At 42.0% G+C, this 60,948-nt stretch overlaps 1 protein-coding gene across 1 annotated transcript; it reads right to left on the reverse strand.

Moving 5' to 3' along the window:
- Positions 1-17,167: 17,167 nt before the first annotated feature.
- On the reverse strand, positions 17,168-57,810 carry LOC106895965 (venom phosphodiesterase 1-like). The gene is made up of 25 exons (XM_014955644.1): positions 57,623-57,810; positions 54,702-54,780; positions 49,511-49,633; positions 47,909-48,034; positions 46,619-46,679; positions 45,275-45,372; positions 41,617-41,696; positions 40,867-40,986; positions 39,266-39,375; positions 38,756-38,821; positions 37,847-37,919; positions 36,141-36,249; positions 35,854-35,982; positions 34,349-34,380; positions 32,011-32,138; positions 29,992-30,058; positions 28,757-28,844; positions 26,595-26,764; positions 26,431-26,482; positions 25,489-25,643; positions 23,735-23,867; positions 23,159-23,236; positions 21,558-21,690; positions 20,019-20,175; positions 17,168-17,543 (listed from the first exon to the last, which is right to left on the reverse strand). Exons 1-25 carry the CDS (start codon positions 57,725-57,727, stop codon positions 17,370-17,372), a joined length of 2,646 nt encoding a protein of 881 aa, XP_014811130.1. The 5' UTR covers positions 57,728-57,810; the 3' UTR covers positions 17,168-17,369.
- Positions 57,811-60,948: the final 3,138 nt, after the last annotated feature.

Genomic DNA, 60,948 nt, shown 5'->3' on the forward strand with positions numbered 1-60,948 from the left:
AGATGGGACCTCACCAGGGCAGAGTAGAGAGGGAGGATGACCTCCCTTGACCTGCTGGTCACACTCTTCCTGATGCCCCCCAGGATGCCATTGGCCTTCTTGGCCACAAGGAATCATTGTCTGCTCATGGTCATCCTGGTTCAGAAGTGGAGAAAGCAGAGCAGGAGCTAGCGCTGCAGAAACGGGAGCACGAGCAGGGCTCACACAAATCCTGGGCAACACAGAGAATTTCTCTTTAAATCACAGTAGACCTGGGTAAGTTTCTCAAGGACTCAAGTTCATGTGGACTTTTGGTGTTAATTTCCGTTAAATATCCTTGAGCACTGTCTCAATCAAACAGATCTTGCACAACATTTCTACAGTAAAAATGACTTTCTTTATCTTAATAACTTAATCATTATTCACTGAGTCAAAGAATACAGATCCAGTTGAGTCATTGAGTCAGTTCCCTTCTATGATGATTAACTGGGTAATTCAGGCTGTAAGTAGTTATGTGTGTTATACATTGGCTTTTTTCAGCCTGGAGAAGAGAAGGCTCTGGGAAGACCTTAAAGCCGCTTCCAGTACCTGAAGGATCTATAGCAGAGATGGGGAGGGACTCTTGGTCAGGGAGTGTAGTGATAGGACGAGGGGGAATGGTTTCAAACTGAAAGAGAGGAGATTTAGGTGAGATATTAGGAAGAAAATCTTTGCTGTGAGGGTGGGGAGAGCCTGGAAGAGGTTGCCCAGAGAAGCTGTGGCTGCCCCATCCCTGGAGGGGTTCAAGGCCAGGCTGGATGGGGCTTGGAGCAACCTGGTCTGGTGGGAGGTGTCCCTGCCCAGGGCAGGGGGTTGGAACTGGATGATCTTTAAGGTCCCTTCCAATGAGAACCATTCTATGATTCTATGGAACGACTTAGAATTAAAATCTAAAGAAAAAGAAGAAATGGCACAATTTCTTGTTTCCTCTCCTCTACTTGGCCATTAGGGCACCACTACGAGTCGTTGCTCAGTCCAGCCAAGCCCATGTGGCTTAATAACCACCAGTACACGTGGGACACCTCACTTGTATTCAAAGTGATATGTAGGAGTTGACAGCAGTTCACAAAGGACACTGAGCAGTTAAAAAGCAGAGGGATTATCAGAGACCATGAGGAAATCTTTGTTTTCTTCAGTCCGACCTCAAACCTCAGTAAACAACCCAGGCTGTCACACGGGAAAATCCCTGAGCACAAACAACACCCTGGTGCCTCATGTCCCATATATCATTATCCCATGCTATAGCTGTCTGGAATGTTGTGCAGCTTTGTTGGGCAAGACGACGACTGTGGATTCAGTGATTCATAAAGCAGAAGCTTTAGCCAGAACATACGAAGTTTGTCGGTGCTGTTTTTCTCTGCAGTTACTCTGCGTTAATCACAGTAGAGAAGCACATCAAAGAAAGCGGAAGATCAACTCCTATGAAGAAATATAGTTTTTCTTACATAAAGTTCCTGAGATATCTCAGAAATAATCTCAGGCAACTTCCCTTTTGAGTTCATGTCGTTCATCAACTGTGTTTTACCAGGACAAGTTTTTTACAGCGATTGATCAGCAAATTTGTGTAGCAATATCACTGCAATCTGCCCATGGGTGGTGTATTCTGTTGTTCATGGCTGGAAAAGAGGGAGTTTCCCATGACTGCACTAACAGCAGGTATCAATTTCTGCCCCCTACTTTGAAATACACACTGCTCGCCTTTGTGCGAGGCAGGAAATTCTTTTATTCTACTTTTAGTTCTATTTCTAGAAAGCTTTCGCATTGCTTTTATGCACATCCTTTAACCTTTGGTTGCTTTTAATAACTGGAACATTTGGTAGTGCCACTGACAACATTTCTGATGGATTATTTCCTTTAAATATTTTGTGTGTGAGGAAGATACCGAAAGAAAGGCTCTATACACTTCTGTAGCCCATACAGGTTTGGAGCACCTCTCATACAATGATGTTTACTTGGAAGTTCTCATCCACAAGTCAATCAGACACACAGAAATTTTTTATCTAGGGGTCTTTACAGCAATACATTAAATTAATTCCACACCTCAGAGAGAACAGTTATTATGAAATACATGTTATCATCAAATGTTAAAGCCTTTCGTTATTGAAAATGCTTATTTCTGGATTTCTCACCGTTCATCCTATTCCTTTGGCAGAAGCCATGTGATTTTAATGACTAAATTCATGACTTTTACACTAAGCTTTCTGAAAGCCCTGAGTTGCAGAAGCAGCACAGTTTCTGATGGGAGAAAACATGGGTGGCTGTGATCACAGTCCCAACGCCTGAGCAGGGAACTAGTTTACACACTGGTTTTATTCCAGATGAGTAGCTTAGGGAGTGCGGTTGGCACATCATTGGTTGGGCTAAATGCTAAGGGCCAGGTTGGAGAAAGGAATGGAGACTCCTTTCATTGCAAGGGGCACGAGCTGGAGAAGCTGAAGATCCCGTTGAGCCACAGGTGCTGGGGAGAAACATGACTGGGACTGGGAAGAGAAAAAGAGACACATTGGAGTAAGAGGAATGATAAGCAGGAACCATGGGAGAAGGAAGGTGCTGGAGAGCAGATACAGCCAGTGACAGGCTGCCCAAAAAATAGAACTGATGTGGCTGCTTCTGACACCAAACGTTGTGGGTCAATGTTATGGTTTGAGAAAACCCATAACAATTTATGGTTGTTTAGACAATTATTCTATCACCCGATGACCCCTCCCCACCTGGAAAGGGGAATCGGGGAAAGCAAGGAAACACGAGGTTTGAAATATAAATAGATTTAATAGGGTAAGACTAAATAATTAACGATAATACCAAATCCACCATCAAGGGGGAGAGAACTACACAGAAAATTTTCTAATTTTATTGAATGTGACATTCACAGTATGAAATAATCCTGTTGGCCAGCCTGGGTCAAACACCCAGGCTTTGCTCCTCCTCATCCCTGCTCCTGGCAAGGCTTGAAAACACTCAGACCTTGAATCCCACATACCATAGCTGGCTGTAAAGTAAGTATTTTCACAAATTCAGACACCAGAGTCTTCCAAAAGTGACGTTTTCCCCAGCATTAGAAGAGAAGTTAGTCCTGTGTCGCTCAACCCAGGACAATTAGCTACAAAGAGGGGTCACTGGCCAGTCCTTGTGCCCACAGTCTCCTGGGGAAATGTTACTGGTCCTTTTTGAAATGTCCCTCGCTGCCATCTCCTGCTGCTTTCCCGTTCCTCTGCTTCCCCACGTCCTGTTTGCTGTCACCCCGAGTGTGCCTTTAGGAACCAGGATATAGGAAATTATTTGCTGCCAAACCACCAGAAGGATGTCTAACACGCCAAACAGAGCCTGAAAGTTGTTGGCAATGTTCTTAAATAAAAATTTACTAAAACAAATATGACGTCGTATGCTGTGCATTTCCTAAGCCTATGCAGCTAAAAGCACATCAAAGAAAGCGGAAGATCAACTCCTATGAAGAAATATAGTTTTTCTTACATAAAGTTCCTGAGATATCTCAGAAATAATCTCAGGCAACTTCCCTTTTGAGTTCATGTCGTTCATCAACTGTGTTTTACCAGGACAAGTTTTTTACAGCGATCGATCAGCAAATTTGTGTAGCAATATCACTGCAATCTGCCCATGGGTGGTGTATTGTGTTGTTCATGGCTGGAAAAGAGGGAGTTTCCCATGACTGCACTAACAGCAGGTATCAATTTCTGCCCCCTACTTCGAAATACACACTGCTCGTCTTTGTGTGAGACAGGAAAATCTTTTGTTTTACTTTTAGTTCTATTTCTAGAAAGCTTTCGCATTGCTTTTATGCACATCCTTTAACCTTTGGTTGCTTTTAATAACTGGAACATTTGGTAGTGCCACTGACAACATTTCTGATGGATTATTTCCTTTAAATATTTTGTGTGTGAGGAAGATACCGAAAGAAAGGCTCTATACACTTCTGTAGCCCATACAGGTTTGGAGCACCTCTCATACAATGATGTTTACTTGGAAGTTCTCATCCACAAGTCAATCAGACACACAGAAATTTTTTATCTAGGGGTCTTTACAGCAATACATTAAATTAATTCCACACCTCAGAGAGAACAGTTATTATGAAATACATGTTATCATCAAATGTTAAAGCCTTTCGTTATTGAAAATGCTTATTTCTGGATTTCTCACCGTTCATCCTATTCCTTTGGCAGAAGCCATGTGATTTTAATGACTAAATTCATGACTTTTACACTAAGCTTTCTGAAAGCCCTGAGTTGCAGAAGCAGCACAGTTTCTGATGGGAGAAAACATGGGTGGCTGTGATCACAGTCCCAACGCCTGAGCAGGGAACTAGTTTACACACTGGTTTTATTCCTGATCTGTTGTTTAGGCACATCATCAGTTGGGCTAAATGCTAAGGTTGGAGAAAGGAATGGAGACTCCTTTCATTGCAAGGGGCACGAGCTGGAGAAGCTGAAGATCCCGTTGAGCCACAGGTGCTGGGGAGAAACATGACTGGGACTGGGAAGAGAAAAAGAGACACATTGGAGTTAGAGGAATCATAAGCAGGAACCATGGGAGAAGGAAGGTGCTGGAGAGCAGACACAGCCAGCAACAGGCTGCCCAAAAAATAGAACTGATGTGGCTGCTTCTGACACCAAACGTTGTGGGTCAATGTTATGGTTTGAGAAAACCCATAACAATTTATGGTTGTTTAGACAATTATTCTATCACCCAATGACCCCTCCCCACCCGGAAAGGGGAATCGGGGAAAGCAAGGAAACACAAGGTTTGAAATATAAATAGATTTAATAGGGTAAGACTAAATAATTAACGATAATACCAAATCCACCATCAAGGGGGAGAGAACTACACAGAAAATTTTCTAATTTTATTGAATGTGACATTCACAGTATGAAATAATCCTGTTGGCCAGCCTGGGTCAAACACCCAGGCTTTGCTCCTCCTCATCCCTGCTCCTGGCAAGGCTTGAAAACACTCAGACCTTGAATCCCACATACCATAGCTGGCTGTAAAGTAAGTATTTTCACAAATTCAGACACCAGAGTCTTCCAAAAGTGACGTTTTCCCCAGCATTAGAAGAGAAGTTAGTCCTGTGTCGCTCAACCCAGGACAATTAGCTACAAAGAGGGGTCACTGGCCAGTCCTTGTGCCCACAGTCTCCTGGGGAAACGTTGCTGGTCCTTTTTGAAATGTCCCTCGCTGCCATCTCCTGCTGCTTTCCCGTTCCTCTGCTTCCCCACGTCCTGTTTGCTGTCACCCCATCTGAGTGTGCCTTTAGGAACCAGGATATAGGAAATTATTTGCTGCCAAACCACCAGAAGGATGTCTAACACGCCAAACAGAGCCTGAAAGTTGTTGGCAATGTTCTTAAATAAAAATTTACTAAAACAAATATGAGGTCGTATGCTGTGCATTTCCTAAGCCTATGCAGCTAAACGCTTTCCAAAACTAGGATTGGAAACTACTCATAGGATTAAGTCGCATACCACATAAAATGTGATCTAACTCATAACCAAGAAAAGGAAATGAGGCAAGATTTCTCAATCTGTGGAAAGAATTAGAGCAAGCAACAGAGTGAACTCACCTTTCCCGTGGGTCTGCAGTTAAGAATTTAAAAATGCCAAGGAGCAAAAACTTGGAATATTCTCATAGAACCATTCTATGATTCTATGGAACGACTTAGAATTAAAATCTAAAGAAAAAGAAGAAATGGCACAATTTCTTGTTTCCTCTCCTCTACTTGGCCATTAGGGCACCACTACGAGTCGTTGCTCAGTCCAGCCAAGCCCATGTGGCTTAATAACCACCAGTACACGTGGGACACCTCACTTGTATTCAAAGTGATATGTAGGAGTTGACAGCAGTTCACAAAGGACACTGAGCAGTTAAAAAGCAGAGGGATTATCAGAGACCATGAGGAAATCTTTGTTTTCTTCAGTCCGACCTCAAACCTCAGTAAACAACCCAGGCTGTCACACGGGAAAATCCCTGAGCACAAACAACACCCTGGTGCCTCATGTCCCATATATCATTATCCCATGCTATAGCTGTCTGGAATGTTGTGCAGCTTTGTTGGGCAAGACGACGACTGTGGATTCAGTGATTCATAAAGCAGAAGCTTTAGCCAGAACATACGAAGTTTGTCGGTGCTGTTTTTCTCTGCAGTTACTCTGCGTTAATCACAGTAGAGAAGCACATCAAAGAAAGCGGAAGATCAACTCCTATGAAGAAATATAGTTTTTCTTACATAAAGTTCCTGAGATATCTCAGAAATAATCTCAGGCAACTTCCCTTTTGAGTTCATGTCGTTCATCAACTGTGTTTTACCAGGACAAGTTTTTTACAGCGATTGATCAGCAAATTTGTGTAGCAATATCACTGCAATCTGCCCATGGGTGGTGTATTCTGTTGTTCATGGCTGGAAAAGAGGGAGTTTCCCATGACTGCACTAACAGCAGGTATCAATTTCTGCCCCCTACTTTGAAATACACACTGCTCGCCTTTGTGCGAGGCAGGAAATTCTTTTATTCTACTTTTAGTTCTATTTCTAGAAAGCTTTCGCATTGCTTTTATGCACATCCTTTAACCTTTGGTTGCTTTTAATAACTGGAACATTTGGTAGTGCCACTGACAACATTTCTGATGGATTATTTCCTTTAAATATTTTGTGTGTGAGGAAGATACCGAAAGAAAGGCTCTATACACTTCTGTAGCCCATACAGGTTTGGAGCACCTCTCATACAATGATGTTTACTTGGAAGTTCTCATCCACAAGTCAATCAGACACACAGAAATTTTTTATCTAGGGGTCTTTACAGCAATACATTAAATTAATTCCACACCTCAGAGAGAACAGTTATTATGAAATACATGTTATCATCAAATGTTAAAGCCTTTCGTTATTGAAAATGCTTATTTCTGGATTTCTCACCGTTCATCCTATTCCTTTGGCAGAAGCCATGTGATTTTAATGACTAAATTCATGACTTTTACACTAAGCTTTCTGAAAGCCCTGAGTTGCAGAAGCAGCACAGTTTCTGATGGGAGAAAACATGGGTGGCTGTGATCACAGTCCCAACGCCTGAGCAGGGAACTAGTTTACACACTGGTTTTATTCCAGATGAGTAGCTTAGGGAGTGCGGTTGGCACATCATTGGTTGGGCTAAATGCTAAGGGCCAGGTTGGAGAAAGGAATGGAGACTCCTTTCATTGCAAGGGGCACGAGCTGGAGAAGCTGAAGATCCCGTTGAGCCACAGGTGCTGGGGAGAAACATGACTGGGACTGGGAAGAGAAAAAGAGACACATTGGAGTAAGAGGAATGATAAGCAGGAACCATGGGAGAAGGAAGGTGCTGGAGAGCAGATACAGCCAGTGACAGGCTGCCCAAAAAATAGAACTGATGTGGCTGCTTCTGACACCAAACGTTGTGGGTCAATGTTATGGTTTGAGAAAACCCATAACAATTTATGGTTGTTTAGACAATTATTCTATCACCCGATGACCCCTCCCCACCTGGAAAGGGGAATCGGGGAAAGCAAGGAAACACGAGGTTTGAAATATAAATAGATTTAATAGGGTAAGACTAAATAATTAACGATAATACCAAATCCACCATCAAGGGGGAGAGAACTACACAGAAAATTTTCTAATTTTATTGAATGTGACATTCACAGTATGAAATAATCCTGTTGGCCAGCCTGGGTCAAACACCCAGGCTTTGCTCCTCCTCATCCCTGCTCCTGGCAAGGCTTGAAAACACTCAGACCTTGAATCCCACATACCATAGCTGGCTGTAAAGTAAGTATTTTCACAAATTCAGACACCAGAGTCTTCCAAAAGTGACGTTTTCCCCAGCATTAGAAGAGAAGTTAGTCCTGTGTCGCTCAACCCAGGACAATTAGCTACAAAGAGGGGTCACTGGCCAGTCCTTGTGCCCACAGTCTCCTGGGGAAATGTTACTGGTCCTTTTTGAAATGTCCCTCGCTGCCATCTCCTGCTGCTTTCCCGTTCCTCTGCTTCCCCACGTCCTGTTTGCTGTCACCCCGAGTGTGCCTTTAGGAACCAGGATATAGGAAATTATTTGCTGCCAAACCACCAGAAGGATGTCTAACACGCCAAACAGAGCCTGAAAGTTGTTGGCAATGTTCTTAAATAAAAATTTACTAAAACAAATATGACGTCGTATGCTGTGCATTTCCTAAGCCTATGCAGCTAAACGCTTTCCAAAACTAGGATTGGAAACTACTCATAGGATTAAGTCGCATACCACATAAAATGTGATCTAACTCATAACCAAGAAAAGGAAATGAGGCAAGATTTCTCAATCTGTGGAAAGAATTAGAGCAAGCAACAGAGTGAACTCACCTTTCCCGTGGGTCTGCAGTTAAGAATTTAAAAATGCCAAGGAGCAAAAACTTGGAATATTCTCTTTTTTTTTTTCTGCATCCAGGCAGTGCTTTTTTTCTGCCCTTCTTCCTCTTTGCAGCTGAAGACTGATATGAAATGCTTATCAGTGGTTGAGAGACATCCAGCATCTGTAATCTGACCAAAAAATTTAGAAGAATATAAACTGCTGAGACAAAAAGATGTGGACAACATCCCTCAGGGAAGACTGGGAAGGAGGGCTGCACTTAATCTCTTTGGAATCTGCTGCTGCATGAAAACGTGTCCCCAGATACAGAAAAGGCATCCTTTTGTCTAAAATGGAGGAGAAATTCATAAGGAGAAATTAAACCCAACTATCATTTCTGAAGCACATTTTGCATTCTTGGCTGGTGGGAATATCCCTCAAATGTCCTAGAGATGATAGAAATGGCATTCACAGCTGTAGTTTTGGTAGTTAGACACAAATCTATCAGCTTTTCTCCTGAAAACAAACAGCAAAAGGAAAAAAAAATCCAAACTAGAACAGCTGAATAGATGGAAATTACATCCTCTGGCTTGTCTGCAGGGCAGAAGGAACATTCCTTTTCCTTTCCAAAATGCTTTTTCTCAGCCATTTCCCATCGGTCCTCTCTCTTCCCCTGGAGAGCTGGTTACTCCTGAGATTTGGGAGAAAATTCTGTGGCATGTCCTGCGTACGATAGCAAGAGAAGGACAGGAAGATTGTCAGTTCCCATAGTCATTATGAAAAGTTTTTTTGGTTTTTCGAATGGAGTGGTTTGTATTTACAGCTGATCGATAGAGCTTCTCTCTGTGCTGATGAGTGTTTGGCTGCTTATTCAAAAAAAAAAGGTCTGGTATAACTGAAATGCAGGACTTTGAGAAAACTGTTTTACCCTGCCTGCAGAATAAGAGGCTTGTACTCTGCCACTGAGCAAATTTGATGACCACTGGCTTCAAAAAGCATCCCTGAAAAAGCACAAGGATTAACCTTGCAACCTTGGAGGTACTCCCATTGCTCAGTAGGGGTCTAAACTGGGTCCAATAGTGTTCAATGTCTTTATTAATCAACAGGATGATGGGGCAGCAAGTTTGCTGATGACACGAAACTGGGAAGAGGGTCCTGCTGCCATCCAGAGGAACCTCAACAAGCTGGAGAATTGCATTGACAGGAACCTCATGAAGCTCAAAAAGGGGAAGTGTGAAGTCCTACACCTGGGGAGGACCAACCCCATGCAAGGAGTGTATCTTAGGGACTATCCAGCTGGAAAGAAGCTTGGCAGAAAAGGACCTGGGTGTCCTGGTGGACACCATGTTGAATACAAGCCAGCATCTTGGGACAAAGAAGGACAATGGTATCCTGGGCTGCATTAGGAGAAATGTTGTCAGCAGATGGAGGGAGGTGATCCTTCCCCTCTGCTCAGCACTGGTGATGCCTCACCTGGAGTTCTTGGTCCAGTTCTGGGTTCTTCACTACAGGAAAGACATAGACATACTGGAGAAAGTCCAGTGAAGGGCTACTACAGTGATTAAGGGACTGGAGGGTCACTTCTACAAGGAAAGGCTGAGAGAGCTGGGACTGTTCAGCCTGATGAAGAGAAGCCTCAGCCTTCTCTCTCAGCTTCAGTGTATAAATACCTGAAGGGAAGGTGCAAAGAGGATGGATCCAGTCTCTTTTCAATGGTTCCCAGTGACAGGACAAAAGGCAATGGCAACAAGAAACACAGGAAATTCAACTTAAACAAAAGAAAAAACTTCTTCAGTGTGTGAAGATCCACTATATTTGCAATGATCTAGAAAATGCATCTGGACTAGCCTTCAAGTCACAGGGCTTTGCAGGTTTTTCCTCCATCTACCCTATAAGTGGTCCTTGTAGGCACTCAGAGATCCTCCTGAATTACTGTGTATATCCTACCTGGAGCCTGCATAGAACACCACAAGTTGCTAAAGGTCAGAATTAGAGAAAAAAAAAAACCAAAACTGGTGGTTTTGTTTTTAAGGAAATGAAAGAACTTAACTTTGGCTCATCGTGCCCCCATCAAAGTGTGGAGTGTAACCAATAGCTCTTTTTCAGCTACACAGCACTACAGGCAGACATGGAAATCATTAAAAACATCTCTGTTGCCTTTTTTGTACACCTCGCAAGCACAGCTGGAGCTGGTATTGTTGGCATTTCTGTTTGTGGAACTGTTAATCTCGCTGGAGTCACGATGTGGTCAAAATTCACTTGTCCAGCCACGGCTCTCCTAAAAGTGTGGTTTTTTAAATCATCTCCTGCCATCATTGTAACCGTGAACAACATCTGTTGTTGAGGGATGACCAGCCAAAGAAACAGCTTCCTTACTGCCAAGTGTCACATTAGTGGGACCTCTCCTTTGGTAGGAAGGAAGGACTGTGCCCAGAGGAGACCACCCTGCCTCTTAGCTTGTAACACCACTCTACAGTCCCTAATCTTGTGTAAAACCACACATGCCTTTGGTGGGTTGTTCCATCCATTGGGCAGCAATCTAGCTCGGTGATCAGGCAAGCTGGACAGCAAACAACACTCTGCAAGTTTGCCTTTTGTTGGAGAGCCTCTGGAAAACCAGAGTCGTCTTCTCCCCAGCCATGTTTCTCTCGTGTGGAGTAAGACCTGGAGATCTGCTCCTCCTGGCTGCCAGTCTTGGGAAACACTCACTCTCCTTCCACCTTCCAACCATCACAAGCAAAGCAGGATGTGGCAGAGCTTTCTGGACAGCTGTTTATGTGCCACATCGGTTGCCACGTCTCCTTCATACACATTCATAAGCAATTTGGGTCCTTGGCAGAAGACTCCTCCTGCTTCATGTCTGGTTGATCCCAAACCCAAAGCCGCCCTGAGCGCTCACCCTGGCTGACACCAAATCACGTTCCACCCATTGCTTTTCATCCTTCTGAGGACACTCCTGTACTTTGGTTCCTGCTCCAGGGACTGGGAAGGATTCAAATTTCCTGCTATTTCCAGGCTGTGGGAAGAAAAGTCATTCCAGATGTCTTCCCTTCCTCCTCACCACAGGAAATATGATGGGGCAGGCAAGAGCCGCTTGATTAAGAAGACACTTCTGAACATTCACTTCTGCCAAGACATCAGGACAAGGTTGTCATCTGCTGCCTCCTTACCAACAGCTCTATTGACCCTGGGGCAGGAGCTCCCCACACTGCACAAGAATGGCACAGTTAGGGTAGAAAAAAATCTCTATTTATAAACACAACTCCACCTTTTGCACATGAAAAATCCCATTGTCCTATGTAGAAACATTGCAGGACCAGCGTGGGAGGTAATTTGAAAAAAAACCCACAAAACAGCCCTTTCTAGATTCACTAATACTATTTCACTTAAGGAAGAGCGTCCAAGGTAGGAGCCAAGGGTATCCTCTGCCATTTAAATGTCCGCACTTGGCTCTGAAGGCAGCCACCAGTGAGGTCCTGACAAAAAGCCAGAGGTCTCTATAATAAATATTAAAAAAGAACGAAAAAAACAGAAAGCCATTTGTTTTATATGATGGCAGTCTCGCAGGGCCAGGGCGTGGTGTCACGGAAACAGTAGCATTTGCTAAAAAAAGGTTTTCCTTGATCTGGCTGCAGGATTTTCTGGAGCAGAGTAGGTTGTTTTCCCCTTCCCTGCTCCCTCGCGTTATCACTCAGCCCTGCTACAGAGACAAGGTCAGCTCTAGGTGGTGCCAAGTTTCTCTGTTAGCTTACAGGTTTGGTTCTAATACTCTAAACTTAAAATAAAATTTAAAAAAATTAAAAAAAAAAAGACCAAAAACCAAAAAAACCCCAAGCACAAAAGAGGGAAACAGCCAGATCCTCCTGAGTTCAGATTTTCAATGGCTACAGGAGAGCTCAGTTTCTCAACTTCAGTAGAGGTCTCTGGAAAAATCACATTTTACAGAATTAACATTTCTAATTTTCACACATAAGGTGGCTGTGAGAGCTGGGATGTGGCAACAGCTGCTTTTGCAGTCATCAGATTGATTTACACTTATTCCACCCAATTTACACCTATTCCACCCAATTTATACCTCTTCCACTCCAGCTTCATACTTCGGGGTCCAAAAATGGGCTAAAATTCCCAGAAATAAAGGGCTTGTCATTTTTGAGAAAGTTACAGCCACATCCCCCAGGAAAAAAGAGTAAGTTTGAAACTTTCAGGAAGGGCACGATTTCCTAGTTCTCAGGACAAAGCAGGGTGGTTATCAAAGGAGGGGTATGTTTTAAAATTAAATATTTTGCCCTGTGCTGGTTTTACTATGGGTTATTGTCTGTTGTTACTTTTTCTGTTGGTTTATTTTAGCTTCTGAATTTCTCAGCATTTCTGAGTAAAAGAAAAACAACAGATTTGAAACACTCAGTCAGCTGTTCTTTCATCCTGCTTTTTTACAGCAGGGAACGTGTCCCCAGTAGACTTCTCACAATGTCACAGACATTTTCACTGCCTTAGAATTGCAAGACAGAATTTATTCCCCTCCTACTCACCTCCACATACCAGAACTTTCCTGTATTTGATAACTTTAATGAAGAATAAGTACTATTTGCTTTTGAAATGCAAACCAGGACAACAAGTTGAGAGTCCTGAAATGTAAGTGGCTGAAAAGTTCCAGGTCAATATTATCTGAGTAAAATAGATTTTTTAAATTCTCGGAATGGCTGTGCTGTAGTGTGTAGCTTTGGTGGCACTCGAATTCTGTTTGAGGCAGCTGTTCGTTTCCATCTCCATGCAAACTGCAGAAGTTACACAATTTCAAAAAGGAAAATATCTGTACAAATGTCTTAGGGAACTGCGTAAGTTTCAGGCTATATCTCTGCTGGTAATGCAGACTTATCTACATAGTATTGAGTGTTTTCTATGAATTGGCAAGATTTTTTTATTATTTTTAATTTCTATAAATGGATAAGGCATAATCCATTACATCGATTTTCAAATTTAATGAAAAATGCTTGCACAAGGCTATGAACTGGTTAAAATTTTAGATAATGTCACCAAAACCCAAACATTACCGAATTTCCCTTACAGAAATCTCAGAATCACAGAATCGCCTAGGTTGGAAGGGACCTTTAAGGTCATCTAGTCCAACCATAAAAAAAACCCCAACAAAACAACAACAAAAAAACCCACCACACACCACACCACACCCACACACCACCAACCAACACTAAACCATATCCTCAAGCACTGTGTCAACTCGTCTTTTGAATACCTCCAGGGATGGTGCCTCAACCACTTCCCTGGGAAGCCCATTCCAAGGCTTGACAACTCTTGCCATGAAGAAATTTTTCCTAATATCTCCAGGGTTTGAGTGCTGCACTTCCTCCCACCTGCAGCTTTAATTATGTGATACAAGGGTGGTCCATGGAGCCAAATCTGTCCCCTAATTGTCATCCTATCAACTTCAGTATTGATTCTCCCAGTCTCCAGTGCAGACACTGGCTCATGTAACCAGGGAAAGGAAAGCAAGAAAACTTAAAGAATCATAGAATTGTCTGGGTTGGAAGGGACCTCTCAGATCCTCTAGTCCAACCATCAACCTAACTCTGATAAAAACCATCACTAAACCATGTCTCTAAGCACTATGGCACCCCGGCTTCTAAATGCCTCCAGGGATGGGGACTCCACCACTGCCCTGGCCAGCCCATTCCAATGTGCAATAACCCTTCCAGTGTCAAAATGCGTCCCAATATCCAATCTGAACCTCCCCTGGAGGCCACTTCCTCTTGTCCCATGGCCTGTTCCTTGGGAGAAGAGACCGACCCCCCCTGGCTACACCCTCCTTTCAGGGAGTTGGAGAGTGTGAGAAGGTCTCCCCTCAGCCTCCTTTTCTCCAGGCTGAACACCCCCAGCTCCCTCAGCTGCTCCTCACCAGACTTGTGCTCCAGACCCCTCACCAGCTCCGTTGCCCTTCTCTGGACACTTATCCCACAGTTTTTTGCCAAATAAGTCAGAAATCCAGAGGTGTCCTATAGCAGTCGATGGCTGCGCTCCCTCGTTGAACCCAGTAGTGATGGGAGGAAGAAAACTTCCCACAGTTGTTTCTGTAAGTGACCAAGACCAGGTTCAAGGAGGCCTGTGAAACCACAGGTTCAACAAACAGAGGGACCTTACAGCCTCTGGGGAGAAGGAGAGGCAGCACGATGCTGTCAGGAGGAGTCTGTAGCAGGGTTTGTGTCCCGGGGTGTGACAGAAGCCCTATGAGCCTGCAGAGAGAATTGGCACTGAGGAAGCTGAAGGCTCCGTAACAAGAAGAGAGCACCCAGGCACTGGCACCAAGGGAAAGCTAAAGGGCTGAGAAGCAAGTCCTTCCCTCACTTCACTTAGGTATTCCTCCATAATTTCATCTGTAAATGACCCACTACACTTATGAATGTTACACTATCACGGCTGAATGAACCACAGGGGACATAAAGATGACTCCAGCAGAACCACGTCCATATTTGCTTTCTTACAGTAACTGCAACTCCAGGCTCCGTCACCACAAAAGTTTGTGTAAAACCCAAATAGGTGATGAAGGTCCTCTTGTGTTAGATGCTATACAAATACTGAGCCAGAAAGAACAGTTTTTTCAGCCTGATAGGGATCGTCGTGCAGAAGGGGCCAACTTTTATCAGCAGGGTCGGTGCTATTGAGGGGGGAGGCCGGGCATTTTGATAAAAAAGAATATTGAAGAAACTTCTGAAGGAGGAGAGCGGTTTAATTTTGCAACTATTCAAGTCCGGTAGGTGCCATGTGTGACAGCATGGACAAAATTAATTTGCAGAAGTCAGGGCAAACCCCAAAGATGCTGTTTCATCACGCTGGCACCTGGAGATAGACACAGTTCCCACCTGAGGGTAACTGCTCACAAAGGTGTCTCTACACCAGAAATCTGCTCTCGTTGCTGAACCAGAGTATTGGCCTGGAGCTTGTCCTACTGCCGTGGTTGGTGACACGGGGCTTAATCAAAATTTAATTAGATCAAGGCACAGCACCATCACATCAGTCAAATTAGTTCTACCGTAAATTGCGAACATAGACAAACCAAATATTATACTCTTAAGAAACTGTTTGTTTCTACTTATGTCTGAAATTAATTTTAAAATTCCAGACTAGTTAATTGACACACCTAAATTAGTATGTGCTATGTAAATTCATTGACTAGAGTTAGGGTATGATATACTATGCAGTGAAAAATCAATTCTATTATTAACTGAGGCAGTTTGGGTTGGTGGGGTTTTTTTCTATAGGTTTTAAAAGCTTGCTTTCTCACATAGACATATTCCCCCCAGTCCACGATTACTTACAGATTGAAGCAATCTTTCACAGAATCACAGAATGATGTGGGGTTGGAAGGGACCTCTGGAGATCATCCAGTCCTCCCCCCTGCCAGAGCAGGTCCACCCAGAGCAGGTTGCACAGGAATGTGTCCAGGTGGGTTTGGAATGTCTCCAGAGAAGGAGACTCCACCACCTCCCTGGGCAGCCTCTTCCAGGGCTCTGCCACCCTCACAGGAGAGAAGTTCCTCCTCATCTTTAGGTAGAACTCCTTGTGTTCAAGTTTGTGTCTGTTCCCTCTTGCCCTATTCCTGGGCACCACTGAAAAGAGACTGTGCTGAGAAGAGACTGGCACCACCCTCCTGACACCCACCCTTTCAGTATTTATAGGTGTTGATCAGATCCCCCATCAACCTTCTCTTCTCCAAACTAAAAAGACCCAAGTCCCTCAGCCTTTCCTCATCAGAGAGATGTTCTAGTCCCCTCATCATCTTTGTAGCCCTCTGCTGTCCCCTCTCCAGCAGTTCCCTGTCCTTCTGGAACTGGGGAGCCCAGAACTGGTCCCAGTGCTCCAGATGGGGCCTCTCCAGGGCAGAGCAGAGGGGCAGGATGACCTCCCTTGACCTGCTGGTCACACTCTTCCTGATGCCCCCCAGGATGCCATTGATGTGTTTCTTTAAAACTCCCCCCACTGTGCCTATAAATGTGCCAGAGGGTTGATTCCCTGCTGTAGCTAATTTTCAGCTCAACACTTAATTAACACCTGACATTTCTGCCATAGCGGAATCCGGGAATTTCCACCGCTTGTCCCAGCAGTCACCTTTGTCCAACACAGTCTGTGTTTGAGAGTCTCTGTGTATAAACTCACCACGGAAAGCAACACTGACCATTTTTCGGGTGTCACCACTAATTTTGTGCTCTAATCTCAGGTTTAACCGTTTTAAAATAGACACAAACATTTAGGCATTGCCAGGCACTCGGAAATCGTTGCAAATACAGGTAAATATCCAGACAAAATTCTTCTGGCAAGAGCTTTTCTATTACCTTTTCGTGTTGAGAATGCCTTCGGGTTTCTGAAGGGCACAGAAAATAGCTCATTTACTGTAATTTCACTTCACTTGTTACTGGCATAATGAATAAACCCCAGTGGAAAACACAAGAGGATGATCACAGAAGACACTTCCAGTATATATAAACTGAGCATGTTTTCTGAATACAGAGCAGTTCCCATGTGAATTAATAGGTGAGAAAGTGAAATTCAGAACATTTCAGGACACACTAGTATTAGATAACTGTAACCTCTCTGATAAACACAAGGGAAAACCCACACACGCTCCTCTCAAACTCTTGCACTTTCCAATTCTATTATAGAAACATTTTCAACACAGTTTGCAATTCTGGGGTCTCTCTATTATGAAACATGATCCTTTTGTAGTTTTTTTTTTTCCTTCAACCCAGTACTAATAAGATACTCTCTGTTTTGAAAGCCTGGCTCAGCAATGATTTAAATTACTTTAGCTAATTTTTATTCAGTTGGTACAAAACATTCCACCAAAGGACACGAATTTGAAAAATTAAATTAGCTCCTCCAAGTGTGTTTTCATACAGAAGAGCTGCAGTCATGTCTCTTTTCCTAACTTAGCAAGGAAAAAAATTAAATTTACTTAAATTTGCTTTCTTCCAAGCAAACTGTCACTTTTTTAACAGCTGCTCAGTTACTTTCAGTCTCAAATATTGGCAAAAACGTCTTCAGCTGTAGGATCTCGGAGACGGGTTCCGTTCTCTCCTGGTAGAAGTCAAGCCCCGTCAGCAGCTCCACGTCCCGGACACGTGCAGAATGAGCCTGAACCCTTTCTTCAACCCATTCAGATGGTTGCTTATTTTCCTGCCAAAGCAAAGAAGAACAATGTTCAAATGCATAAAAGGCACTCGCTCCGTTGTTTGGTGGTGGTGGTCGCCCACACCGCCCATAACCGGTGTTTGAACTGGTTTGACGGACTGAAGGCCTCCAGTTGGTGAAACTTCTCCCAGGTTTTTCCCTCAACGCAGAATCACAGAATCTTCTAGGTTGGAAGGGACCTTAAAGATCATCTTGTCCAACCGTCAACCTCACTGACAAAAATAGACACCCGCACAACAAACAAGGAGCATCCCCATCACTAAACCATACCTCCCAGCACTACATCAACCCGTCTTTTGAACACCTCCAGGGATGGGGCCTCAGCCACCTCCCTGGGCAGCCCATTCCAAGGGCTGAGAACCCTTTCGGTGAAAAAATTTTTCCTAATATCCAGCCTGAACCTCCCCTGGCGCAACTTGAGGCCATTTCCTCTTGTCCTGTCGCCTGTGACTTGAGAAAAGAGACCGACCCCCACCTCTCTACACCCTCCTTTCAGGGAGTTGTAGAGAGCAATAAGGTCTCCCCTCAGCCTCCTCTTCTCCAGGCTGCCTTGCACTGGGGGATCCCATCTGAACAGAATCAAACGGACGTCCCCTCGTTCCACCCCCAGAGCAGCAGAGAAGCAGAATTATGCTGAAACCCCCGGTATGACTTTTAACTGCAAAGGACAGTTGAGTCATATTTTAAACACACAAGTGAGGACAGTTTTAGTTACGGTATAAATTAGCTGCAGAGCTCGGGCTGGAGAAAGAGCAGGCACTGACAGCCGGAGCAGAGTCCCGACAGCAGCTCGGACGTCCCCTCGTCCCACCCCCAGAGCAGCAGAGAAGCAGAATTATGCTGAAACATCGGGTATGACTTTTAACTGCAAAGGACAGTTGAGTCATATTTTAAACACACAAGTGAGGACAGTTTTAGTTACGGTATAAATTAGCTGCAGAGCTCGGGCTGGAGAAAGAGCAGGCACTGACAGCCGGAGCAGAGTCCCGACAGCAGCTCTGTCTGGATTGTCAGACAGCAGTAATAATGGCTGAGTAGACCGACAACCGGAGCGGAGTCCTGACAGCAGCTCTGTCTGGATTGTCAGACAGCAGTAATAATGGCTGAGTAGACAGCAAAAACAATGGAAATGTAGGCACTAGTTGATCAAAATTGTTATTGCTCAATTCTTTTACTACCAAGTCGTTTTGCAAACAGATGGTAATTTGCTTTTCGGTTTCCAGTATTGCTCCTGGCACAAATGGTTGACTAAATTTACAGGAATGCAAGGCATAATAAACACAAAATGCAATATTTGGGGGTTGATGCTAAACTTTAGAAATAATATATTTTAGTTTCTAAAGTCTGAAAAATCATTCATTCAAATTATTTATTTTGTTTATTTAGTCAGCTCCCAACTACCAAAGAGATGACTGGGCAGTTGGGGATTATCCATACCACAAAAGTGGAGACACCCAAGTTGTTCCTTGCACCTGTCTGGAGCTATGAGTTCAAAGTTATAAATAAACTAAATACACAGAATTTTACTGCTTTGAGGGCCAGTTCAAGTCTGCACAGCTACACTTCTCTGTGAGGAGACTGTCATACACACACTGAGCTAAGGAACCTTCTGCATCACCATCTGCTTCAAACTGAAAGAGGAGAGATGTAGATGAGATCTCAGGAAGAAATTCTTTGCTGTGAGGGTGGTAAGAGCCTGGCCCAGGTTGCCCAGAGAAGCTGTGGCTGCCCCATCCCTGGAGGGGTTCAAGGCCAGGCTGGATGGGGCTTGGAGCAACCTGGTCTGGTGGGAGGTGTCCCTGCCCAGGGCAGGGGGTGGGAACTGGATGATCTTTAAGGTCCCTTCCAACCCAAACCATTCTATGATTCTATGATCCCAGAATTTATGGAACACTCGGTTGGTTTAACAATCCATATTACACTCAGCTAATTTATTTTGTTTGCTACAAAACATGAGATTTACACTCTTAGTGGTAACCATAGATTTTATTTCACCCAAGTATCAATTTCAGCTGTGGGACCATATATCTATATGCCTGCTGTCTAATTTCTGGTGAAGGTGGAACAAAGGATTGAAGGAATTCTCCTAGATACACTGAAGGGAGTAACACTCAAAGTCTTCTAATACCTCTGGAGTAAGTTTATCCTGCAGCCTTCCATAAAGCCCTCTCATCACCTTGTTGGCTGTGCTGCCATTCTCAGGTGACAGCATCTCCAAGTCCTCTTATCAAACCCTCATTTCTTCTTTTTCCTCACTTGATATCCATTCATTAGTTTCCAGCTGCCTCTCCTGGAGCTTCTTCCTCTCCTAGTCATCACTTTAGCTCTCAGCTCACTCTCAACTCACGGGGAAGAATTAATTGAACACTGAGACTTCTAAAGATTCTCCAGATGACCGGAGCCCACCAGGAATCAGTTCATGAAGCTGATGGGCACACAGGAGCCTAGAATGGTACTTACAGCACAGCTTTCGGTGTTGTCAGGTCGATGAGGAAGGATAAAAGACAAAGCATCCAAGGAGCCCAAACAGTTCAGTGGAGTATAGGACTTGTTCTTGCAGCTGGTCAGAACCACGAAGTAATGGGTTGGGACAGGGATTTCCGTATTGTTTACATACCTACAAAACAAACATCAATTAAGGGATTCACCTGGAAGTCAAGTATTAAAATGACTGACGCCGTTAGGAATTTATAGAACTTATCTCAGCACAGATCTGCCACTACGGTATGACTTTTATTTATTTTATAACTGAAATAAATACGTCATGGGGATAGGCAGCTTCACTATCTGTTTCAAGAGCAGCCAAACATGCATGGATTAGACCTTTTGCTACAAGCAGTCCCACTGACACCAGCAGGATTGCTTACGTGGTCAACATTCTATTTTGCCAAGGCCAGAGATCCCTACATCTGGAAGAGGAAGGATAGAGCATCGTGTTTGCCCTTCATTACATTAAGACTCTCAGCCACGTGAAACCGAACTGGAGAAGAGTGACAAAATTAGGCTCAGGTTTCTTGCCAGCAAGACATGCCAGAAGGATGACTTGTGGCTATGTGCTACAGAAACCAGTTTAGGACACCTGATTCGAGATTTCTTTGCCTCCTTTTTCTGGCTAATTCTATCAACGTGGCCACTTTTGTGTATAAACTTGTGAGAAGATTTTTGTGCCTCCTTTTTCTGGCTATTCTATCAATGTGGCCACTTTTGTGTATGAACTTCTGAGGAGCTGAACGCTTCCCAAACTTGCTGTACGTCTTCAGTGTCCAGCCAAACACCATCACTGAAATCATTATACGGGTTCGTAGGAATGACTAACCACGCTGAATAAAACATGCTTATTCCAAACTGTAGACAACATTATGTGGTCGGCCGGGTATTACAGCATCTGCTTGGAAGGAAGTTCTAGTCTCTCCTCCCTTCCACCCTCCTACTTCGTGGCAGAGCTGATTTTCCCATTCTCAAACCATTTTTGACAGATGTGGTATGAAGTCTAGCCTTGAATAAAGCATCTCCAGCGACAGATTCAGCTGTGCGGATTTCCCAGCACTTTTCAGCTAAAGGTTTTTACTGTCACCAGGCATTTTTCCCTATATTTGGAACAATCTAAGTTGTTTGTTCTCATTCTGTTTTTTTTCCTCCTTCTGTCCTCATTCACTAACATAAATCATTGGTCTTTATCTTTTATATTTCTCTATTATAGAATTCTTTTATGTAAGTCTTTTCTTATACCTGTTTCTACAAACAGATGAATTTTAAAACGTATTTTGTTATACTACCAGAACTCACTAAAATGTACCTAAAACTTGTCAGACCTTCAAGTGACCTGTGTGAGCCACAGCTGTGCAAAGATGCCACTCAAGAATGTGACATTTTACATTCCCAGTTACACGACTGAGTGAAGATACTTCTTTCTTGTTCTTTATGAATAGAAATGCGTTTGCTAGGAAATACAGTGGGAAATAATCCAGAGTTTGACTTCTGGCTCTTCCATGTACTTACTGCTTAATTTCATCAAGCGTATCAAAATGGCCATCGTAATTGTAATCAAACACTGGTCCACTGACAACATTTACTCCATTCCTTTCTGTAGCGTACTTCTGAAGAAGCACATTATGGAAATATTCCCATATTTCTGTCACCAAAAGAAAATATAAGCATGTTTAACACAAATTTGAAGTGACCACCCAAGAGTTAGTCCAGCTCTGAGGAACTCATGTCAAATATCACTAGGCAATTTGGCTTATTTCACACATACTATTAGAGAAAATACAATGTGTTGGACAGAAGATGAGACTATTTCAATATTTACAGCTCTCATGGAAAAAAAACCACACAGATGGGTTTGGGGGGATTGAGGGCATCTCCTATTGATTTGCCTCTTTCTTATGGTCTAGGGTAACTTCTTGTAAGTTTAAATCTCTTGTAGAGTTTTCCTTGGAAAACTGGATTTTTCACAGTGCCTTTGATTTACTTAGAAGATTAGGTTTTCTGGGTCTCTGTTTTTCATATGACATGAGTGAATGAATGAATGAGATCTGGATACATTAGAAAGGTAGTTAAATCATCACTTTTCCTCCAGCTTTTTCTTCTTTCTACCTAAAATGTGCCAAAGCCTAAATGGACAATGTGCAGTTGTAGGAAATTTCTTATCAGTGGTTATGAACAAAAATGAGTCAGGCTGGATGGAAAAAGTTAATGTAGCTGTTGTGGTTTAACCCCAGCCAGCAACCAGGACCATACAGCCACAGCTGATGGCTCACTCCCCCTTCATCCCCAGAAGGGTAGGGAGAAGAGGGAGTTGCCCAGCTCAACTTGAGCAGAGATCGTGCATTCCTCCTGGCCAATCCCCATTTATAGACTGAGCAGGATGTCTATGGCATGGAATATTCCATTGGCCATCCCATCAGTCAGTCTAGGCTCCTCCTCAGCTTCTATGGGAAGGGGAAAAAAGACCTCGAGTATAAACATCGCTTAGCAACAACTAAACCAATATGCATTATTGACGTTCCTTTCATATCAAATCTGAAAATGCAGCAACCACTAGAAAGAAAATTCACTTTATCTCAGCTGAAAGCAGGAGAGCTTCTCATGCACTTATATAACAGAAACATCTGCCTGAAGTAAATATTCCGAGATCAGTATTGTCTGGTTTGAGTTTCTGCTCGATGGAACAGGCACTGTATCAGGACATTGTTTGTAAAACTTTGTCCTGTTCTCTCCTGGGACCTTGCAAAAGGAAAGAAAAAGTGCAATTTTCATTCACTTTGAGCATTTCCCCAAGGGGATATTTTCATGAGAGTTTCATAATCAGCGTTTCATGTTAGGACAGGACACAGGAGGTGAAGAGAAAATTCAAAATTGGCATGTACACCTAAGCAGATATCAGACAAAACTATACACAGAAAAAAAAAGATAACTTAGATAAGCATGATTTAAAATTTCACATATATATTTTTAAATAGTTTTAAATATATTTGCACAAGATCTGGATATACCGCAGGCCACGCATTAATGTTTCTAAGACCTTGTCATAGCTTTATCAAATCCACAACCTTAGTTACAGAAATTGAATCAAAATTAATCAAAACTTTGCAACCTACCTGTGAAAGCACTATACATGGGAACAATATTGCTGGTGAGTAAGGCATCATACTGTACAAGAGTAGATGAATTGAAGTCTATATAAAAGAACAAAGTAGAAACTAATGAAATACTATACACACAGATTAATTTGATTCCTATGTCATTATAAGTTGCAGGTACATGTAATTACATTTTATATTTGAGCATGAGTGTATGATCCGTCTATAAACATAGCTCCAAATTTATTTGTACAGTCTACTCAAGAAAGTAATTATCAAATTAGACAATAGGAAATGAACATTCACCCAGAGGATGAGGGACAGCCCTTCGCTCCAACCCTTTACATCTTCCCAACCCAGTTTTCACCACATTCAAGTTGTTCCATTTTTAAAATAAAAAAATGGTCTAAACTGAAAATATTTAGATACCAAAGCCCTGCTTTTGGTCAGCCTACAAACACTGGAAACCTTTTTCTGCCCAGCCTGCTGATCCACAGAAGTTTGTGTTGGTGTTTGGGTTTATGTTTAAGCACAAACCCACATCCAGCTGATTAAGACTTTCTAAGCTCTAGCTATAAAAAGAACCGTGCTCACTGGGAGGATAGAGGAAACTGCGGGTAAAGGTCAGCCCTTCTGGGTAGTTGGAACAATTTTGGCTCCGAGCAACAGGGATTCTAACATCAGCCCGCAGACAGTCTGAAACAGTGGGAGGAAGAGATGTGTTTTCCTGTTGAAAAGGGAAAAAAAAAGAAAATATTACACCCACAGCTGTGGCTAACCCAAGGCTTTGTATGGTTTTAACTTTCTAGATCGGACTTCATTGAATCTCCTCCTATTTTCATAGTGAATCAGGTCAATGAAAGTACTGGACACTGATGTTTTCTGCCTAGTGTTTTTTCCTCTACTTCTGTTTTTAGGTAATTCAGGGAAATCCTTATGCAGCACGTAAAATTGTAGTAGCAAAATAAGGTTAGACCTCTAGGCAAAAAACAGGTGACAAGTTTGGCTCATTCGTCACTTCACATATTTCTGGAAACACAGACTTGATGTCACATCCTCCTGGAAAGCAGCAAGCATATAAAGATGACACTGTCACCTCATCTCTGAGGATGCTGTCTCCATAATAAGAGTCTGCTGTGTTGAAGATTTAAAGCTAAATAAATTCATAGCAAATTCACTACATGTTATTGGCTAAGTTTTCCTAACTTCAGCTAAGACAAGTTAACATGTACACTAGCTAAGATCTGGCCAAAAGTGATTCTGATTAGGCTAATTATTTCTATAACCTTTACTTTTTTTTTTCCCCCTATAACCCTTACTGTAGTTTTACAATAGCATTAACTAAAACATCAGAATACAATCTTCTGTGTGTAACTGTTTTCTTTTTCATACTCATTTACACGTCATTTATTTTCATTTTGGTAAGAACAGAACATATTTATTTGCTTTATACCTTTATAAACAGTAGTTAAACATTTAAATTGATTTTCAGTACGTTGTTTATTTCGATGGGTTAAAAATGAGCAGAAATAAAGAACTGGAATGTACTTCTCGTGCCTCTTTGTACTCCTTGATTTAATTTCTTTAGTTACTTTTATGATGATATTATGGCCAGGTTGTATATTAATGGAAAATATATGTGCCACATGGAATGAAATTAATAGCTTGGAGTAAAACTTTCTGAAATACTAGCATTTGATTAAAATAATTTCCCCATATTTGTACTGATGAAATAAGAAATCATGTAAACATCAATAACAGTTCTCTTCAAACAGCAAAATCAATATAAAAGTTATTTCCTCAAGGGCAACTTAGAATAAACATCAATAAAAGTTATTTCCTCAAGGGCAACTTAGGAAAAGGGTCAAATTAGAAGGGGAATTTAGTCCATGAATGTCCACTAACATTACTGACCCTGAAAACTTAAACAGTTTGTTCCAGAGCCACATGACCTTGAAGTCTCAGAGGTTCATTCAGCTGTAATTACATTTTTCAGACATTACAGAATGTAACAGAGAGCAAATAATCAGAACATACAGAAATATGCATTAGTACAAACTGTCTTGTAGAGTTTGCTAATAGAAAAAAGATGATGATATTCATAGAAAAGCTTAAAAGCTTCTGATTTTGAAAATCCCTTGTGTGTGACAGATGGTTATTCTATATTATTGAACAGTATTTTAAGACAGTTGAAACTTAAAAGATATCAGAGACACTTTTCCAGTGTCATAAGGGCCTTAGGTCACATGATGTCCACCAGTCCTTAACCAGGATTCCCAATGAATGAACCACGTTTTCAAGATGTTGTATTACATATTTAAGAAGAGTATGGATATTTGATAACTTACAGGCTTATTCACAGTGTATGCAGTCCACAGTGGCATCCGAATGTCATAGCTGTACCCACTCACGTACTGGTGATGAGAAAGGAGGCAGTAGACTTTGTTGTTCTGCAGAACTTTGGGTCTCCCATATGGCAAATGATACGTGTTTGCGTTCTTTACTAGAATTGAAGCAATAATTATTGATTCGCTCTTCCGTAACATTTTGGATGGCACAAAGTTTTAAGAGAGCAGAGAAAAATGTAAAATAAAAACATTAATGAAGACAAATAAAACCAACAGCAAACGTGGGCATGGATTTCTTTAAGCTCTTAGCTTCTGAGTGGAATTGAAAATGTAGAAAATAGTTTTCATGTTATTTTTGATGTATATAAGTCAATGTAATATATCAGACTTGCAAATTCTTGTTTCTTTGCAGTTTCATACCAATAAAAATCTTTTGAACTTGTCTTGCCAGTGGAGTGCAATTTACATCTTATTTGACTAGGAAGCATCACAATTCTTCCTAAAATTTCCAGAAAGCCCATATAAAAGCACACAGAAATATTTGTGGGAATTTTTGATCAGAGAAAGGCAGAATTATGGTTACAAGGTAGGGAACAAGAGTTATGGTATATGGCTTAGAAGTGTTCAGGCTTTCTCCAAAGGCTACTGAAACCTGTATGGTTTTTCCCAAGATTTTAATGGGATTCAGACCCAGTTCCTATGCATAAATGTTGTTACAGTATCAATTAGCTTTTTTTTTTAAAGAAATTAAAATTTAAAAATTTTTAAAAAAAATTTTTTAAAAGAAATTAAAAAAAAAAATTATGCTTCTGACTTGGCTTCTCAACTTTACTTTAAATTGTCATTTATAATGCAACAATTCCTACTGAAATCAATAACATAAAATCTAAACCAGGCAGAGATTTTAAAATATTGCTGTTCTTTTCATTTCTTGCTACTTACTTTCTTCTGCAGTGAGATTTAACCTCTTATTTATTTCTGAAACATTTGTTATCTGCAAAATATAAGAGAACCATTCAGAATGCATCCGTAGTTTAGAAAAACCAAAGAAAAGAGAACACACTTGATAAAGGTGATTAAAAAAATCCCAAAAAGCCCCTACTTACAATCGGGCACGTGCATCCCAGATCATCTTCTGGAATCAGATGGGTAACTGGACATGAAGAAGGAGCTGACACTTCTTTTGCATGTGAAGGATTGTAAAAAGGTTTTTTTAAGAGGTGATTCAGGCTGCCATGTGTCCCGTTGTTTGGGGCAGGTGTGATGTGCAGCAAATCTGTGAAACATTTTGAAATTTGTAAGACTAAAATGGCATTTTTAAAAGACATCATCTTTCCAATTCTATGCATTTCTTATGCATTCATTATAAATGTAGAATAAATAGCTCAGTCAGTTATCTAAACACTTATGGTAACTCCTACCATCAACTGCCAATTTTCTAGGTATGAAGAAACCCAGATATCATCTAGGTATTTCTAGGTATCATCTTTATCAATAATCTGGACGAGGGGATCGAGTGCACCCTCAGAAAGTTCACAGATGACACCGAGTTGAGCAGGAGTGTTGATCTGCTGGACACTAGAAAGGCTCTTCAGAAGGATCTGGACAGGCTGGATGGATGGACCGAGGCCAATGGGATAAGGTTCAACAAGGCCAAGTGCCAGGTCCTGCTCTTGGGTCACACCAAACCCCTGCAGCGCTCCAGGCTGGGGGCAGAGGGGATGGAGCTGCCCCATGGAAAAGGACCTGGGGGTGTTGGTGGCCTGTGGGCTGAACAGGAGCCAGCAGTGTGCCCAGGTGGCCAAGGTGGCAACAGCATCCTGGCCTGTGTCAGGAACAGTGTGGTGAGCAGGAATCAGGAGGTGATCGTCCCCCTGTGCTGGGCCCTGGGGAGGCCCCACCTTGAGGGCTCTGTCCAGTTTTGGGGCCCTTAACACAAAAAAAGACATTGAGGTACTGGAGCGGGTCCAGAGAAGGGCAACGGAGCTGGTGAGGGGTCTGGAGCACAAGTCTGGTGAGGAGCGGCTGAGGGAGCTGGGGGTGTTCAGCCTGGAGAAAAGGAGGCTGAGGGGAGACCTTCTGGCTCTCTCCAACTCCCTGAAAGAAGGGTGTAGCCGTGGGGGTCGGTCTCTTCTCCCAGGGAACAGGCGATGGGACAAGAGGAAATGGCCTCAAGTTGCACGAGGGGAGGTTTAGGATGGATATTAGGAACAATTTTGGCACTGAAAGGGTTATTAAGCCTTGGAAGAGGCTGCCCAGGGCAGTGGTGGAATCACCATCCATGGAGATATTTAAAAGACGGGTTGACATAGTGCTTAGAGACATGGGTTAGTGATGGTTTTTATCAGAGTTAGGTTGATGGTTGGACTCGATGATCTTAAAGGTCCCTTCCAACCCAGACAATTCTGTGATTCTAATGTTGGTTGCTATCTCCCACTGCATCAAGATTTGGTAATGATGGATTTTTCATACAGCTTTATACATTGCCATAACATTCACAGGATTAGACGATTTAATGCTCAGTACAAATGTGCTTGCAAACGCAGCACACTGTGGAGCACACTGGCCTACTGCATTTTTGTGGGATGCTTTAGTCCGTATTTTCTGAGGCACCTACTTCCTGATTGCTCACTGCTGGGACTGCAATGGTCCATCTTACGTGTTGAGCAAGAGCAGTAACTCTCTACAGGATTCTTATCCCAAAATTATCCCCCAGGCACTATTTCAACAGCAAGCCCATGTGGCAGGAGAGCTTCTCTCTGATTCTTTACTGGACTCCTCCTGCAATCAGAAAAATCCTTCAAAGCAGAACAATTTCTGGCAGTTAATCATAGAATCATATGGGGTTGGAAGGGACCTCTGGAGATCACCTAGTCCAATCCCCTGCCAGAGCTGGTCTACCTATAGCAGGTTGCAGAGGACCATGTCCAGGGGGGTTTGGAGTCTCCAGAGAAGGAGACTCCAAAAGGTCTCTGGGCAGCCTGTTCCAGGGCTCTGCCACCCTCACAGTAAAGAAGTTCCTCCTCACGTTTAGGTGGCACTTCTTATACTCAAGTTTGTGCCCATTTCCTCTTGTCCTGTCCCCGGGCACCACTGAAAAATAAAATTTTTAGCACTGTACAAGAAAGCATGGCTTCAGTGTTTTCTGGGAAATAACCTAGCTTCTGCATGAATTCACTAAATTTTTAGTTACTCTTGGCTGTTACAACACTGATATTCGAAAACACTGTTGGTTTATCACCTAAAGTACCGGATTGTTCCTACTCACCACACATCAGGTTGTAAACCTCAATGTTTTCAAAGGCATCCACTTCTGTTTTATCTTTAAAGCCTGGGCCATGTGCTAAGAATATAGCCTGGATGGTAATAAAACAAGAGCTGTTATCTAACGGAACCCAAATTCAAAAGCAATTCAGTTGCATTTTACAGAGAGGGACACTGGAACAAAATATAGTCTTTTCTCAGTTAAAATATAGCATTGTAGCAGAACCCTGGTACTTCTTACAGTCTCACATTAGTGTCTACTACTTTATAAGTCTCCTGAGCTGCCTGACATAAGGTACAGGAAACATGACTAAACAGAACAATGATCTGTTCTAAAATAATATCCTATGTTCCCATAGTAGAAAAGGAATCTTTAATTAATTTTAAAAAGATGTTAGGACAGTTTGTTCCTTCATAAAGAAAAAAGTTTCCTCAGCCATGGTGCCACCAGCATAAGGTTATCTATGACTAAGGTTTGTACCGTAACAAGAATTCACTTTTTCTTTCCATACAAACCCTCAGCAGAGTTCAGATCAAAATATTGACACAGGGTTTTAATATAGTTGTGAAGATCTGGAAGAACCTGATTCTTAGGCACAGGGTATGGGATTAGTAGTGGCACGCTTGACCTTATCTAAAGGTTCACATCACAGAAAGTACGTGAAAAACCGAAAGCTCAAGACCTCAAAATATTTTTACTGTAACCAGAAAGGAAAATGAAATGAAACTGCAACATGGGGTATACTAACATACAGGTTATACCAAGGACTTTTTTTCTCTGACGATATGATTAAGTCTTGCAAAATAAGCACAGGCAATGAGTTTTAGTTAATTTGAGCACACAGGCTTTGAGATGCTCAACTGAACTCCCAGAACCTGTGGAGATTTTTCGGTGAGTGCTTCAGTAGAAGAATGGAAGAATGGAAGAATGAAAGAATGAAAGAATCCAGTGTCCCACAGCTAAACTTGGTATCCTTGATTTACTGTAGTGTCTCTGCCTCCACAGAGGTGAGCCTCAAGTTTTACTACAGAGTCCCAAGGAAGCAGCCTCCTACACTTCAATGAAAGGCCATACGAGTGCGTGGACCCAGTGGGTGTTCACAGTTTACACGTCTGGGTGACATGGAAAGACAAAGCACACTGCTAAAACTATCATACATTCTATATTCTGGTGGTTCTCCCAGCACATTGTGATTTTCTATACGAGAAGGTGCAAGACCAGAACAGAAATTGTCTTACCTCCATACTTTTAAATTCATTGTTATAGCCATGGTTACCCCCATCACACCCTCTGTAACTTGAGTCCCTAAGGAGAAACCATCACATAGTGTTAATAAAACCAGCACAAATAGAATTACTTAATAACAGTTATCCTGACTCTGGATCAGGTCTTAAGAACTGACTCTGGCATAATATTGTAGTACGTTTTCCTCATCCAGTGTTCACTTTTATAAATATTTCTTTCTTCTGTAACAGATACTGCTACGGACAGAAATAAATTATCCTACATAGCTACCGCGTGTACAGAGAATCAATGTTTTCAAAACAAATAGGTAAAAAAGGGCTATTTTTGAACCGAGGTCTTCACCTAGCTACAAGTTTCAGAACAAGCGTAACCTGTTTAGGAAGAATTCCTCAGTTATATTCTGTGGTATCTGTGTTTTAATAGAAAATGTATAATGGGAGAACTGTGCTGTTTGCCTCTGTGGAACAATATAAATAAGATTGCAAGGGATTTTGCCTTACAAGACTTTCACCATGGATTCTAAAGGGTACAGAAGAGGTGTGGATGCTGTAACTGGACTATAGAATTAATAACATGTCAGAATAGTCTGACTTATAATGACTAACACTTGTTTAAATTTACCCGTTGCTAGGATACATGGAAAGATAATGTGATATTCATCCCATTCAATTCCAATATTCATCCCAATTCAACGCACAGTTGTCAAGCACATGTGTCCTGTTTTCAGAGGCACAAGAACATTTGAGCGCAGTTTAAAAAAGGGTGAATATGAGATTTTTCAGTGGGCATTTCTTTTTATATGTCCGGGGCAACTATTTGGTTGCATCCAAACAATTAAATCATACACTGATCTGGTGTTTTCTACTATGTGAATCGTCTTGAAATTCCAAGTGGGTTCATGCTTCTCCCACTGCAGTGCTGTAGCTCAGTAAATACAATATTACTGATCTGGTGTTTTCTACTATGTGAATCGTCTTGAAATTTCAAGTGGGCTCATGGTTCTCCCAGTGCAGTGCTGTAGCTCAGTAAATACAATATTTCAATTAACACCCCAGGCTTTATATTGAGTTTTCAAAGCCTCGGGACAAAAGCTTGTCTGAGCTGCTCTTGACTTGCTCAGAGCTATTTTTATTTTTCATTGATTAGCTCTTACAGCAATTTTTTGCAATGAGCAGGTGGTTGCCTCTAATTTGCTGTCAGCTCATCTTTGCAAGGCAAAGACATCATTTTTATACAGCTAGCAGTAACAATCAGTTATTCTGTGTAGAATCGAGACCCCAGGGCTGGAAACAACGCACCAATGGTCAGTTAAAGAAATGCAGATCTAGAACTCAGCAAAACCGGACTCAGAGGTAAGAAAGAGAATAAAGAACAAATATCTAACACGTGTAGAATGCACTTTATCTAGTGAACCAAGATGTAACGTTAATTTGCAGAGCTGTGGAGAATGAGCAGGCTCTAGTGTTAGCCTACAGGTAGGAAGGACCCCGTTTGGACCACACAGTGAGGAAGAGAAACATCAACATCACGTTCCTCCTGAGGAAGGACTCCTAATGCTGACTACTGGCCGTGTCCACACATCCACCAGGCTGAAGGCATCAACCTTAGCACCCAGAAGGACACTAGAGGAGTAACTGCAACACCAGGAAAAGGGCTAGGAAGGCTTTGTATAACAATTTTAAGTGCCTTTTGGGGTTTTAGGGGTTTTTTGAGACATTTTCTGTATTAATTTCTTTAGTTCCTTTTTTCTTCATTTTTTTTTCTGTAAAAATTCCATCTGGAGTAATGATGACAAATCTTCTATTAGACTGTTCAGATTTGAATCATACAAATAATACATTTTTGGCTTTATGTATAAGGCACGTTTGCTTCTTTACAGTAAGATTTTAAATGTAACGAACATTGAAATGTGACAAGTCTGAAGCAAAATGGGAAACGAGGCACCTGTGAAGGAAATTAAAAGGCTGAGAAGGAGATGAAAAAAGATAAAAGAGTCACACAAATGACGTTACCTCACAGCCAGCCACTGCCGATCCACCAGAAGATGGACCTTATCGATGCGGATGTTGTTGGCATAGTGGAATCGTTTCGGCAAGTCAGGCGTAAGGTAAGGCTTGAAGTGCTGAGGGGACCTTTTGCACTGTGTGAGAGGAGGCAGCCCGGTCAGGAGTTTTGCTCAGTATCAAAAATAAACCCATCACATAAAGTTATCACAACCACCTTGGTGACAGGGAGGTGACAATGGCAGAGGGGACGTAGCAATGAAAAAGCTCTTTCTGCTATTCCCAACCATTGATCATAGAACCATAGAACCATAGCATGGTTTGGGTTGGTAGGGACCTTAAAGATCATGGAGTTCCAACCCCCTGCCCTGGGCAGGGACACCTCCCACCAGAGCAGGTTGCTCCAAGCCCCCTCCAGCCTGGCCTTGAACCCCTCCAGGGATGGGGCAGCCACAGCTTCTCTGGGCAACCTGGGCCAGGCTCTCCCCACCCTCACAGCAAAGAATTTCTTCCTAATATCTCATCTTAATCTCCCCTCTTTCAGTTTAAATCTGTCACCCCTCGTATTATGGCTCCCCTCCCTGATCCAGAGTCCCTCCCCATCTCTCCTGGAGCCCCCTGAGGGACTGGAAGGGGCTCTAAGGTCTCCCCAGAGCCTTCTCCAGGCTGAACAACCCCAACTCTCTCAGCCTGTGTCTCCTTTGGATGCTGGGGAATAAAAGATGTGTTCTTATGTATATAGAATCAAGAAAAAATTAAACAGGAACATTCACTGCCTGTTGGACTGCGGTAGTACTACACATAGGAAGCAAAAGCTACACGTAATACGGCACAACTGTGGTGTTCAACAGGTTAAAGGAAGACATCTAGTGGTGATTTATCAGAAATATTCCCACTTTGTCTGGCTATATGGCTCCAGACTGTCTGTAGACCGTGCAGAATTTTTCCAAACTGAGAACATTTATTCTCAAAGTACCAGAACATCTGTCTACTGTTTGGACTAGGACTAGTCACAGAACAGTAAACAACCTGGCAATGAATTAAAGAAGGGAAAATTATGACAATACATGGACAGCAAGGAGTTTAAGTTTCCCACAGCATTCTCCTTTAAAAACTGGCTGCTCATGGGAAGTGATTGTCGCCCTGTACTGGCCACTGGTGAGGCCCCACCTCAAATTCTGTGTTCAGTTTTGGGGCCCTCACGACAAGAAAAAGACATTGAGGGGCTGGAGCGGGTCCAGAGAAGGGCAATGGAGCTGGTGAGGGGTCTGGAGCACAAGTCTGGTGAGGAGCGGCTGAGGGAGCTGGGGGTGTTCAGCCTGGAGAAAAGGAGGCTGAGGGGAGACCTTCTGGCTCTCTCCAACTCCCTGAAAGGAGGGTGTAGCCAGGGGGGGTTGGTCTCTTCTCCCAAGGAACAGGTGATGGGACAAGAGGAAAGGGCCTCAAGTTGCACCACGGGAGGTTCAGATTGGATATTAGGAAAATTTTTTACACTGAAAGGGTTATTGCACATTGGAATGGGCTGCCCAGGGCAGTGGTGGAGTCACCATCCCTGGAGGTGTTTAAAAGATGTATAGATGTGGTGCTGAGGGACATGGGTTTAGTGGTCGACTTAGCAGTGTTGGGTTAATGGTTGGACTTGATGATCTTAAAGGTCTTTTCCAAACTAAACAATTCAATGATTGTACGATTCTATAAATATTTAACTGTAAATTATAAAAGCAAAGAAATAGAGTTGGATACTTTGAGAAAGTGTGTGAGAACAAGCCAAGTATCAAATGAACCTTCTTTCTTGTACCTGCTCTAGGTTTCAGGGATTTCTTAAATCAGAGGTTCTTTATGGATCGTGTTTAATACCTCTTACAGGCCTGTATTCTGTTAATTTGTCTAAAATCCCCCCGATGTATTTATATTTCCAGCTTCTACAACATCCTGTGGCAATGTGCTTTACAATGTCATTATTATTTGTTGTGTGGAAGACTTGCTTCAACCTTCTTTGGGTGCAGCACTTGTGGTCCAGAGCTAACAGACACCTATTATCTAAAGTGTCTCTGTGTTGTATTCTGTTCTATAATGAAGATATAACCTACTTTCTCCACGTGAACTCAGACACTTCTTCTCTTTCGAAGTGAAGTACAGAAAACTTTTGCTCTGAGCAGAGAGCCCCCCAAGGCAAACCCTTGTGGACCATCTTCAAACACCTTCCAGAACCTCCTCCTATGGTACCCTGGAGCCAGTAAGCTGTTTAAACTGGCACTGTAGTCTCAGTTTTTCCACAAACTGTGTTTTTTGATCAGATTCCAATTAAGAGGAACTATGAGGAAAAATTATGAAAATATTTACTCACTGTGAGGTTTTTAACAATTCCTTCTGAGTCAACTGTTAAAAAAAAAAGATGAATTAACATACATTCAAACAGCAAAAGGTCCAAAGACTCATGAAAAAAATTTCAGCATGCTTTTTGTCTGTAAAATTGAAATTCTTTATTATCCTGTGGAGATTATGGTAACCATGACCTTCCACAGGTAGGAATGTTGTGTTTCCAAGGGTAACTGTCTGTAAGTGTGGTAGCCCATGGAAGTGGCATTTTGGGAATGTCAAGACAGACTATAGAAAACTGCCATGGTGATGACTGCCCACACCCAAGGCTGACACATTGTCAGAACCAAATTTTCTTCTCCCACCTAACCTCTGTTTGAAATATGACCTTTTTTTACTGTTCCTCAAGCACTTGTCTTGTATTCTACTTCCAGCAGCAATCACCGACAAAAATCCAGTCTGTCTCAGCACTTTCACCTTGCACGTTTTCAAAGAGTTTTAGCCTTTTGACACTGGCTTTCTGAAAAACAAATCTGAGCAACTTACAGAAAAAAAATATTCCTTCAGAAAAAAAGTAAAACCATTAGAAGAAATGAGCCAACAATTATATGGAGATTAAGACTTAAACAAAACATCATTATTCGCTCCTCTGCTTATTACTCTGGTCCTGTCTGACTTACACTGTCTTCTACTTAACCCAAGGAAAGTCTGCTTTATGTTGTATAAATATTGTGCCTACAAATATAAATACAATTAGAAAAGGTAAATAAAAAGTAGAATGGAATCCCAGCTCTTATTTGAGATCTACAGGAATTATGCCTTTTAGAATACTTTATGAATTCTATAAAATCACTAAATACAGCACTTCCATGCTCTCTCCATTCTTTTCCCTGATACAGAAAGTTTTGGGATGTTGGGGTTTTTTTTTCAGTCCGGTAGCACGGTATTTATTTCAAGTCAGAGTTACCTCACATGGTTTCAATTTTGTGTTCTTTTGTGATAATAGCTAACGGGCTCAACCAAGGCTCAGATCCCACTGCGCTAAGATTCAGATTCCGTAACTGTCCACACAGTTGGAAAGAGTCACTGCTTCAAAAAGACTGGCTCTGCCAATGTTGCACAAGAAATCTGTGAAGAGCAACGCACTTACCAAAGACCTGAAGTTCCAGTTCATAACAATAAAGCTATTTATCTTTACTTCATCTTTCCACGTGACAAACGCAAGAAAACGCAAATCAGAGTCTGCAACCAGCTTGTCTGACCTTAGATTTCTCTTTACTTCATCTTTCCACATGACAAGAAAACGCAAATCAGAGCCTGCAACCAGCTTGTCTGACCTTAGATTTCATCTAAAGGGGTTATTTTTGCAAAAAAAAAAAAAATCCAAACAACTTCCATGGATGTTTAAGATCGGTTAAGTGAAACAGAAAGCTGTTGACTCTGCTGATTACTACTGATTATCCCTTTTCCCCCATTCATTTATTTATTTCCTGTTACGATGATTGTGCAATCCCAGGATTGGCCCACACTTACAGGTATAATAGTCCTGTGGAACATTTTTTGCTCGAATGCGAGCTGCAGGCCCAGCATATATGTAGAAATCAATCTTCTTGAAGTAACTAGTCATATATTCTATCTGTTTGCAGTAGGTCCTCTCCATCCCTAAAGGACAATACAGAAACAGTTATTTTTTAGATAGAATATATGGCAAGGAAAATAAAGTGAATTATAGATTAAAACCAGTAAGCACACATATTACACAGAGGAAAAAAAAGACAACACAGTAAAATTTAGATTGGAAAAAGAACCATACACATTACCATGATCAGCTAAAACAATGAGGTTTACACAGTTGTGCAGGTTTCTTTGCTTGAGTCCATCCATCAGCATCCCCAGTGCTTGATCTGCTACCTGTAAGGCTTTGATTACCTGTGAGATAAACCAGTTTCATCAAAATTTTTCTTTCTGATTTCAAGTTCTAAAATGCAATCAGCAAAGTCTGGAAAAAGTGAGCTTTTCTGTCAGTTTTCAGGTACTTGATATCACTGCTTCTTTTCTTTTTCCATCACCACTACACTATAGATGTGTATAACTCCACTACTCTACAGTAGAATATGTGACTTAAAAAAAAGAACTGCAAATAATTTTTTCCTATTACCTTAGAAAAATTGAGCTTTAAAATATGTTTATCGAAAGACAAAAAATAACACATTCAGATGGAATTTATTCCTCGCTCCCAAATTTATATAAAATACCAGATTTATAATACTAAATACAATTTTTGTAGCATGAACATGTCATTGTATTAACAATAAGCAGCATTTCAAAAATATTTACCTGCAGGTATTACCTAATAGACCAGTGTAACGTCCAAGAAGGTGCCCTTCTCTCCTATATCCAGTCCCTTATAACTTCCTACAGAAAACCACAGACCACCCCTGAAGCAACACAGGCACAAACCCCCCTTCCAATTAGGGAGCCTAAAACTATTCTACAAAGATCAGTTTTTCTGTCCTTGTCCGCTACAATACAACAAGGCCTTTTGCTGAAGACCATTTTCAAATATATGAAACAAGACCATCGCAGGAAGAAGCTGATATGGTAGGTCCTAAGCTCCTTAAAGACTGAACTTTATGCCTTCATGCAAGTAAAGATGCAATATGTTTTGGGTTACAAATTAACAAACATTGAAGTTCAGTGTTACGAACACATAAAAGACAGTTCTGAGAATTTGCCAGGTCACATGCTTCCAAATATCACTTGGCAATAAAATTAAGAGTTCAGTCTAAATACTATCATTGATATTATTGGACTAGTAGTTTTAGATTAGATATTGGGAAGAAATTCTTTGCTGTGAGGGTGGGGAGAGCCTGGAACAGATTTAATATGTTTTGGGTTACAAATTAACAAACGTTGAAGTACAGTGTCACGAACACATAAAAGACAGTTCTGAGAATTTGCCAGGTCACATGCTTCCAAATATCACTTGGCAATAAAATTAAGAGTTCAGTCTAAATACTATCATTGATATTATTGGACTAGTAGTTTTAGATTAGATATTGGGAAGAAATTCTTTGCTGTGAGGGTGGGGAGAGCCTGGAACAGATTGCCCAGAGAAGCTGTGGCTGCCCCATCCCTGGAGGGGTTCAAGGCCAGGCTGGATGGGGCTTGGAGCAACCTGGTCTGGTGGGAGGTGTCCCTGGTAGGACTGAATGATCTTTAAGGTCCTTTCCAGCTCTAACCATTCTGCAATTCTATGATTGTATGATTCTATTTCTAATAGTATGATGTGAACTGATCTTCTGCCAGTCGGTTGGGTTTACAGCTCTTCTGATTCACACACAGTATTGGAATCCTAACACGGGGCTCAAACACAAGCAAGAGTTCTTAATAAACACTCACAAAACAGTGAGATCAAGGTAATCTTTGATCTACCATCCTTTCCAAGTTCATAAGCTGGTTAAGTTCATAGTACAGCACCATTTTCAGTGCGATTTAGTCTAAGAGAAACACAAAAGCTACTTACACCACCACTAACTGGTCCAAATGAATGTCCAGAAGAATCTGGTTCTTCAATATATAGAGTGTAGAAATCAGGCCTCGAGTAAGAAATAAATAAGAATAGAATATTATGAGAATTGGGAGACACAGTTTCAAAAGAATACTTTCATTCAAAAAAAAAAAAATTAAAATGGAATTTTAAATAATTTATTTGAACCTTAATAAAAGTCCATACAGCAACTTCCTCAGTGTTTTGTAATTAATCAACATGGACTATTTGAAGTTACAATTTTAGAAATAGTATCTAGTGTCTTTAATTGGTATCCAGAAATCACTCTGGAAAACTTCAGGATCTCAGACAGCAAAGCAAGCTGCTCCTTTTTGAAATGTAAGTGGAACAACCATCGAAGGTATCTTTTCCCCTGATTAAGCAGTGAGGCTCTAGAGAGCATCTTCTAACTGCAAATATATTAGGAATTTGTTAACAAAATATCAAATAAAAGATTTCAATTTTACATGTCATAAAGTCAAGCACCACAATCAGAACTGACATATACTTCTCATCCTGAATTACTGCCTACAGTTACTTTCAGATATTTAACATTTCTTGTGAAATATCTTTCATCCATACACTTAGACTAGAAACTGAATGTTTCCAGGCTATGCACCAAGAAAAAAGACACAACAGTAAAAGAAACAACACACAACAGTACATGCCATTCAGATATATGTGCACTCTTTCCTCTTTTCTATCTACAAGCTCATCTTGAAAGCAATTAGCTATACTTATACAACAGGCCTAATTTCAGGAAATGGTCATTTGAGCTGGTGAGGAAGATTGCACGTTTCACAAACACCAACAGAAATTTCAGTTGCTAAGCATTAAAACCTTTTTAAGCTACAGCCTCACAAACCAGCTAGATATTACTGTTACCTCTCAGATTTGGTGTAATCAAGCCATTTCAATATTCCCGAAATTCTCTCTTCATATTTAACTGAACTGAAAAAAAAAAAACCAACAAAAAACCCAGATGTTAACAATCCTTTTCTGATAAGACCTTCTAATTCCAAGATGCAAAGTGTCCACCTTCTAGTCATATAGTAAAGTCACAGATTTGGGTTTTAAGAATGATTCATCTTAACTAAGCACCAGCAATCAGTGGCTTGCAGGTGGCTGAAACTTTCAGAACTGTTTGGAAGAGCAGAACATACAGTACCCTTTGACTTTCTCATTGGGAATCCCCTAAATGGTTCTGAAAACATCAGCTATTATTGGTAGTCGTGTGGCAAAACCAGGACAATGTGACATGGCACTTATCTGTCAGACTGTTTAAAAATCGTGTGGTTTAAATATCTTATACTTCATTTCCTTCAACTGTCATATGGCGTTTGGAATTTTTGGAGTCATCTACGGAATTTTACTACAAGCCCTATAAAAATTTACCCGTTGAATACAGTGTACAAGGTGGGGTATGTTCCATTAATCTTAACATCAGAGCCTGGCCAAAAGTAGGTGCCTGCTTTCAAATTTTGGTACATTGCTGTCAGCCAGACCTGTGGGGAAAGACACAGAAAAAAAAATGATTTTTTGGCATTTTACAGCACTGGAGGACCTCAGATCACCAAAGTAAAAATACAGAATTGGGTCAGAAATATGGGCTGCGAGTATGCATTTCTCTTTCTTCTTTCACATATCACGCAGTCACCTAATGACCATATCTGATTTGAAGTTTGTTTTCTCCATATACGTTCTGAAGAAAACTCATTAGCAGGGAATCCAGGGTCTTGCCATTTCTTGGGTATTCTCAGCATAGAAAAAAAATCATAATTGGCAACAGATTGTGATCTTTTTTTTTCTTGTGGCAATTGCGGATGGAACAGGTCATGGAGATGGAAGAATAGTTCAAAGCTGCGTCAGGGATGTTCAGACTTAGCACTAGGAAGCATTTCTTCTCCAAGAGGGTGGTCAAACACTGGAAAAGGCTTCCTAGAGAGGTGGTCCAGCCTCCAGGACTGTCAGTGTTTAAGAGGCATTTGGAAAATGCCCTTAAAAACACGCTTGGTCAGCCCTGAATTGCTCAGGCAGTTGGACTAGATGATCGCTGTGGGTCCTTTCCATTTGAAATAGTCATTCTATTCTATTCTATTCTAGGATTCTAGTTATATGACTTTATTATAAGGGCAAATTTCTATTCATCTTAACGAGTGCAGGTGTGGTTCTGTTACAAACCTGACAAAATCCTTCATGAAACAACAGCACCAAAACCTGGGTACTTGAGTACCGTAAACATGGCTACACAGACATATATACATACACAATCGTACCATAAACGTGGCTACACAGACATATATACATACACAATCATATAAATAAATATATAAATATGCATTTAGTAGATATACTATACACCACGTGGGGTTTTTTACATTTTTGTACTGTTATTACAACTTGATATTTCTAGTAAATTACTAATATTAGTCATAACCATAGGCACAATCAGGATGGAGGGGTTTTAGGGATTTTTTTGAAATGTGCCATACGTTATAAACAAGTGTTCATTTTGCTGGAAATTAAGATTCTTGCTATTCTCTTCATTGCTTTTATACGCCTGGACTTTGCGAGAGTATTCGTAAATGGATATAATTTGGAAGTAGATTGTCAGATTTCATTTTGAAATCTGAAAAGAATTAAAGATGAAAAGAATAAAACCCCACAATAAAACCATATAAAAAATTTACTGTGGCTTCCTGTGGCAAGATTTCCATTCCAATACTAGCCAAAATATTTGTCTTTTTCACTAACTGCCACATTAAGAGAGATTTTTAAGTCTCATAATTAAGATTTTTAAGGGTTCTTTTACCTTCATAGAAACCTAACCATTTTGTAGTCAGCCTATAACATGAAGCCTATGGGATATTTAGCAAGTACTGCAAATGTATCACACTGCTTTGCATTTTATTTTATTTTTGCTTTGTTTTATAACATGGCACACGAGCCACTCTAGACATAAAGAAATGAGAAATAATGATGAGAAATAAACCTACTGGCTGCCCCTTCCACCATGAAGGGTCAAACTTTTCCGTCCCTGAAAGCGAGAAACTTTTGTCCATGTTTACATCATACATGTTGTTATCAATAATACCATGAGATTCTGGATACAATCCCTGCAAAATGAAAATAAACAACAACAAAAAAAACCATGAATCTTGAAATCAGATGAAGCCTCAACTATGTTTAAATGGAACATATTTTACTCCTTCACACAGATCATCAGATTCCTGCCACGAATTCAGCGTGCCTGTCAAGTTTCCTGTAGTTTCCCTATTTTCTCCCCAGACCAAATAAAACTTGATGTGCTATAGATTAAGTACATTATGTGTCACGTGTCTATATATCAGCTGCCAAACCCATCATAATATGCATGCTCATCAAAAGGCTGTGTCCTCACCCATTTTCAGCCTTATCCAATCATTCACCCATACCCAATAGTCACCCAATATCCAACATCACCAGAATAACCAGTTCACAGGCCAGAATCAGACAGCAAAAATAAATATATATAGCCCCACAGCTCATGCCTGCATGTAATATCTCAGCATCTCTCCCCCTATTCCCTCCCACAGCTTGAGCTCCCACATCCCTCAAAACAATTAGTCAATTCCTTGGCACCACAAAACCACAAAATCCGGATAATGAAAAGGAAAATTAGTGAATTCTCACTTACTGTGACAATGGTATAGTGCTTTCTGTGTCACCCGGATAATGAAAAGGAAAATTAGCAAATTCTCACTTACTGTGACAATGGTATAGTGGTTGGGAAAGGTTTTTGTGGGGTAAGCGGCTCTCATGTATTTTGAATGTGTGCCACAGGTTTCTGCAACAGATCACGGAATTAATATAAATATATAGTCTTCTTTAATTGAAAATTAACGGTTCTAAAAAAAAAAACCCAGAAAATCACCACAGTCTGTCGCTGTAGTATTAGAGGAGAAATGTGACTCTAAATTAAGATACATACATTCTGGTGTCTCCTTCTGAGCTACTCCTACTGTCCCACTGCAGTCAATGGACCCTGGACACTCAGCTCAGCTCCCTAAAGCCTAGGGCCATTTGGGACATCTTTAATGAGCCTGCCTGGCCTTCAGATGCTGCTCCTCAATCAAGTCTGCCACCCCAAATGGGCATCTCAGATACTTCTGAGACCCAAAATGGCACTGGTGTCTCCTTCTGAGCTAATCCTACTGTCCCACTGCAGTCAATGGACCCTGGACACTCCACTCAGCTCCCTAAAGCCTAGGGCCATTTGGGACATCTTTAATGAGCCTGCCTGGCCTTCAGATGCTGCTCCTCAATCAAGTCTGCCACCCCAAATGGGCATCTCAGATACTTCTGAGACCCAAAATGGCACTGGATGTGTTTACACAATGAGACAGAAGCTTCAGGTCAACCCAGGCAAGACATTCCTCAGGGCTGTCTGGTGATGAAGAATGAAGGAGCCTGGTGCCATTTGAAACACCCTCAGACATCACAGAGTCTCAGAATGGTAGAGGCTGGAAGGGACCTCTGGAGATCATCTAGTCCAACCCCCTGCCAGAGCAGGTCCACCCAGAGCAGGTTGCACAGGAATCTGTCCAGGTGGGTTTGGAATGTCTCCAGAGAAGGAGACTCCACCACCTCTCTGGGCAGCCCCTTCTAGGGCTCTGCCACCCTCACAGGAAAGAAGTTCCTCCTCATGTTTAGGTGGAACTTCCCATGTTCAAGTTTGTGCCTGTTCCCTCTTGTCCTGTCCCTGGGCACCCCTGAAAAAAGCCTGGCCCCATCCTCCTGACACCCACCCTTTCAGTATTTATAGGTATTGATCAGATCCCCCCCCAGTCTTCGCTTCTCCAGACCAAAAAGACGCAAATCGCTCGGCCTTTCCTCATAAGAGAGTTTTTCTAATCCCCTAATCATCTTCATAGCTCTTTGCTGTACCCTCTCCAATAGTTCCCTGTCCTTTTTGAACCGGAGATCCAAGACATCTGCATGAACGAGAGTTGTTCTAATGCCCTAAGCATCATCATAGCTCTTTGTTGTACCCTCTCCAATAGTTCCCTGTCCTTCTTGAACCGGAGATCCAAGACATCTGCATGAAAGCTGGCAGTTTTGATGCAAGATCACTGGAAGGCCTGTGTCCTCCTGACACAGGTTCTGAAGGCCACCTAGGATATGCCACAGCAGCCTGAAGGACACTAGAAACATAGGTTAAGGCAACAATTTGTCCTGTGGCACCCTCTGTCTGTCAGTTGCACTGACTTGCACTCCAGGTTCCTGCATTGCACTGTACAGACTGTACTAATTATAAATGCACTGATTACAGTGACCATGTAGGCAACTCACATAGAATCATGGAATGGTTAGAGTTGGACATAAACACACTGACTACAGTGACCATGTAGACAACTCACATAGAATCATAGAATGGTTAGAGTTGGAAGGGACCTTAAAGATCATCCAGCTCCAACCCCCCTGCCCTGGGCAGGGACACCTCCCACTAGACCAGGTTGCACAATGCAGACATCTCCAAGAATATATCTAAATGTAGGTGTCCTGCTCTGCCCCAGGCATCCCACCTTTACTCCAAATATTGCATCACTTTTCAGCAATCGAGGGCACTGACCACACCTGATCATCTGCAATATCTAAATCCACTGCAGTGTCTGAGGGCACACCTGATCATCTGCAATATCTAAATCCACTGCAGTGTCCAACTTATTTACCCACAAAACAAAGGTGTGAAGATTGGCAGTTGCATTAATGACATTTTTTAATCTAGCTCGTGTGGAGAAACCGTTCTGTATTAAGCTGCAGTCAGATGATTACTTGATTCACACCCAAACACACTTTATTCTTTGATGTACAGTGTTTCAGTCAAAGAACAGAAACTGATTATAACTAAGCGACATCAACTAAACAATGAAAGCCTGTTCTGGTGCAGAACAGAAAAAAAAAGACTTAAAGAGTGTTTAAAGAAGGGCTGAATAATTCACAAATACATGAGAAACTCAGCATAATTTTGTATGGATTTCTCTTCAGCAGTAAGGGAGCTACATTCATACTGTACATATTCTAAATGAACTAGCTTGATTAACTCTACTAAAAATCCTAGGGTAATGGAGTTAATCAAGAGGAAATATTTTATGCTACAAATCAGCATTAATTTTTTTCTTTTGCGAAGAAAGAAATTTCCCTTTCCTTTCTCCTGTAGATTTCTGGGAATTATAAGCATGAATGTGCATAAGCAATTGTTAAAATTGACCCCAAATATGAGTAATGCTGAATTAGATCTGTTCTTGCTTGAAAGGATTTCTTGGAAATGTAGACGTAGCACGGATTTCATGCCTTTTGTCAATTTGGCATTTCCTTTTCACCTGTTTCAAAAAGACTGGAACTGAACACTGACTTCTGCATCCCTGATTTCTTCACTGGTTTAAGCTCCTTGCAATGTCAGAATGACACCAAAGAAGAAAATATTTGCACAAGAGGTCAGGTTTGCACACAGCTTCCAGTTCAGGTTTCTGGATGCCGTCAGTATCCACAAACAAGATCGTTAACTATTCAGTAAAACATAGTACTTAGTAACATCAATAAGTTTTCAAATGTGCACAATATTCAGAACAGACAGAAACACTGTCAATTTAAACTATTACTTCCAAGAGGAAATCAATAAATATGTAGCGATTTTGTCCAGCTACAAAGTCCTATTTGTCCAGCTCTAAAATATTCAGAAAATTTTAATGAAGTGTGCACTAATACATCTCACTTTTTAGAGCGCCTTAGGGACAAGCTAAATATCTTCAACTTACTCTCTCTCCCAATATTCAGAAATACTGGGAAACAGTTACTTGAATGCTACTGCAATCATATAAATATATTGTTATACCAATATGTAGATTACATTGCATTTAAGTCTAATATAATAATATTCACTGACATCCTTTTAAATATGCAGCTTCTCTTTATTATCTTAAAATAGCTGATTTGGAAAAGTGCATCTTTGAGGAAAATTTCCCAATAACCCAATGCATTTTCTTTTCATAATATACATATAAAATTATGATCTCCTTAACAGCTAGAATTTTTCAATGGAGTACAGAGAACATAGGAAATACTTCTCTGGAATTATTTTTCAGTCTTAGACTGTATTCAAAGGTACATTTCAAATTCTTTATTTAGTAAAAAGCTCCTGACCAGTATTAGAGACCTTATTTAAAAAGCCATGTTTGCTGTGCACTCAAATACAAGAATTAATGGAGAACGTTAGAATAATGACAATATACAACTAATGAGGGAAACCTGATTTGTGATTTTCTTGTTGCTGAGCAACATACGTGCATGGCAGCAGCAAAAGGGACTGGAGTGGTTATGTGCTGACTTTTAAAGAAAATAGTCAAAGCACTCCTGGTAACTTACTGAGTTTTTCAATATTTGGCAGCAAAGAACTCCAGGTTTCCAAGTATTCTGCTCTAAACCCATCCATTGAAAACAGGATAACTGGTGGCAGATCAAACCTACAAGAAAATATGAGTTTGTCATCATAAAGGAGTTTGGAGAGATAGTAACTTGTTAAGATCTTTAACAATAAAAATTTTACTTTTAAAAGCAGGATGCAGAATTTCCATGTATTTCTCAGAATTGATATCACAGCGTGAGATAAACAAGTAGTTCAATTTTGAAAGCAAACACAAAATCCTCCTGAAAGAAAACCACTGGAGGAATAAAATACAAGCTACTGTGTATATACAGAACCTCGAAAAAGAAATGGGGCTTTGTTAATCTTTTAATTACAAATACAAATAAATACAAATGCTGCAGACTAGCATCCAAAGAAAAGCCCGGAGTATAGAAATAGAACAGTGAAAGTGGCTCTGTACATAGCAATGGGCTGAATTCTGTCTCATCTTTTAATGCATCTTAAAAAAATATTTCAGGGCAGCAGCACAAGGACTGTCTAAATAGAGCAGTCACTCAACAAGCAGTTGGAGTCAACTGGCCTCGGTGCTGGGAGGCCCATGCAGGAACCCATGAAGAGGCCACAATACTAAAGGTATTATTGTTATAATTAAACTAAATTGGCAGTAAAATAGATAGAATAACGGATAACATCACAAATACCATAACCGAACCAGAAAACAATCCATTTTAATTTGAGAACACCTTTTACCCTGCGTTTCTGTCTGGTCTCTACCTATGATTATGCAATACTACATGAATAGCAAAATATCTACAGGTGGAAATCAGAATTACCATGTTTCAGCATTTGTAGATACACAGTTATTTTCATACCTTCCCTTTTAACATGCCTTTCTTCCTGAAGATAATTCAAGTTAAGAAAAAAACAACACCCTGTTACTTAGATAAAGAATTGCAACCACAGATTCTAGCAATTATTACAGCTTGCATAAGGTGATTTGGCTGAATTATCAGAGACACAATATGGTAACATAAAGTGGACTATGAACAATTTGTGATATATGAACCTTGTGGTAATCAACAATTTTTCAGGTCTTTGCAAACTGGATTTGAACTCCTGTACTCTGCTCTGAACTGTAAATGATCAATGAACGTGCAACCAAAATGACAAAGGTTTTAGAAAGAAAAAACATTACGAGCCACAAACTACTTCTATAAATATTCCTATAGAATAGGAGCCTTATTGTCAGTAAATACAAAAGCCTCATGAAAACCTGCCACTGGAGTATTTGTGACCCTCACAATGTTTTTATTTGCTAAGAAGGCAAAATTACTTTATCTTACCCGGCTGGACACTGAGGAGTTTCAAGTGATACACATGGTTCTTCCGCCCAAGGTATTTCACCTAAAAGTACAAAAAAAATACTGAGTCAGCATTAAAAACCCCAAGCAAACAGCAAAGAATTTTCCTGGTTGATTTCTTTCAAGCTCTTCCTTGTACTTTTTCTGCTTCAATACTGAATTGTAGAAATGTGGGCTTAAAGACACCTTTAGAAATAATTTAGTGCAGCCCATCAGGCCCTCAAACGCTGAAAGGGCGAATGCTTACAATTGGAAGTTGAAATCAAAACATGTAATACTACACAGACAAGCAAACAAAATTAAGAAATCACTATAAAAGTTTAGCCTAAGTTTTATTTGGTTTTAAATGGAAAACATTGAAACTGTATTCTGTACACAGATGATTGCCAGGGCTCGCTTCACCCTTTTTTTTTTTCTGCAAAAGGCCTAAGCTCCTTCAGTCTTTCATCGTTGACTACAGCTTCCAAATGTCAAGCAATTCTCTCTGTTCTCCTTTGAATATTCTCCACCTGCTTTACAGCTGTACTCATTTATGATAATTTTTGCCCTCTGAGCATCTTTGTGGCCTCCTCTGGACCTGCTCCAACAGATCCATGTCCTTCCTGTGCTGAGGACTCCAAAGCTGGACACAGTACTCCAGGTGGGGTCTCACCAGAGCAGAGTACAGGGGTAGAATCACATCCCTCGCCCTGCTGGCCACCCTTCTTTTGATACAGCCCAGGATGAGGTTGGCTTTCTGGGCTGCCAGCACATATTATGATCTCATGTTGAGCTTCTCACCCACCAACACCCCCAAGTCCTTCTACTCAGGTCTGCTCTCAATCCATTCTCTGCCCAGCCTGGACTTGTGCCTGGGATTGCCCTGACCCAGGTGCAGGACCTTGCACTTGGCCTCGTTGAACCTCATGAGGTTGGCACAGGCCCACCTCTCCAGCCTGTCCAGGTCCCTCTGGATGGCATCCCTTCCCTCCAGCATGTTGACTGCGTCACACGGCCTGGTGTCATCAGCAAACTTGCTGAGGGTGCACTCGATCCCACCATCCATGTCGCCAACAAAGATATTAAACACATTCACATTGTTCTCCAGAAACCATCTTTTTCCCAGTCAAAAATACCAAAAAGCTTCACCTAAAACATCTTTGTTTTCCAAAACAGCACTGTAAGACTCTAATCCCGAGAAACAAATGCATCTACCTTTATATTTGCTATGTTTTCCCACCTGTTTATTTCACAGGACAGTTTATATATAAATCTTTTTCACTTTTGATTTACCTTTGCAAATGCTGTTATAGTTTACACAGCAGTCTTTTTTCTGCAAGCAGTCATCGGAACACGAACAGTGACTTCCAGCTATCCGTGTCTCACCACAACGGAAATTCGTGCACCTCCAAGACCGGGCTGAAAATTGGAAGAAAAAATATTATGATTTGCTTCACAGAACCTTATGTAAACTCCTTTGTGTGGAAATCCCCCAAACGGGTAAAATAAATAAATAAAAAAAAAAGATGACGTGGTTTTCATTAAACTAAAATTTATATGTCCTGCTTGAGTTGATTTATCTAAGTTTTATCTGAAAGCAAAACTAAAGATAAAGCCTATTTCCTTGCATTATTTGCATTCTCAAAGCATTGAATGGTATCACAAAGTCATAGAATAATTAATTTTACAAAGGTGTCCCCAAAGTCACCCTGTTCAATCCCTTCCACCCTTCTGGGAAGACCTAAAAAAATCCAGTCAAACCCATATTTCTCCTACAGAAGAGAAAGAGAAGGCAACGGAGCACATATTTCTCTTACAGAAGAGAAAGAGAAGGCAACGGAGCCTTTTCCCTATTCTTGCATGTGATCCCTGGCAGACAGCAAAAAATAGAGATGCAAGGGCAGAAGAGGGTCCCCACTGAGCCCTCCATCAGGTTGAGAATGGACCTGGTTGGGAAACACCCACCCCTTTCCCAAAGCACAAGAGAAGTGGACACAGCAGCACCGTTTCAGAGCCCCACTCAAAGATAACCTATGATTTCTGCTCACGGTCATTCACAGCTTTATCTGGGCCAGGAAACACACACTGCAAATGTTTTGGGTTATCCACAGGGCCATATTTCTCCTACAGAAGAGAAAGAGAAGGCAACGGAGCTTTTTCCCTATGCTTGCATGTGATCCCTGGCAGACAGCAGAGATGCAAGGGAAGAAGAGGGTCCCCACTGAGCCCTCCATCAGGCTGAGAATGAACCTGGTTGGGAAACACCCACCTGTTTCCCAAACACAAGAGAAGTGGACACAGCAGCACCGTTTCAGAGCCCCACTCAAAGATAACCTATGATTTCTGCTCACGGTCATTCACAGCTTTATCTGGGCCAGGAAACACACACTGCAAATGTTTTGGGTTATCCACAGGGAGACAAAAATATGGTGATCTGACTTGAGAAAGACTCTGGAAGATTTCGTGTTCTGTCAGGTCACCACATTATGCCTTCTAGCCATGCGAGTACAGAAGCAGCTCCACACCATCGTGTCCTTCCCTCCCTGAGGGAATGTGACATAACTTAGGAAGAAATTCTTGACTGTGAGGGTGGTGAGAGCCTGGCCCAGGTTGCCCAGAGAAGCTGTGGCTGCCCCATCCCTGGAGGGGTTCAAGGCCAGGCTGGATGGGGCTTGGAGCAACCTGGTCTGGTGGGAGGTGTCCCTGCCCAGGGCAGGGGGTTGGAACTGGATGATCTTTAAGGTCCCTTCCAACCCAAACCATTCGATGATTCTATGAACTTCGGTGCATCTACGTAAACACGAGAATTTATCCTTTTCCTATTACCACCACATGAAAAAACCCAAACACAATATAAAATGGAAGCCAGTGAACATTGCCTGGAAGGGAACATACTTGGCTCCACGCAGGTGTCCTCGTAGTCCCAGCAGCAGTCCCCACGCCCCTTGCAGCTGCTGTCGCACCGGCAGCCGGGCACCGATTCCCCGTGCGGCTCATGACACTTGTGCCTGCAGCTGACTGTAAGGAGAAGGCATTGAGTCTGAGTCCTCAAGCAACCCTGGCCCAGACACAGATCATGAAGACACAGGAGAATTGTGCTGAATAACTTCCCAAATCTGTTTTCCCAAGTCATTTTGGGACTCTTTATGAAGGAGTGGAGCAATAGGCCGAGTGGGAACGGTTTTAAACTGAAAGAGGGGTGATTTAGATTAGTTACTAGAAAGAAATTCTTTCCTCTGAGGGTGGGGAGAGCCTGGAAGAGGTAGCCTGGAGAAGCTGTGGCTGCCCCATCCCTGGAGGGGTTCAAGGCCAGGCTGGATGGGGCTTGGAGCAACCTGCTGGTGCAGTTCTATTACAGTTGCCAAAAGGTTCATGCTTTTGCAGGGTGCACTGCCTACAAAATTCAGGCTTTAATATCCACTGTGTAGAAACCTTTTAGAGATAAAATAATTTTTGGCAAGCTAATCAGCTTGTTTCACACTTAGAAAGTTCAGTGTTGCACCTTGTGCTTTAAGTGCCTACATCAGCAACTACTGTTCACCACAAGAAAGGTTTCAAATAATTAGAATAAAACCCAATATATGTCATGAGCATGAACAGAACTGTCAAAAGTAGAGATGGAAATAAGTAATTGAGAGCTGAGTGTTTTATGGCTGGAATATGTTCTTGATAGGCTGAGTGGGAACGGTTTTAAACTGAAAAAGGAGTGATTTAGATTAGATACTAGAAAGAAATTTTTTCCTGTGAGGGTGGTGAGACACTGGAACAGGTTGCTCAGAGAAGCTGTGGCTGCCCCATCCCTGGAGGGGTTCAAGGCCAGGCTGGATGGGGCTTGGAGCAATCTGCTGGTACACTTCTATTACAGTTGCCAAAAGGTTCATGTTTTTGCAGGGTGCACTGCCTACAAAATTCAGGCTTTAATATCCACTGTGTAGAAACCTTTTAGAGATAAAATAATTTTTGGCAAGCTAATCAGCTTGTTTCACACTTAGAAAGTTCAGTGTTGCACCTTGTGCTTTAAGTGCCTACATCAGCAACTACTGTTCACCACAAGAAAGGTTTCAAATAATTAGAATAAAACCCAATATATGTCATGAGCATGAACAGAACTGTCAAAAGTAGAGATGGAAATAAGTAATTGAGAGCTGAGTGTTTTATGGCTGGAATATGTTCTGTCAAGAAATAGCTATGATTTTTCACAAATGCACATAAACATATGCAAACAATTTTTCTATGCTTTTTCTGGCTGAAGTTTAGAGAGTTTCATTTCATTTTTCCTCTGTCCACTGACTTTTGAACAACTCAAAGTTGTTCAAATGGTCTACCTGATTTAAAATGATACAGGATATGTAGCATGGTGAGTCTAAGTCAGAAAAAATATAAACCTTTTCCTCTGAACTGTCCATACCTCTCATAATTCAGCTCTGTACATTAGGGAGTGTTTTGACTGTATAGAGATAGACTCCAGTGAAGGTGAAGTTGAGTGTTTATGGGTAAGAGTGAAAGGGAAGGCTAACAAGGGTGATTTTGTGCTGGGAGTCTGCTATAGACCACCCAACCAGGATGAGCAGGTCAATGAAGTATTCTATAAACGGCTGGCTGCAGTCTTGCAAACACCAGCCCTTGTTCTCATTGGGGACTTCAACCTACCAGACATCTGCTGGAAACATAACACAGCAGAGAGCAGGCAGGCTAGGAGGTTCCTTGAGTGTATGGAAGATAACTTCCTGACACAACTGGTAGGTGAGCCAGGGGAGGTGCCTCACTAGACCTACTTTTCACAGACAAAGAAGGGCTAGTGGGAGATGTGGAGGTCGGAGGCCGTCTTGGGCTTAGCGATCATGAAATGTTCAAGTTTTCAATTCTTAGTGAGGTAAGGAAGGGGGTTAGCAACACCTCCACCTTGGACTTCCAGAGGTCAGACTTTAGCCTGTTCAGAACGCTGGTTGGGAGAGTCCCTTGGGAGATAGTCCTGCGGGGCAAAGGGGTCCAGGAAGGCTGGACACTCTTCAAGAAGGAAATCCTAAAGTCCCAGGAGCAGGCTGCCCCCAAGAGGTGCAAAATTAAAGGGTGGGGAAAATGGCCAGCCTGGAGGAACAAATTGCTCTTGATGGCACTTAAGGAAAAAAGGAAGGTTTACCACCTTTGGATGAGGGGACAGGCAACTCAGGAGGAGTACAGAGATCTTGTTAGGTTATGCAGAGAAAAAATTAGGAAGGCAAAAGCCCAGCTGGAACTCAACTTGGCCATTAATATAAGGGACAACAAAAAAAGTTTCTATAAATATGTCAACAAAAAGAGAGTCAGGGAGAACGTCCATCCCTTACTGGATGCCGGGGGAAACATTGTGACCAAGGACGAGGAGAAGGCTGAGATACTTAATGCCTTCTTTGCCTCCATCTTTAATTGTCAGACCAGCTACTCCCAGGGTATTCAGCCTCCTGGGCTGGAAGATAAGGATGGGAAGCAGAACAAATCCCCTGTAATCCAGGAGGAAGTAGTTAATGATTTGCTTATGCACCTGGACACACATAAGTCTATGAGGCCAGATGGAATTCACGCAAGGGTACTCAGGGAGCTGGCAGGGGAGTTCACCAAGCCTCTCTCCATTATCTATCAACAATCCTGGTCAACAGGAGAGGCACCAGATGACTGGAAGGTGGCCAATGTGATGCCCATCTACAAGAAGGGCCGGAAGGAGGATCTGGGAAACTATAAGCCTGTCAGCCTGACCTTGGCACTGGGAAAGATCATGGGGAGGATCATCTTGGGTGAGCTCTCATGGCAAGTGCAGGGCAGGCAAGGGATCAGGGCCACCCAGCATGGGTTTATGAAAGGGAGGTCCTGTTTAACCAACTTGATCTCTTTCTACGACCATGTGACCCGCTTTCTCAGAGGGGAAGGCTGTGGACGTTGTCTATCTGGACTCTGGTAAGGCCTTTGACACCGTCCCCCACGGCACTCTCCTGGAGGAACTGGCGAATCATGGCATAGACAAGTGTACCCTTCACTGGATAAAAAACTTGCTGGATGGCCGTGCCCAGCGAGTTGTGATTAATGGGGTGAAAACCGGTCATCAGTGGTGTCCCTCGGGGCTCAGTTTTGGGGCCAGTCTTGGTTAATATCTTTACTGATGATCTAGATAAGGGGATGGAGTGCACCCTCAGTAAGTTCGCAGATGACACCAAACTAGGTGGGAGTGTTGATCTGCTTGAGGGTCAGAGGCTCTACAGAGGGACCTGGACAGGTTGGATCAATGGGCCAGGGCCAATGGGATGAGGTTTAATAAGGCCAAGTGCCGGGTCCTGCATTTCGGTCACAACAACCCCAGGCAACGCTACAGGCTTGGGGAAGAGTGGCTGGAAAGCTGCTCAGCAGAAAAAGGCCTGGGAGTGTTGGTGGACAGCCGGCTGAACATGAGTCAGCAGTGTGCCCAGGTGGCCAAGAAGGCCAACGCCATCCTGGCCTGTACCAGGAATAGCGTGGCCAGCAGGAGTAGGGAAGTCATCGTGCATCTGTACTCAGCGCTGGTGAGGCTTCACCTTGAGTACTGTGTTCAGTTCTGGGCCCCTCACTACAGGAAGGACATTGAAGTGCTGGATTGTGTCCAGAGGAGAGCCACCAAGCTGGTGAGGGGTCTGGAGAAAAAGTCCTATGAGAGGCTGAGGGAACTGGGCATGTTTAGTTTGGAGAAGAGGAGGCTGAGGGGAGACTTCATTGCTACCTGAAAGGAGGTTGTAGAGAGGTGGGTCTTGGCCTCTTCTCCCAAGGGAATAATGACAGGACCAGAGGAAATGGTCTGAAGGTGCAGCAGGGGAGGTTTAGATTAGATATTAGGAAGAATTACTTTACTGAGAGAGTGGTCAGGCACTGGAACAGCCTGCCCAGGGAGGTGGCGGAGTCACCATCCCTGGAGGTATTTAAGAAAGGTGTAGACATGGCTCTTCAGGGCATGCTCTAGTGCCCACGATTATTGGTTTTGTGGGTGGGTGTGATGTGGTGGGGTGTTGTGGTTTTTGTTCTGCTGTTTTTGTTTTGTTGTTGTGGTTTTTCTGTTTGTTTGGTTTGGTTTTGTGGTTTTTTTTGAGGTTGGACTCGATGAACTCTTTTTGTTTTGTTGTTGTGGTTTTTCTGTTTGTTTGGTTTGGTTTTGTGGTTTTTTTTGAGGTTGGACTCGATGAACTCAGAGGTCCCTTCCAACCACGGTGATTCTGTGATTAATTTGCAACCTTCAGTGCTTCTAATTTCTTTACAATATTTACATAACTGTGCAAAGTCAGGAATTTTGTATTTCATTAACTTCTATTTGGAATCATCGCTACAATTACAGGAGCTATAAGGAAATTTACTTTGGGTAAACAAACATAATCAATTGCACTATCAATTGCAAATGATATGCAATGCAAAACCTGGGCTAATTTTTAAACACACAGAATGACAGGTCCTCCTGACTCCTTTCCAGGTCCCTTCTCCTGAGACCACAAGCCTCCAGCACCAGTTTTATTTAATTCACCATGTGCTGTGCTTTTCTCATCCGGCTTGAACCCGGACATCAGAATGCTACTTCATTTTCCTAACTAAAAAAATAACATTCTACTAAATCAAAGCATTGTCCCCATTTCACCATAGCTTTACAGAAATTGATGTTTTCAGAGAAAATTCGTTATCAGTTTTAACATTAGCCACCTGGACTATGCCAAACATACCCAAAGGGTCAGTCCCTAAGATGGTCCAATAATATCTCTTCTACAAAACATATTGCTTAAATAATTCCAAGGTAATACATGTAATAAGGTACAACCTATCTCAAATTTTTTAAATATTATTATGATAAAATTTTCAAAGCTGTTGTAAACTAGATTTAACACTTCTGGAAAGAGAACCAAGTTACACAGTGGTTATAGGATAGGTTTTTCAAGTATAGATTATGAGGTTTTATACAATCAAACTTGAAAACCGAAAGAGCTTTATTTTCATAGGCAATAAGTTTTCACAGAGCATTTACATCATGCTATAACAGAGCCTCTGCTAAAGGCTTTTACCAGCTCTAGCCTCAGCATTAATTAAGCTGAAAATATAAACGTACCTTGCTCCTGGACTCCACGGTTCAGTCCTAGTCCTAAACCTAATCCCAGGGACACAGCCACCAAAGCGCACACCAGAACCTGTCACACAGACACACCAAAATTAAAGTTGACAATTGTGATAAACTGTTAGGCTTATTAGAAATTAACCGTGTGATTATTATTTTGATGGTTGGGCTGGATGGTCTGGAAGGTCCCTTCCGACTTCGGCAGTTCTGTGATTGTATGATTCCATTTCTATGAGCGTGCAATTTCTTACGAACTAATGATTCCTGTGAACTTGTTCATCAAAAAATCAAGACGTTCCGAGCCTGAAGGTTGGAGAAGGCACAAGAGTGATAACCTTGTGAACTGCTTACAAACCAACGCCTTAGTGCCACGCTTTTAACCTATGGCCAGCCCCACGGTGTAATTGGGGAAGTCTTTTCTGGGGAAAGGGTGGTAGGAGGGTATAAACATCTTTACCTGTTCTGCAAATTATTAATCTGTGCAAAGAGAAAGTGTTAAGATAAGCTTTTATTTAGTTTCTGCATTTTCCTGAAATGCTCACAGGGATTTCTTAAGAGATGCAGCAGGACTGAGGCTGCAAGTGCCCCACTGTCATCCATGTGCCAGTCTCTCGTGGTAAGTCACCCCGGCAGTGAGGTGAGAGGAAACTGGAAAGGGACAAACAGCCCAAGGAAACCTCATAGTAGAAAGCAGGGTAACGTTTGGGAGGCTGAGGAAGAGCTGAGGCGGCCTCCGTCAGCTTAACAGACACTCAAGGTGAGTGGTGACAGGCAGAGTGACAAGCGACAAACCCTCTCAGAGTATTTCATAGAATCATAGAAAATAATTCGATTTGGAAGTGACCTTAAAGATCATCCAGTCCCAAATCCCTGCCCTGGGCAGGGACACCTCCCACCAGACCAGGTTGCTCCAAGCCCCATCCAGCCTGGCCCTGAACCCCTCCAGGGATGGGGCAGCCACAGCTTCTCTGGGCAACCTGGGCCAGGCTCTCACCACCCTCACAGCAAAGAAGTTCTTCCAGAGTTCTCATCTAAATTTCCCCTCTTTCAGTTTAAAACCATTACCCCTCATCTTATCACTCCACTCCCTGGTCAAGAGTCCCTCCCCATCTCTCCTGGAGCCTCTTTAGGGACTGGAAGGGGCTCTAATGTCTCCCTGGACCTTAATCCTACGTGCAGTCAGCAAGGACTGAGAATCAGGGGGTGAACAGTGGCCACTCCTTCTGGGTGAGAGAGGATGACTCTGCCAGGGAAACCCAGCAGGTCTTGTTTTACTGGGTACAGACCAGCCCATTCACCAGAGCGTGCACTCCTCACTACAAAGTTCACGATGGTTTCACCTTCCATTTTCACGAAAACTCACATTTTTAATGGAAATAAATAGATGATACTAAATTGAAAGCACAGCTATGACAGGAGCAAACATCCCCACTGCTGCAAGCAATGAGAGAGTCGAAATAAAAACCCCAAACTCACTGTATGTATACAGATGAGATGCTGCATTTATTACAGCATTTACACAAAATGCCCTTGATTTTAGGACATTCATCCTCAAGGTGAAAAAACATTGGCAGTACCTACTCAAATAAATCCTCAGTCTTTCCAGAGCTAATTTCTATGTGTAAATTCAGAACTATGCTTACTAATAAAAAAGTTGTTCCTAACACATATGCTCTGTTCTCTGGAGGATTTATTAGAGAGTGCACAATTCCCTGCCTAAGCTTTCAGGAAAAAGTTGCCAAGGAAAGTACTTCATGCATACAGTTTATCAAAACAGAGATAAATGGGGTAGAATATTAATTGTTTACACCTCCAATATTTACATTTTGGGGTTTTTTCATTGATGCAGACCTTTGAATACTAGTACATTTGGAAGAATGAATGTGGTTTAGGGTACTTAAATTTCTTGCTTTGCTTTTCCAAGTACCTCTTGAAAGCATAATTTACTTTTCTTTGTAGTTAGTTAATTTTTCCACATTGTTTCTCATGACACATTATTTTTACTGAAAACTTAGAGGGAAAAAAGTCTGTTATCTTCTCTTTTTTTTTTCTCCTCAATTTCAATATTGCCCTCATATTTTATGCAATCTTTGCACAATGCAGCATTAAATAGGAAGTTGTAGCAAGTGAATTGGTCGGATGACAGAGAACCGAAGAGTATCACAACCTGACTCTCTTTTTCAAAGGTATGTTTGTAAAATTAACTTTTGGGTCTTTCCAAAATCAGACCTGCCATTTTCTCCAAATTCCAATTGACAGGTGCAGGATCTTGTGCAAACATAAACATATACATATATATATATATACACACATTTAAAGTTTCTCTTGTGGTCACAAACAAGTTTAAAACTGCGTATTGGCTACAACAAAAGATTTTATAAACATTCTTATTATTTACAAGGCAGCCCACATGATTCTTAAAGCCCTGGGGAAGAGGGAAGGAGTTGACAGGATATTTGAGATGTGGGGCTGACAATGGTGTAGGAAACGGTTCATTAGCCTTTTCCCATGCCTGGCTTCCTGAGTGGTTTCCCCACTGCCTTGCCCACACCTTCTCTTTTGTTAATGCCAAAGTCAAAGATAAAAAAAAGTCAGCTGCTTTGGCTATAAACACATCATTTTTAAGCAAACGTATAGAATGAAGTATTGAAGCCATGTCTTTGCTGTGCAAAAAAAACCCTGTCAGGTTATTGTAATAAAAGAAAAAGTGCCAGGAAAAAAAAAATCTGGTTAGCTTGAAAAGTATCAGAACTTTAAAGTCCCAACTTTAGAAATCTGCCAGTGAAGTTAGTGCACTCACGCTGTAAAACCTCAAGCATCAGTGACCCAGCTCCTCCGAGTGATTACATTAACAAAATGAAACTTCTGAAAATGCTGCAAGTCGGCAAATCGTTAAACGAGCAGCCCCTACTTACAGCACAGATGATTTTGTATTTCTTGAGGGTTTTTTTCTTCGTGTACTCTGCTGGATTTAAAGACACGTCGCTGAAATATCTGCCTTGATCATCCTGAAGCTCCATTTCCCCCAGACCTGCACGTAAATTGCTTCCCCGCCTGGGTCCGCTGCGACTAAGTCGCTACTCCTGCTTCAAGCGGGTATGTACTTTGCTCATAGTTGGTTTGGTTTGGGTTTGTTTTTTTTTTTTTTTTTTCCTTACGAGATCTTAGCTTTTGCTGGAAGCCAAAGTAAGCAGGAAAAGGAGTCAGAAAGGTCAAAGGCTGAAAAGCACTATCCAGGCACAGAGAACCTGTCACATCTCAAGATAAGGACAGCAATAGGTAAACTGGTGATTAGGAGTTAAACGTTGCTAAGCGATAAAAGGCAGCACTGCCACAAATTCAAGCGCTCAACTATTTTGTTAAAAGCTTGTGACCCAGAGTATTTGTTATCTTCAAAGAAAGTGTTAAATACATTTATCGAAACCAATACGAAAGTTTTCATAACTTCTGCTCTCGGTGACGCCTGTTTTTACAAGTCCCTTCCCTTATTCATGAGGAAGTGTAGTGATAGGACAAGGGGGAATGGTTTTAAACTGAAAGAGGGGAGATTTAGATGAGATCTGAGGAAGAAATTTTTCACTGTGAGGGTGATGAGACACTGGAACAGGTTGCCCAGAGAAGCTGTGGCTGCCCCATCCCTGGAGGGGTTCAAGGCCAGGCTGGATGGGGCTTGGAGCAACCTGGTCTGGTGGGAGGTGTCCCTGCCCAGGGCAGGGGGTTGGAACTGGATGATCTTTTAGGTCCCTTCCAACCCAAACCATTCTGTGATTCTATTCTATTTAGCACCAGAGGATTCCTCCTGTCTAGTTTCAATCCATCTTTGTCACACTCTTTTTTTTTTTCAGCTTGTTACATGTTTCTTCAGTAGTGATAGATGTACTCATTAAAAGCAAACAGTACACAGCCAAATCAAATTCAACAAAAATAAAAGGTTTTGTGTAAGTACAATTTGAAATCTATTTGGTTTTCAGTTTGGCGGTTGATGGAAGGGTTGTTTGTTATGAAAATGTACCTTCAGAGCCTATTAAGGCTATGCAAGTGTAACTATTCACACATTAATCTGATTCTAAAGTTGAGCACCACATGAGCTGTAATAAATAAATTTATAATATTTATAATCACAAAAAAAATTCCAAAACATAGTACCATATGAGCTGATATGAAGAAAATCAACCCCATTACAGCCCAAATGAGTACAATCTCTACCCCTTATTCTATACCATTTGTGTCATGCTCAGGTCGCACATTATCAAATACTTCCCCGTTAATCACCCCCCTTCCCACCCCAACCATCCTGTGATTTATACCCAGATACCATTCCCTTAGTAAATGGGCCACTCCCATAAAATGTCCGTAAAATGTCCATAAAACGCCCATTGAATTCACTTCTTCCAGGACCTGGGTTCCATCTGTTACAGTGTTTTCTCAGGGCAGGAGAAGCAGCGTGCTGTGTGGAATTATTCGCTCCCAAGATGCGTTCAGGTTGGGTCACACTTGCAGGGCTTCTCGTGAGGCTTCTCCTGAGGCTTGTCTTCTCTTCAGGCGCTTCTTGCTGTAGTACTTCATAGAACAAGCAACTCAAACAAAGCATTATCAAAGAATCGTAGAATTGTCTAGGTTGGAAGGGACCTTTAAGATCATCAAGTCCAACCATCAACATAACTGATAAAAAACATCACTAACCCATGTCCCTCAGCACTGTGTCTGCCCAGCTTTTCAATACCTCCAGGGATCGTGCCTCAACCTCTTCCCATGTGCTTCAACTCTCTTGCCCATTCCAATGTGCAATAACCTTTTCAGTGACGAAATTTTTCCAATCTGAACCTCCCCTGGTGCAACTTGAGGCCACTTCCTCTTGTCCCATCGTCTGTTCCTTGGGAGAAGAGACCAACCCCCCCTGGCTACACCCTCCTTTCAGGGAGTTGGAGAGAGCGAGAAGGTCTCCCCTCAGCCTCCTTTTCTCCAGGCTGAACACCCCCAGCTCCCTCAGCTGGTCCTCGCAAGACTTGTTCTCCAGATCCCTCACCAGCTTTGTTACGGCAAGTTAAAAAAAAAAAAAAAAAAAAAAGAAGTGTTACAACAATTTAAAGATATCCATTGCAATCTCCACGCCTGGTCCCTTTGGACCAGGCTATAAGGTTCAATATTGCAATGAACTCCTCCCCTCACCCCTGCTTCGGCACAGACATCCATAGGGAAGTGCCTCCTCCAGTGTCACCCCATCCACAGCCCCCAGACGCTTTGGGAAGTACCTGCTCCAGCACAGAGATACCCACAGGTCACAGTCCCTTCAACTGGAGTTCAGACTGTAGTTACAGCAACCCTACAACAGCCGGAGGGCAACAGCAGCATTGCCCTGGCCATACACCAGCCCAGGCACGTGTCCAGGGCTGCCATGAAAAAGTTCCCAGGCACAGGGAAGCAAGATGATAAGGAGAACAGCAAACAGCAGCCACCAGCGATCACTACACTCTAATATACAGCACAGCAAGCCCCATGACAGGTGCAGGAGCCTGCCAATTAATAGCTAAACAGCTGTATCAGCTTTAAATCTGGTCTGGCACATTCCGATCAAATCAGTCGTTATCTCAAACCCTTCTGGCCCCGCACTGGGTGCCAAAAATCAGGCCTGTGGGTTAACCCTGGTGGGTAGCTCACATGCAGCCCCTCACTCGCTCCCCTCCAAGGGTGAGAAAACTTGGGAGTTGAGGTAAATAGAGTTTTATAGGTAAAGCAAAGCTACATGAGGAAAAAAAAGCAAAATCAGAAATTAATTTACTGCTTCCCACGGGCAGGTGGGTGTTCAGCCACCTCCAGGAAATCAGGGCTCCATCACACCTAACGGTGACTTGGGAAGACAAAATACCATAACTCTCACCATCCCCACTTCCTCCTCTTTTCAACCAAGGTTTTATTGCTGAGCAGAATGTCATATGGTGGAGGGTATCCCCTTGGTCATTGGGGTCAGCTCTCCCGGCTGTGTCCCCTCCCAACCTCCTGTACACTCCCAGCCTAATCCTTGCTCTAATCTCACAAACATTACTCCCCACATGACTAATTTCTATGACATTTCTCACTGATAAAATAAAAATACAAAACTTCACGAAAATTGACCAAGAACCCAGACTCTTCTGTTTAAAGATCAAGGGCTTCACACGTTTAAAAATATCTTTTTTCATCCCTACCAAGAGACAATTCACATAAAAAAAGCAATCCATATGATCAATACCTAAGAGAAAAG

The sequence above is a fragment of the Calidris pugnax genome, unplaced genomic scaffold (genome assembly GCF_001431845.1).
Source record: "Calidris pugnax isolate Ruff unplaced genomic scaffold, ASM143184v1 scaffold212, whole genome shotgun sequence".
NCBI lineage: Eukaryota > Metazoa > Chordata > Aves > Charadriiformes > Scolopacidae > Calidris > Calidris pugnax.

Bases quoted from the DNA above. Each gene is read 5' to 3' on its own strand.
- LOC106895965 (XM_014955644.1), bottom strand. From the start codon at position 57,727: ATGGAGCTTCAGGATGATCAAGGCAGATATTTCAGCGACGTGTCTTTA. The intron at 32,139-34,348 runs GTGAGTAAATAT...CCTCTCACACAG, and splicing joins GAATTGTTAAAAACCTCACA to TGCAAAAGGTCCCCTCAGCA. The intron at 26,483-26,594 runs GTAAGTAGGGGC...TATATTTTGCAG, and splicing joins TGGGATGCACGTGCCCGATT to ATAACAAATGTTTCAGAAAT.